The 72,089-nt window shown below is 40.8% G+C and overlaps 1 protein-coding gene and 1 pseudogene across 3 annotated transcripts; one reads left to right on the forward strand and one right to left on the reverse strand.

Annotated features, from left to right (window-relative positions):
• Positions 1-28,518: 28,518 nt before the first annotated feature.
• Rap2c (RAP2C, member of RAS oncogene family) lies at positions 28,519-43,627 on the reverse strand. 3 transcript variants are annotated; one of them, XM_087599489.1, is made up of 4 exons: positions 43,549-43,627; positions 41,245-42,022; positions 38,586-38,898; positions 28,521-30,981 (listed from the first exon to the last, which is right to left on the reverse strand). In XM_087599489.1, exons 2-3 carry the CDS (start codon positions 41,515-41,517, stop codon positions 38,620-38,622), a joined length of 552 nt encoding a protein of 183 aa, XP_087455615.1. In that variant the 5' UTR covers positions 41,518-42,022; positions 43,549-43,627; the 3' UTR covers positions 28,521-30,981; positions 38,586-38,619. The 3 variants fall into 3 exon arrangements, with proteins under 3 accessions (NP_001100420.1, XP_087455615.1, XP_087455614.1); XM_087599488.1 differs by lacking the exon at positions 43,549-43,627 and adding an exon at positions 42,139-42,341; NM_001106950.2 differs by lacking the exon at positions 43,549-43,627 and having other exon boundaries at positions 28,519-30,981; positions 41,245-41,636.
• A 24,291-nt stretch (positions 43,628-67,918) lies between these two features.
• Atp5f1c-ps2 (ATP synthase F1 subunit gamma, pseudogene 2) lies at positions 67,919-68,672 on the forward strand (annotated as a pseudogene).
• Positions 68,673-72,089: the final 3,417 nt, after the last annotated feature.

Below are 72,089 nucleotides of genomic sequence, written 5' to 3' on the forward strand. Positions count from 1 at the left end.
CACACACACACAAACACACACACACACAAACACACACACATATGTATAATAAAAAAACAAAGAAAAAAAAAACAAAACGAACAGAAAACCCTCGAAAATAAGAAGCCCCCGACAAAAGGCTAAAATACACATATTTACCTGAAATTGTAATTATTGAAACAGCAGCTAGATCCATATTTCTCAGTCTTCCTAATGCTGTGACCCTTTCCTTACAGTTCCTCATGTTGTGGCGACCCCCAACTATAAAATTATGTTGTTGCTACTTTATAACTGTAATTTCGCCACTGTTATGAATCTTCATGGAAATATCTGTGCTTTTATGGTTTTAGGCGACTGTGAAAGGATCCTTTGACTTCCAATGGGTCATGACCCACAGTTTGAGAACTGCTGCTTTAAAGGAATGTTATTGCAAAATGGATAAGGGCAGTCCAAATGGGTGAGTTTCAAGTACAGAGGTAAGGAAGGTTGCTTTCAAGAAAATGAAACTAAGAAAGGATCTTTGAAGGCAACTATGAAATCTGTTAAGCAGGGTTGAGTCACCACAACATTCAGTGTTATGGGAAGTGTTGGGGAAACACAGTCAAGGCAGGGAAAAAGGAAACAAATAGAAACTGAAAGGAAAATGTGTGGGTGGGTGGCAAAGAAGCTGAGGTACTGATTGTAGGCCATTCTTCAAGTATGTGGTATGGGCATGGGTGGCTTCAAATATGCTCCTGATGTTCAGGAAAGCAATGGATGCTAAAACCAGAAGGACCACTGGATGATTCATCTTCATTATGAACTTGAGAGTATTTAGACTCTACATGGAAACACAGGGCCATATATGTCTATAAGGACACTTCCAGAAAGCATTGACTGGAGCAGGAAAGATGCTCCTGGCACTGTCCTATGAGCTAGCGTCCTAGAGGGAATAAAAAGGAAAAAGCTACCTGCTCTTCAGAGGGATGGATCTAGGGGAGAAGTGAAGTGGACACTGCAGGGAGGGGAAAAGGGGGAAACTGAGGTATGGAAACTATATATTAGAGAAGAATAAAATAAAATAATATTTTTAAAAGGAGAAAGACAGCTGAATACAAACATTAATCTCTCTTTCCTAACTGGATGCAATTTGAGCAACTGTCTAACACTGGTACCATCATGTCTTGTCTACTAGGACAATGTGAGTCAAAATAAATCTTTACTTCCTTCAGCTCCTTTTCCTCCCCCCCACCCCCGGGGCTGGGGACCGAACCCAGGACCTTGCACCTCCTAGGCAAGCGCTCTACTGATGAGCTAAATCCCCAACCCCTCAGCTCCTTTTCCTAAATATTGGATCCCAGCAAGAGAGAAAGTAACCAGTCATAGACCTTAGACACTTCTAATTTCTGACTGAACTATATTAAGGACAAAAATCTATCCCCACAGAGAAAAACTCAACCACTTCTGCCATTAACTACTTCTAACCAAAGTACTGGCCATCCTTGGACCCACAGGAAATCAAGAGCAATGGCACTTGTAAAACTCCCTTTAATTCCATTTGCCAGTAGAATGACAAGTTCAGAAGATTCGACGTCTGACACTAATGAACAGATGATCAGTCTTTGAAAGGATACACTATCCCCTCAGAGGACACTGGGAGAACAATGTTCTTTATAGAAAAGATGCCTGGAATGTCAAGAGAGACAAAATTTCAGATGCCTGCTAAGTCTTGGAAACTAGAAAGTGGAAGCTGGTTCACTAACTTCTTTCCCCCTCCTTGTCAGCAGACCACCATTTTTAAATGTTTATTCTGCATATATCCGTTATACATGGCTTTCACTTTCATTTTCATAAAGTATATGGTGTGCTTTGAACACGGTTCTCTCAGAACTCCTTCTCTCACCAATTAGTCCAAGTTGTTTCCCTAGACAGTTCTCTTCTATTCTCATATCACATACACATATATGATTTGGTATATCTATATAAAATCTAGGATCTGCAAATGAGAGAAAAATGATACTTGTCTCTTTGTTTGGCTTTGCTTTGTTTTTGACAGAAGTTCTCCCATATCCCCAGCTGACCTCCAGCAGGATGAATGAGCTTCTGCTCCTTTGGCCTCCATTTCCTGCATGCTTCAACTACAGGCATCTTCCACCACACTCTGTTTAAGATGCTGTCAGAGGCAGCCCAGGGCTTTGTGCATCCTGGGATGGCATTCACCAACTATAGAGTACACCCTGCTCAAAGCAATGCAATCATTTTTAAAAGATTATTTATTTTAATTATGTGCATGTGTGTGGAGGTACCCAGGAAGCATTCCCCTTGGAGGCCAAAAGCATGGGGTCACCTGCTACTTGAGTTGTGGGTCTCCTGAGCTGAGTTTTAGGAACCAAACTTGGACCCTCTGTAAGAGCAGTATGTGTTCTTAAGCATCAATCTCTTAAGCATCTCTCTAGCCCCCTGGATTCTTTACAATTTTTGTTTTGAACATTTTAAAGGCAGATCCTCAAGTCGTCCAGGTTGGGCTTGAATTATTTGTGTAGCAGAGGATGTCTATGACCTCCTCATCCTCTTGCTTCCACTTTCCCAGAGCTGGAATTTCAGGCTTGCATCAGCATGTTAAGTTTATGTGGTGTTAGGGATCCAGTCCAGGGTTTTGTGCATGTTAGGCAAACACCCTACCGAATGGGCTCTGTGCCCAGCCCGTGACTACCTTTTGACTTACTGTAAGCCCCACTCTGGCTAGACCTCAGATATTAAGCATGCAGTCAAGGGTTGTCAGGAACTCGCTTCTTCCGGGTAGAGAATGTAGACCAGAGAGAACCTCATTCACACATGCTCCTTGCTCAACTACTGGGAAGTAAAGAACCAGGCTAGCAGACCCTCGTAGAGGGTTGCACATTTTCAGGCTTAAAGAAGAATACAATTTTAGTTATTATTACTTTGTGACAAGGTCTTAACTCTGCAGTCCAGGATGGTTTGGAACTCATTATAAATCCCAGGCTGACCTCAAACTTAAAGCAATCATCTAGCCTCAGCCCTCCAAATACTGAAGATCTAGCATGCATTACGTACTCACCTGTAATATAATTTAATACATTAAAATTTGTTCTGCTGATCTGGATTTTTACAGTTTAGAAATGAAACAAGCTATAATGTGTATGAACATAAAATAGAAATCATGTATGCTTCTGTAAAATATGCATATTTAAAATACATAGATAACACCATACTCACTATGTGTTTTGCCTGGTTTCTTTCATTTAGTATAGACTTCACGTTCAGATGCTGAAAACTGAAGTGAGGCATGGTAGTGAAGGACTGTGGCACAAAGTAAAGGACCATCAAGACTCTAGAAAAGATGAGAGCAGATTGCTGGCATGCCATCATTTTGGATGGGGTGGGATTACTTTGCTTTGTTTTAGATAGGGTCTCACATTTCAGTCCAAGTTGGCTTGGAATTTACTCTGTGTTCCTCATGTTGCCCTCAAACTCATAGTGATCCCCCTGCCTCAGCCTCTTAAGTGCTACAATCATGGGTGTGAGCCGACATTCCTAGCAAACATACAGATTTGAAACATGGACAGAGACAAGGAATGAAAGACTGAGAGAATTCTGTCCTGAAATTGTAGAAGGCTGGGGGCGGGGGGTAGAGGGTAACTGGAGATAAAATAATGTGGATATTGCACAAGCCTATCTAGGCAATCATTTGATCTCAGGAAATGGGACAATGGCTAGCTCTGTAGCATTCTAGCTGCCATCACTGCGCTGTTCTGAATATACTTGCACATTTCTTCTCAAACTGAAGCTTTATTTTTTTCAACAACCCTTATTTGTAACATTCTGAAGGCTTTACATATTTATGAAGGGAAATCGTTGCATGTGGAAATCTTTAGAATATTGGAGATGTCAATTTCTAGCTTTAAGCTCTTCATTCCTGGAAAGCATATTTCCTAAAAGAAGATGTGATAATGCTCCTATAAGAATATCTAAAACACAAAACACAGCTAACCTTACATATTGAAAAGTGTGGATCAACATTCAAAGCTGGTAGAAATGCAAAATGCTACAATTGCTTTGAAAGACTGGCAGATTCTACACAGCTGAACAGGCTTTTACCACACAATCCCGTAATAACACTGTTTGGTATTTACTCCAATAAATTGAAACTTTGTGCTTTCACAAGACACACAAACAAATGTTTGCAGGGGTTTTATTCATAGCTTTTAAAATTCATGAGTATCCAAGATGCCCTTTAATAGATAAATGATAAACCTTGGCATGCTGGTACAGCAGAATACTCCTCAGTGCTGAGAAGGAGAAGACAGTAAGTCCCCAGGAAGACATGGTTACCTTGCATGAATATTGGAAAGTGGAACGAGTCAATCCTAAAAGCATTCAGACGATTGCAACTTTGTGGTACTCTAGACAAGGAAAAAACATACAGGCAGTAAATGATAAGTGGTTATCAGGGATCCCGAGAGAGAGGAGGGGAGATGAATGAGTAAAGCACAAGGACTTTTCCGTGCAATAAATCTATTCTTAATGATTCTGCAGTTCACCATACATGGCATCGGGTATACAAGAAACCTCATGGAGCTGTACAACACAAAGTGAACACTTGTACCAACTGACTGGTTAGTAATAATGTATCAATATTGATTCGTCAGGTGTAAAGCACGTGCCATACTCACACATGGTGTTAATAATAGGCCAAGCAGGCTGGGGAGATGACTCAGCACATAAGAGCACTTGCCCATGAGCATGAGACCCTGAGTTCAAATTCCCAGAACCCATGAGAAAAGCCTGGAATGGTCATATGTGTACTTGCTATCCTAGCATGGTGATGGGGGGAAGGGGACAGAATGGCTGGCATGTGCTGACTGACAGTTTAGCTCCAAATTCAGTGAGAGAAATCTGTCTCAAGGGAGTAAGGCTTCCGTGTGTGCAGAGGTTCACACACCTTCACACACATTTGTGCATGTGTAAGAAACTGCCCGATACAGGACTGGCAGAGTGGACACTGTGATTTTACAGTGACTTTGTACTCAGATATTCTGCAAAACCAGAACTTCTGCAAAAAGAAAATCTATTCATGAAAAGAAAGAAAAGGAAAAGGCAAGTTGCCACCACCCCCATTTCCTTTTCACTCTAATTATTTTGTGGTTGGCGCTATTTATTGTCCTTGTAAGAACACTCCCCAGGCTGAAAATCTGCTTTTGATTGGATTTTTTTAAAATCAAAGGTATAAATTTTGATTTCCAGTTCAAAGTTTAAATAAATATAGTCTCAGTGTCAAGTAGTTTAAATCACTCAAAGAACAAAGATTGCCTAAGATCTTCAGAGCACCGCCAACACTTTCGCCACTTTCTCAGCTTGTCAGTTCTACACAGAGACCAGATATTTGTGCTTGAATGAGATCTTCACAGTAGCCATCTTTGTGATACTTTGTTCTTTGGTGGGAGTTGGAGCAACGCTCTTGTTTTGTATTTGACAACTGTAGAAGTTTCCTAGCATGGACTACAAGAAATGGTAGTCTCCAGGCGTTTGCAGCCTTGTTTCAAAATGCTCCTTGGATACTCACATCTATGAATGCTCAAGCACCTTGTGTAAAATAGCATAGTAGAACCTGGGCATAGCCATATACCTCAAATCGTCTGTATTAGTTACTTTTCTGTTGCTCTAATAAAGCACCAACCGGAAGGCAACTTACAAAAGAAGGTGCTTATTTTGGCTTGGGGTTCCAAAAGGACAATAGCCAATCCTAGAAGAGAGACACAGTGGTAAGAAGGCATGGCCACCAAAGCAGGACGCTGAGGAATCACATCTCAACCACAGCACAAACCAAAGAGATCTAACTGAAAGTGGAAAAAGACTTTAAAGTCTCGTGACACACTTCCTCCAGCAACTCAAAAGTTTCATCGAATAGCACCCCCAGTGAGACCCTGTGATCACCTATGAGAACCTATGGGGGGCATTTCTCATTTAAACTGCCAGACTCCTCATCTGTCCGTGATTTCTAAACCACAACACAATGTGTATGCTTTTTAAATAACATTATGCTGCACACCTTTCTGACAATAAATGTCTGTCCCCATTTAGTACAGAAGCAATTATTTTTTGAGATGTTCAATTGTATGTTGAGATGTTGAATTGTGGACATGGAAATGGAGATAGAGAAGAACTGTGTCACCGGATGTGAGGCTTAAAACAACAGACATATTTAGACTGGTGGGCTCTTTTCCTAGCCTCTTCCTGGCTTCTGCTGATGGCTGCTAGTCTTTGGTATTCCTTGGCTTAAAGCCCTGCATCATCCTCATCTTGGCTTGCACGTTTTCCTTCCCATTTCTCTGTGTCTCTCTTTGCTTCTAACAAGGACACTACCACATTGGCTTTAGGAGCCCGCTCTATTACGACCACATTCTGACTTGGTGTCATGTATAACAAGTTTATCTAAAAATTAGATCACACTCTGAAACAAGTGGGGGCCAGTTCTTCAATCTATCATTCTAGGGGACACAGTACAAAAAAAAACAGAATAAAGACTCGATTATGGGCAATTTGGGCCTTCAGTCTGCAAGAGGGCCTCCTTATAATTGACATATCCATAGAAAGACCTAGATTTTGAAACAAGGAAACATTTGACCTTCAAATTCTGAAGGTTTCATATATAGAAGTCTTAGCTTTAGATTGTTGAAATCTCTGGAGTCTTTGTGGTGTCACTTGCTTTCCCACTTCCCCTGTGGAATCTTCAGATTCCTTGAAAGGCTTTCCATGTGGGCCGAGGGTGTTGCTCAGTGCACTTGCCTAGCATGTGGAATGCTGTGGGATCAATAACCAGCAGCAAGAAAAAAAGCTCTCAATTCCCTCAATCCATGTACTCTACTAAGTTTTAAGCCCTTCACAAGACTGGTCAATATAATGTATCCTGCCCATGTGTAAAAATGTTGCCCTTTCTTGATTTAGAACAGCTGAGTTACTTTCTTCAACATCCCAGGACAATCCTTTAAGTATTGGAGATTTCCACAGGATGTGGATGATCCCATTACTATCATGGCTTCCACTACAGGCTCATGATTTCCAAGTCTGTCTACAGCTTTGGCTCTTTTCTGAACTCCACAGCCAGTATCTGATTACTAATTAGAAGTTCTACCAGGGTGATGCGTGGATGTCTCAAATGTAACCTGTCCAAACAAATCTCCCGTAACACCCAGCTCAATGAAACACCATCTGCTAGAAGTGCCCGCCCTTCCCGCCCCTTACATCTAGCCCACAGCTCAGCCTCTTACCTGCCCTCGTCTCTTGATAATCACTAAGTTTATCCTAGATAGAGCCCGTGTCATTCTAAGAATTTTTAAAATCTTTCCACTTGGTCTACTTCCCACTCCATACTATTTCCCAACAGGACTCGGAGGGAAAATGCCACCACAGGAAAATGGCTGTTGCAGGGGTTCTCAACTGTCTCATGGTGAGACCCGTGTTCTATAATGAACAGCGAGTCTTTTGCATTTACGACTTCAGTCTTCTGGGATGCTCTACCTTCTGCAATATCAAACTACTTAGAAGGTCCCAATGTTTAATATGGGGGTGGAGGCAGTATTTACTTAACCTTTTCGTGCTACCGGGAGTGCTTCTCTACATATCCCTAATGTGTCTAAAGGCCCGGTCATGACCTCCACTCTGAAGGTAAAATGAGAGACGTGCATCTCAATGACAGTTTACACCCCAGGGGAAGTTCCAGAATCTCCCTCACTGCCAAGAGCTGCAGGGCAAAAGCAACTTCTGTGGTCACAGACTCTTCCGGATGCATGTTAGTTCCAAGAGAGACTACAGGGCTGCCAAGTTCTTAGGTTGGCTTGCCTTGGTGGCAGAATTCCAGTTTCTCCTGCTCTGGGTGCCAGCACTGAAAAGGATTCTGATGAGGTTCTAGGTCCTGTCTTAGGGCCAGACTCTAAAACAGGTGGGTGGGCAAGACAGTTCTCATCACCACTGGCTCCTGGCCAGTCTCAGTCGCCACCCAATAATGTGTAGCTTGCATGTTTTCCCCTTCTCCCTCCCTCCTCATTTTACTACCTCCTCCGTCTCCTCCTCCCCTTCCACTTACGCAATTAACCAATATTTGTTGACTTGGAACTATATATCAGGCACTCTATTAAATGCAATCAACAAAATAAGCCCAAAAAAGACATTGATAACAATACTGCCTGTTTCAGCCTACAGACATTAAATAGAAGCAACAGATATTTAATTAATGACAATTATGAAGGATAACAGACAATGACGGAAGTCTGCTGGGTTCTGTGGAGGAACCAGGCTTATTATGTGGGACAAATGAAATCCTTCAAAAGTGTGCAGCTCAATTGTTTTTCTTTGTTTCCTTCCTTCCCTCCCTCCCTCCCTCCCTCCCTTCCTCCCTCCCTCTCTCCCTCCCTCTTCCTCCCTTCCTTTCTATTTGAAATAGCTTTTGTCGTTTGTGTACATGGTTTCAAGTTCAACTACTTTGTATGGGAAAACCAATCAGGGGACTCTTCCCTGGGAGAGGCTGACTCTAGTTGCTTATATTTCTTTCTCTAGGGTGAGCCCCCAGAAGCTTTCTCCCTTCCAACTTAGCACAACTATTTCCATTGTTCAGCTCTTGTTTTAGCAGACAGCCAAATTGAGATCTTGTGGGTTGCGGCTTCCCTGTCATGTCTAGGAGATCCAGTCTGAAAGAAGACTTACTTGTCCTCTAGCTCCTGTGGTCTTCAATTGCTTTCCTTGCAGTTTCTTTTCTTCTGTATTTGGATGGGTTTCTAGATATTAGCAATATTAACTCTTTGCGTATTGTATTTGTTACAATTCTTTTCCAAGCATGAAAATTCTAGTTTATTGCGGGTGTCAGGTACATTTGATGAGTCCAAGGCATTCAGTCATTACATAGAATTTCCCATTTTGAGTCACTTCCTCTTTACCCAGTGCAGGTGATAAACTTTTCTCACGGCTACCATAGAACCGCTGGCTTCTTTGCTGCATTCAGCCAGGGAGCGTGTGACTTCACTGTATTCTACCAGTCATGATACTATATGTAAGGTGTATCTGCCAGTCCTCTAGAGCCCAAAGTTACCCTTTTGATTTTTGTTGTAATAAGTATTCTGTGGACTCCTTTTTTGGATGACACCCATAGGCTTAGATTTTTTTTTCAAAACCTACTTCAATTCAGGTTCTTTTTTAAAATTAAACTTATTTATTTACATTCCAAATGTTACTCCCCGTCCTGGTCCTCCCCCCTGAGTTCCCCTCCCCCTCCCCTATGCTTCTGAGAGGGTGTTCCCCCTACTTACACCCACTTCATACCACCTCACACCCACCAGCATTTCCCCTTCCCTGGAGCATGAGGTTTCTACAAGATTAGGCACATCATCTCCCCCAGGGCCAGACAAGGTGGTCCTCTGTTGCACATGTGCCAGGGACCACAGACCAGCTCATGTATGTTCTTTGGTTGGTGGCTCAGTCTCTGGAGACTCTGAATGGTCTGGCTCTTGTTCTTCCTATGGGATTGCCATCACATTCAACTCTTTCAGTTCTTTCCCTAATCTTCCATAGGGGTGCCTGGGCTCAGTCCAATGCTTGGCTGTGAGTATCTGCATCTGTCTCAGTCAGCTGCTGGTAGAGCCTCTCAGAGGACAGCCATGCTAGGTTCTTATCTGCAAGCACAACATGGCCTCAGCAATAGTGTCAGGGTTTGGTGCCTGCACATGGGATGGATCCTAAGTTGGGCAGGTCACTGGATGGCCTTTCCTTCAGTCTCTGTTCCATTTTTGTCCCTGCATTTCCTTTAGACAGGAACACTTCTGGATCAAAAATTTTGAAGATGGGTGGATGGCAGTCTTTGCCTCAACTGGGGACCACGCCTCCCTACTGGAGGTGGTCTCTTCAGGCTCCATCTCCCAAATGCTTCAACCTCCCAACTGTCCACTGGCCAGAGGTAGTGGAAGAAGATAGTTAGTAGGACAAGGAGGATGTGAAACTGTTTAGAAGTAGTTCTTTGGAGCGATTCCAAACATGGATCAATAGTGACAGTCCGACTAGTCAGCAAACACCAAACATGAATCAGTAGCAGCAGCTCAATCCAGAAGAAACCATGAGGCTCTGCTTAATCAGCATGAGTCTGCAGAAGCATCAAAAAGCAGCCAGAATAGCAGCTGAAGTTCTTTGGCACATTTTTCTCTATGACGTCATGATAAAAAGATCATTGAAGACCAGCAAAGCATCACAAGGCAAAGCAATGCAAGAGCATTGTTCACTGTCTCTTGGGTTATACTTAGACTCTTTCCAAACATCACATGTCCTCTTAAGTGTCTCCCTCAGCAAAACATCCTCTCACCTGCCTGCTTCAGCCAAACATCCTCTCATAAGATAGCTTCTAGAAAAACATCACATGACACAACCGAGTCTCCAGAGAAATCAGAAATTTCCACATCACTCCTTCATCCTGCTTGGATCCTCATGTCAAAACAGGCTGCTCTTCATGGATGCTTCCCTGACTTAAGTATGGACAAGACTATCACCTTCTTCAGGCTCTACAAGCCCACACAGGACCATTCCCCTGCCAATCTTCAGATTCTAATCCCCTATATCTGCCTGGGGTCTGAGTCTTTCTCAGTTAGAGCTTTCCAAAGACATTGACACAGTTTTCTGTGTTGCCTTCTATGGCCCTTGCTCCTGACCACTGATGACTTAGGTATACAGTTATTGAGAAATGGAAGGAAAAAGAAACACTGATATTCCTACACCCTGAAGCCACCATTACTCTCCCCAGGGTGACATTGAGGACATTATAATGTTCCACCTTTTCAAATGTCTGCTTACCTGTCATGTCTTTGTGACACAGTTTTCAACCTTTTCCCTTAGCCTGGACTAAACCAATAGAAGGGAGATGAACAGAATCTGATGGTTGTAGAATATATGATGAAAGCAAAATTGACACATCACAGAAATAAAAGGGGAGAATTTCGTCCTATGGGCATGGAAAATGAAAGAATAATAACAAAATTTCCCAGCCCCAGGAAAAGTTGTCAATATAGAAACAAGGTGTGCTTAGGACACCAAACATACAATAACAGAAAAGAAACAGAAGGTTGAAGGCACTGAAGAAAGAAATCAAAGAGGGTAGCCAAAGATGGAAAGACCTCTCATACTGATAGATCCAATTGGTAGGATTAACATCCTACCCAAACTAACTTGCTAGTTTAATACAATCACCATCAAAATTTGAATGCAATTCTTCACATAAATTGAAAAAAAACTCTTAAATTCTATAGCAACACACACACACACACACACACACACACACACACACATGCACACGAGGCCAGCAAAAAAAATCCTGAACAATAAAAAATGCTGCTATAGATATCATCACCCCTGATTTCAAGTTATACTACAAAGCTCTAATTATAAAATCAGCATGGAACTTGCCTAAAACAGATACATGCATCAATGGAATTGAATAGAGAACCCCATGGCCATATGTCTATAGCCACATGATTTGCAACAAAGCTGTCAAAAATGGAGAAAAGACAGCATCTTCAACAAAGTATGTTGGGGCAATTAATTTGTAAGCAGAAGAGTGAAACCAGGTTTTTATCTTCTTCCTAAACAAAAGTTACCTCAGATGGATCAAGGACCTCAACCTTGAGATATTCAGACACAATATTCTAAAACTTCTTGGGGGTAAAAACTATAAAATACACTTCAATAATAGGCCTAGGTGAGGACTTTCTGAATACAAATCCAACTGTTAAAGAAATAAGGCCAATGATCAACAAACAAGGCTTCCTGATATTAAAAAAGCCTCCATACAGAAGGAAACGAACATCAAGTGACTAGGTAACCTGCAGAGTAGGAGAAAATCTTTTCTGCTATACGTCCAACTAAGGATTAGTAAGTAGAATATACAACGAACTTAAGAAACCAAACAAGAAAATAACCCAATCAAAATTAGGCCATGTTCCTAAACAGAGAGTTCTGAAAAGAAGAAATACAAATATCTACCTAATAAGCATTAAAACTCTATTGAACATCACTAGCTGTCATAGTTAGAGTTTTACTGCTGTGAACGGACACCATGACCAAGACAAATCTTATAAAGGCAACATTTCATTGGGGCTGGCTTACAGCTTAAGAGGTTCAGTTCATTATTATGAAGGTGGGAGTATGGCAACATCTAGACAGGCATGGTGCAGGCAGAGCTGAGAGTTCTACATCTTCCAGGAAGCTAGGGTGAGGTTTGCCCTTGTGTGCCCTTGTCTGAAGAGGCTACCTGAGGTTAAGGTAAAGAGATTTATATTAGTTGCATTAATAGTGCCACTCCCTGGGCCAAACATATACAAACCATCACACTAGCCAGCGTGAAAATTCAAATTAAAACTACTTAGAGATGCCACCTCATCCCTGTCAGAATAGATGACAAGAAATGCAGGCAAGGATGCCAGAAAAGGAGAATTTTCATCCAGTATTGTTGCAACTATAAATTAGAATAGCTGCCTTCATGTAACCCAGATATTCCTGGGCATATCTCAAAGGATTCTATCTCAACTCCAGAGATATCTGCTCATCTGTGTTCATTGCTTTTCTATTCACAACAGCCAGGATATAGAATCATTCTAGATGTCTATCATCTGAGGGATGGATAATGAAAATGCATATACACCGTAACATGTATTCAATTGTAAAGGAAAATACAATGTTAAATTTTTCAGAAAAAATGGATGAAACTAGAAAATATTATGGTGAGATAACCAGGTCCAGAAAGATAAACCATCTAGTGCTCTTTTTTATGTATGGATTCTAACTTCAAATTTTTAGATTTGTATGTTGGACCTGTGTATGTAGAAACCAGGAAGAAAGAGTCTATGAAAGGGCCTTATTGGGGGAAGGGATAGGCGAATACATTCTACGAAAGGGGCGATACTAGGGATTAAAGGTTTAAGTGGAGATTGGGGTAGGGAGATGGTGGGGAGGAAGTTCTAGATTAATCCAAACTAAGAATGTATGAGAAATCTCAATGGAGACCCACTACTTTGTAAATTAATTAAAAATGCTTAGAGTTTGATAAATAAATAAATAAATAAATAAATAAATAAATAAATAAAGGTTTGAACAGATTGCTCTGTGATGGTGGGTGGGTATTAATGCTTCCAAAAGACAAGGGGTGATAAACCACAGACATGGGATATATATGTAAAATGTATTGGTCTGGGGCCCCTCAAGACCATAAACAATGAAGGCTATTGCCATTGCTCTTGGTTGCCCACTACATCTAAGTGCTAAGATACTACAGACGTTGGTTAGAAACATGAAGGTATAGAGCTGACAAAGAAACCCCTCCCTGCTGGCTGGCTTCTATAGTGCTAGAAGGTGCCAGGCAGGACATGGGGGGGTGAGAGGGGGTGTGTGAGAAAATATCAGTAGTCTAATCAAGGACTAGTTCATGCATGCTACAATACTGACCTACCAGTCAATGTGTGTCCACTGGGGTAATGGGCTCATAACTAGTTCTGCTCTTTGGTTGGATTTGAGGTTCCATGGAAGACTTTATGTTCCGTATTGTAAACCTGATCAAAATCCCATGGCCGGAGAGATCATAAACCCTAGGGATGAACCCACTATTGCCTCACTAAATGGTCATGTCAAACTGTCTTCTAAATATGGGTATTAATACCCGTAGATTTGTGCTATCCTTGACTCTGGTCAGAGAAGCCAAGTTTTTGCAATGGGCAACAATTCACAACTAATAATGTGACTTGAAACTGCTTAAAATATGAGACTAAATGACTATGATTGCTTATCTCTCATTGCTTAAAGAACATCTCAGAAGAGAGTTGGGAAAAACATAAGAGCCAGAGCATGCGATGAAATAGTGAGAATTTCTGCCTTCTGGACATAGCACGATTATTGTAACCATGGCCTCCCAGCACGTTTATTATCTGCATAAGACTTGCACAAGAGTAAGCCAGTTAAGAAGTCCAGAATGAACTTGGGAAAGAATAGCAGGGCCTTTAGCAGAGGAGCTACTGGCAGCTGATGGAGAATTAATTTTCTTCATGGTTGTGGCTGCTTACACGGTGACCATGCTACAGTGGCTATCCCTACATCATATGCTTATGGGCAGCCGTAACTGGACTCATTGGATAATGCTTTTTAACTAGACATAAATATGGTTGGGTGCGCACATTGAGGGAGTATCCAGGAGGGGTTGAATGGGGGAACTGGAGGTTGATATGATAGGTTTTTTTTTTTTTTAAATAGGGTTTATGAACAACGGTTGCAAATGTGTTTTTTTTTTTTTTAGCTCAACAGGTTTCTGAGTCTTGCTAATATGTTCTGCTCGCCATCCTCCTTGTTAATAGTTGCAGTTGGAGACATTTGAAAATAAATCTAACACAAAATAGATGCATCTCATAATATAGTGGACATTAATCTCAGAAAAATTATATCTTCAGAAGATCCCAGTTCTAGTACTTTCTGTGCTGCAAACCAGTGGAATGTGTCTAAACATATCATCTAGCCACCATTATTTCCTCAAATGTAACTAGAGAAAATAATATCTCCAATGTATTTCAAGGTTAAAATTGTAATGTATATCTATCAATCTACTTTGTGAATTCATATTTAAACTACAAAGCACGTGTTGAAAATTCAATGACTGAAATTTCAAAGGCGTGGCAGTTCTTTTAAAACACATTGAGAAGACCAGTCAGCAGAGAAATAGCCTGGAAGGAATGTAAAGTGGATGGAGAATGCATGATTAGCAGTGGATTCGATGTGGTTTTGCTGTGAGCATACTCCTCGCAACATTCTTAGCATCCTGGGCTGTAAAACTCCAGGCACCAAGTCCTGCCAAACTTAGAGGGTTCTCCTGGGGTGGGATGATGAAATCCAGGATGTGTCTTTTTGACCTCCCTCATCACCCTCCACCCCCATCTGTTGTCTCCACTCCCAGAATCCCCTACCGGCAGAAGCAGAACATACCTCACTCTCCAGCAATGCAGGAAAGTGGAGGAACTGCCTGAGGGCACAAAGGGGCTGAAAGAAGAAAGCACTTCTTCCTGCCAATTTCCCCTCCCTACTCACTTTGCCAAACCCAAGTTGTGTCTCCACCTGGTTCGCTCTGCCTGTCAACTTCCTCTCTACCACAAATCTTTGCCTTTGCAGAAGGAACTTTTTAACAACCAGAGCCTGACCAAATTCCGGTGGAGAAATGTTTAATGGCACCGTTCTAGGAAATGTGACCGTGTGTGGAACCAATCCCTTTGGAGGGCACTGACATTGTCTTTGTCATCTTGGTTTCGGGTTGTGACTATCATAAAGAGAGCTCTGAGCCTTGAAAGTTCTACTCAGACCTTCTTTTCCCAGAAGCATGTGTCATCAGGAGAGACGGCTTAGTAGGTGAATGGGTACTGAGGCACTTCTGTCTTCTTGTTCATTTCTTGCAGGCAGGAATTTAACTAGTGAGTGAGTGCATGCTGAGAGTGGGCTGGGAGGGAATGTTGCTACTGTGAGAACTAGTTCGTATTCCTTTTGGAGGAGATGAAGTGCTCTGACATGGACTGCGCTGGCGATGACTGCGCCGATCTGTGAATCTATGAGTGTCCTGAAACTAGACAGTTTAAATGGGAAAATTGTACAGTGTGACTCATATCTCAGTCAAGCCGTGTTAAAAGAGTGACCACTCACCACATGATTAGAGTGTGCAGCTGAGTTGCAGAGCCACACTAATCGAGTTGATAGAGCATGCACTCGGAGTGACCCTATCTGAATCAGATGACCAGGCCATCAAGTGACCTGGCTGAGGCTTGTTCATCTTTCTATTGGGGAAAATAACCGATTCCTCACAGGCTTGGAAAGGGGTTTGGGTACTGAAAGCAAAGGAAAGTATGTTTAGAGTTTTTGCTTTCCTTCTGAGCCCGAAGCTTGTTTTGAGCAGGCAGCCGTTTCCACTGTGCTGGGAAGGCAGTGATGTAAGCAATGGAGGGGATGAGGAGAAACATTAGCTCAGTGGACAGTCAACGTCCTCTGGGCAAACAACCGTGTTTCAGTCTCCTCGTGAGTCCATGCTCTTCCTGTGAGTAAGTGACAAGTATCCTTGCTCCCTGGGGGAATATGATACCCTCACCCCCATCCCACTGATCCTAATAGAAAACCAACCACTAGCTCTCGGTAACACTGACTCTCATACCTTTCAGAATGTACTTGCCACCAAACACCATCCAAATCCACTGTACAGAATCTCCTGCACCAATTTCCACAGGCACCACCTAGGCCAGGCCTCCAGTATGTCTTGCATAATGATTGCAACATCTTCCTGGCCTGCCTCTCTTCATCCCCTCCCAACCTCTTCTACACTGCAGTCACAGCCATCATGGGAAAAAGCCAATGTAACCCCAGCTATCTTTTACAAATGCCTTCCAGGGCTTCCCTAGACCTTGCCATGTTCACCCTGGGTCTTCCCCTCCAGTCTTGTCTCTCACTGTGGCCTGCCTCCCCCACACCCTCGGATTATCAGTGCTTTCTCTTTCAGGCTGCGTGCACCCCACCCACTCTGCCATGGCTTGCTGCCAGGGCTCGTGCACAAGCTGCTAACAGGTCTCCCTGGCTTTGGCCATTCCTTCTGTCAATGCACTTTGCATGAAGCCGTCCTCTGCCCTCAGGTCCTCTCGTTCTCTGCTTGCTTTCTTGGGGGTATTTGCACAGCTTTTCCTTGGCTTCTCTTGGGGACAGTCTGTTTTCTCTCTTTCTGACTTCTTCACTGCCTCACAGAGAGGCAGCTTCTAGTTTGAAGTTTTTCCAGAAGTCCAGCAACACCTGTCTTGCTTCCCAGTTTTCTAAAGCAAAAGACCAACTTAACCGGATTACCCAACCTTCCATAATCCCACTATGCAAACAGTCCCCTTGCTGCAAACCTCTGAACCACTATAGTTTCTGTATTCATCCCTCTGTTCTAACTTGAACTTCTGTGAACCTCCTTCCTTTCTGGAATTTACTACCTCTGGCCTGGCATAGCCACACCCCCACATCCTTCAAGGCCTAGTTTAAGGTGGTACTGCTTTCAACAGTTCGCCCCCAGAACCAGAGAAGCAGCACTTTCCGGCTTTTAGCGAGCTCATCATACCTCATCCTTGACTTGTTGCAGCTTTCTGATTTCATTTATCAGCCAGGCCAGGGCACATCTGTCTGCCTCAGCTGTGAGATACTTAAGATTTAACCACAAATTCCTGACTGAAACTTCAACCAGAAAACATACAATTGATTAGCCAGAGAAACACGGTGGGTTTGAGAGGAGGTAGAGGCCCAAGCTCAGATACATGCACTCCCAGGACAACTGAAGTGGATTAGAATTCCCCACACTTCCATGGCCCTGTGTGTGAATTTAGTTTGGGGGGTGTTCGGCCCAAAGTACAGGACTGAACAATAAAATCAAGTTCCTTGGCAAAGGACTACATCTGATGATGAGTGTGTTAGAAAGATGTTCTGGGCATGCGTTTCTGCGTGGGCATGTGTTTGGTGTGTCTGTGAACATGCACCTGCATGCTTGCTCCTAAAGCTCTGTGAGATGGCATGTATGTGAATGGAGAAGTGGGTGGCTGGAGCTCTGCATGAACAGACATGTGCGAGCCTGGCTCTGGTTAGGGAAGTAGTCAACGTAGCTGTGTGTGTGTGTGTGTGTGTGTCACTGGGGGAGGGAGGGTCTTTACTAGAGAGGAAGCCAGGTCAATGTTGGCATTTACACATGCCCAGGCATGGCTGGAAACAGGTTAGGCAGGCCTGGCAGAAAGGTATTTGTATTGAAGTTTTCAGGAGCTCCTCGGAGATCATTTATCCTAAAGGGAGAAAGAGACAGGTATACACACTTGGCCCAGGAAAAAAGCTTTTGTCAATATAAGAAGGGAGAGGCTTGCTGAGCAGAGGATAATGTTTTTTCCCTTGAATTTCTCTCTTCACATAGTCTCATAGGTTCAGTATCTTGGCCCCATGAGTCCAAAATAAGTTGACGTTAAAGGAAAAAGGGCTTTTATTTGCCTGCATAAACATGTTATCCTTAGGTCACACACACACACACACACACACACACACACACACACACACACACATACACACACACACATCTTGAGCCTCTACTATTCCACTCATAATTTTCAGTCAACGAATCCTCAGCCCTGCTTTGTTGGAGATTCTATGCTAGGGGCTGAGGAGACTACCATGCCTAAGTCCTCATTGTGGTGTGGACTTTAAAGGAGTCACAGTATTTCAGGACATCACACTAAACAGGTAGGGTTAATTGTAATCTAAATGGTACCTATTATACATGCTGTAGGTATCCCCAGAGCTTAGTTGGGGCAATACCTTTAAGGTAGGTGAACTTAAAATGAGGAGTCAACACTTCCTCCAGGACAGATTCAACATTGCATCTATACTACATGGCAGGGAGACACTGTCTGGATTTCAGTTTCTTCATTTTCTCAGCTAATCATGTCTTGTGCATTGTGTACTCTTCATAATTGTCCCCGCTGACCTTGGCTATGAGACTTCAAGGTATATTTTCTCTTAGCACAGGTTAGTTCACAATAACCAACTCTCTTTTGTCATCTCTAGAAAAGGCTATTACCAGGAGCATAGGAGTGGCTGTGGTCTCCGGAGTGAATTGCAGAAGCCAGTGGAAGCAGCTGATTCCCAGTCAATGTAGCACAATATTTTCCAAATGCAACATTATACAATACAAGTGTCAACTATGGCCAGGAAATATAGCTATGCTTAGATCACACAACAGCCCTTAGAGGATACAAGCTGGACCAGAAGAATAGGAAAAAGAGAAGACACAAAAGCAATGTACAAACAAATTGTCAGTATTTATTCATGAGCACACATGAGATTCTCCCTAAAAGCATCCAGAAAATGTTTGTGCTGGGAGTTTCCTTTCAGTGAGCTGAGAGGAAGCAAAGGGTCAACGAAGCCTGCTGTGTGCCTAAAAGAATGAAACTCATGACCAAAGACTCCTCTTTGTATTTCATAGGAAGGGGTAAATCCAGAATGTGGAGACAGAACTTTCTGGGCTCTTCAAGGGCAGGAGTGGCTTGCTTGTTTTTTAACACGAGTAAAAGAAAATCTGTTGCTTATGGCTAGGCAAAAAGGGCTTTCGATATTAGTTGGATCATCAAATTTAGGCCCCCAGGATTCACAGCGTTACTGAATTGCAACGGAAGAGTATATTGAAATCTACAATCTTGGGACTTGCCCTCGATGTATGTGCCTTCAGTCTATAATAAGAATACCCACTGGAATGGCTTGAATGAGAAATGCCCCCCAATTAGCATCTCTAGCATCTGACCACTTGGTCACCAGTTGGTGTCATTTCCAGGGGAGGGAATGCAGCTGGAGGAAGTAGGAGTACACTTGGAGATGAAATGCCTCGTGCCATTTTCAGTTTGCTGTCTCTGCTTCCTTGTTGTATTTCAAGCTGTTAGTTCTTGGCTTTTTGTTGTTGCTCCCAGGTCTGCTTCTTGGTGCTATGCCTTCTGCCATTGTAGATGCTCATCCTTCTGGAACTGTAAGCCAAAATTCTTTCTTCCACAAGTTGCCTTGGTCAGGGCACTTTCTCACAGCGCCAGAAAAGTAACTAAGTCACCCACCAGTTAAGGACTGTTCTAAGCAGTCACTGTTACCCCAATAGTGCTTCCCCCTGGTATCTTTTGTTCTGGTTAGAAAAGTCAGATGGATTATTTGGTTGTATGAGGAATCTAGAGCATATATGTGCACACATATACATTCATTTACCCTACACAAATACATACACTCTTACCTATATGGCTTCATAGTAGAATGGATAGGGTTTGGAATATAGAAGGGGAAGGAACCAGAAGAGGGTGGCAGGGAGTGAATTTAGTCAAAATATATAATATACCTGAACAAAATATGAATTCCATTGCTTTATACAATAAATATGTTAATAAAATATTTTCAAAAGCGTAGTTAGAAAAAAAGAACATTTCTTACAATACGTTCCATAATATATAAATTAATTCATGGCTACAAAAGGATTTCATTTTGTGGCTGTAGCACAGCCTTTTTGCTATTATAAGGCTGTCTCGGTTAGATTTTATATTACAACGCTAAAACACAAGATCCAATGGAACGTGGGTAGAAAAGAGTTTATTTGACTTACATTTGTGGCATCATGAAGGGGAAACAGGGCAGGAATTCAAGGCAGGAAGGAACCTGAAGAGAGGAACTGAAAGAAAAGCCATAGAAGGATGTTGCTGTCTTTCTCCCCATGGCTTGCTCAGCTTGCTTTCTTATACTACTCAGGACCACCTGCCCAGGGTGGCACCACCTACAGTGGGCTGGGCCCTCCTGCCTCAATTTTACTTAAGAAATTGCTCCACAGGCTTGCCTATAGGCTAATCATATAGAGGTATTTCCTCAATTGACAGTCCTTCCCATGGTGAGGATTGTCTTTTAACCATTTTTTCTTAATTTAGTTAGCTATCAAAAGAATATTTTCATTTCAGACAGTATGCCTATCTACATATTTAAACAGTTCCTACCCAAGAAAGCAATTTAAATTGCTACAGAAAGCATATATAATCACATATACGTTTGCATATAAGACTATATATACCATATACTTGTGTGTGTACATGCACACACATAATCTTTTTAGATTCTATAACATGTATGTAAGTATGTATGTATGTATGTATGTATGTATGTATTTGTGTGTGTGTCTGTCTGTGTGTGTATGTAGGTGAAGTCCGAGATGTATGTGTGGAATTCAGAGAACAACTTGAAGCCATGGCTCTAAGGTTCCAGGAATCAAATTCAGGCCAACCATCTCAGTAACAAGTACCTTTATCTGATGAACTGGCATTTTTTTCCTTTTTAAATATAAATTTCTTTGTTCATTCATTCGTTTTTTGTGTGAGAGTGAATGCATGTGGGGGTTCCATTGTCCATGTGTGGAGGTCAGAGGACAGACCTTGGGAATCAGTCCTCGCCTTCCACCATGTGAATTTTGGACCCAGGTAGTTAAGGTCACTAACAAGTGCCTTTACCCATTGAACCATGTCACTGGCCCTAAAATTAAATTTGTAGATTCCTTTTTATGGTTTCTAATTGAGTTGTGCATGTCTGTAAGGTGGGTATGTGTACACAGGGCAAGTGTCCTCAGGATTCAGAAGAGGAGTTCAGATCCTAGACCTGGACTTCAGGTGACTGTGAGAAATATGGTGTGGGTGCTGGGCCACCCACCTCTCTAGAGCTGCTGAAATCCACTTTATATCAGCATGCACATTAGTCATTTTCGCTGCAACATTTTTATAGACATTATGCTTGTTCTTATCACCTTCTCCCTCCTTACTGGTCCCCTTCCCTCTCTAAGTTATCCTCCTGTTTTCCTGTCACATGTGGATTACTCCCAGTGCGCGTGATCTCTGCGAGTCTTCTTGAATGAAAGAAAGCTGCTTTAGCCTGGGGGTGGACTTGTGTACAACAACTCTTCCCTAGTAAGAGGAAGTCATTCCCTTGTTTCCATTCCCAGCACTGAGGGAAAGAATCCTACAAACAAAAAAGAAAGAAAGAAAGAGAGAAAGAAGGAAGGAAGGAAGGAAGGAAAGAAAGAAAGAAAGAAAGAAAGAAAGAAAGAAAGAAAGAAAGAAAGAAAGAGGGAGGGAGCATTATTTATTTTGAAGAAATACCCACCAGCATGAATATATTTGTGAGAGACAATACAAATGCATGCTATACAAGGACTGTCCTCTGTACGGTGAATGATCTCTACTTCCATCCATTATACCATTTGGTATTAAAAAGTGGCAAATAAAGAAACATATCAGAAATAGATTTGCCAAAGGGGATGGATATGTTTGTTTCTAATGCTCCCAAGAAAGCCTTCATAGAACTCAGAAGTCTTTAACTCTGCTTCTATCAGTAAAAGGTAGTTCTTCCTTGACATACACACCTAAAGAAAAGAGAGTATTCCTTTGCTCAAGACCAGATTAAGGCACATAGAGATTTGCTTGGGTTGGGAGGAAGCTGAGGAGGACTGGAATTCATCCCCTTTTTTCTATATGGGTTGCAGGGATGAGGAAGCCTGTATTTTTGGACTACAACTGCTGCACTTCAGGGCGATAGAGAAAAGCATGTCTATTTTGCCCTAGTCCAGTCCACATCTCTAGGCACAGGGCCAGAAGCAGAGACTAAAATTGAGTTTTCTCTCGTGTGCATATGCATAGTTGCTATAGTTGCTGTTTGAGACAGTGTCTGTACTGTCCTGGGTTCAAGCTCTTTCTGCCTCAGCCATCTAACTGTCTGGAACTGCTAGTGTGCGCTGCCATGATTTGCACTGGTGTGTACTGGGAAGCTCACAGCTATCTTGCTGGACTGAAAAGAGTGGTTGGCTCAGCTTTAAGAGTGTCAATCCCCGGAAGGATAGAAGACAGAAGCTTGTGCCTGGAGAGGATCATAGACCTCCCCACCTGTCAAGAGTTCAACATGCCCCAGGTTAAAATGACAACAGACACCCTTACTCCCACCTTGGCCAGTAGCTTCCTCTTCTGCTTCTTCTTCCTCTTCTCCTACTACCATTGTCTGCTTGTTGGTTTTAATCCTGTGATCACTCCAAGAAGTTGCTATTACATGAGACATAGCCCTACTGTGTATCAAAGGCAGCTAGGCAAGTAAATTCAGTGTCTAAGAGATCAGCAAAAAGGGGGAAAGGACTTTGAGGTCAGAGAGCAAGTTAAGTATTCAAGAAGCTATAAAGCCATTTCCTGTTGGAGAGAAGAGGGGATCAAGGGGAGAGGGGTAGAAAACAAGAATGGACAAATCAACAGGGGTCAGATCCTGCCAGGAAGTTTGAACCAAATTTGATACTGATAGGCAAGCAGTCTCCAGGGAGCTTTTGACTTGGGAAAATCAGGCCAGAGTTGTATTTACATTTGTAAAAGATTGGTCTGGTTGCCTCACAGAAAGGATTACAACATAAGAGTGAAAGCAAGGGTGCTGGCAGGTCAGAGGGGTATGAGAGGTGGCTCATCGTTTAAATTCCAGTATTGGTCTAGCTGAGAGAAAAGGACGTAGGGTTTGCAGCAAACCTGTACTCCATGATGAGCCCCTCTACCCACTTTTTACAAAGGAAGCAGACACCAAGCAAAGGAATCTCCATAGGGGAAAAAAAAAAAAAAACAATTTAGGGTCAATGCCCGTCCTAAAAGCCACAGCTTTTTCCTTCGGCCCTGGGATGGCAAGTGTTATTAGCTTGACTGGATTTAGATTCAGCACAGAAACACATCTGGGAGGGTATGTCTACAGGGGCATTTGCAATAAGCTTTAACTGAGCAGGGAAGAGTTCACCTTGAATGCAGGAAGTACTATCCTAGAAGCTGGGATCCAAGACTGCAGGAAAAAGAGAAATTGAACTGAGTCCTGGCACTGCCCTTTCTCTGCTCTCTTACTGTGGGCACAGTGTGAGCACCTGACACCCAAGGCCAGCCTCCCCATCAGGAGGAAACCGTGAGCAAAAATAAGCTCTTCCTCCTCTAAGTTGATTTGCCACAACAAAGAAATTAAGACGTCAATCATTTCATGCCATCGCCAACAATTACACTGGGTTCTGTGAGGTTTACATCCGAAATATATTTTATCATTCAGTACTTATTGAATCATTAAGTCCTTATCTAAGGCCATGGCAGGTTTAAAAAGATTCCCTTTCTTGTCTCAGAAGCTGACAGCCTTGCGGAGCTGAGATGTACTCAGGTAAATGAGAAATACTGTACTAAGTGTTCACTCTGTAGTAGCCTAAAGCCCTCTTCAGGAAAGGAGGTGGGGACAGGGTACTGCATGACACAGAAATAGCTTATGTGAGGACATGACAAGAAGTAGCTAAGATGCTACCTAGGCTTTGGTCCTGAGAGAAGTCCTGGAAGATGAGCTGAAAGGGGTGGGCCATGCTGAAATGTGCAAGCTGGATTCCTCAGATATGAAAGAAGGCAAGCTGGAGAAAGTGGTGGGGTGTCCAGTTAAAGCACTTGCTCTATGTGGTCTACAAGACTGTAGCAGGCTCTGGTCCAGACTGTTGAAGCCTTGCAGCCTCCTCTTCTGTCCTCCTGTCTCACTCTGCAGCCAGAACCCTTTAGTTGGTACCTACTCACTGTCGCTCCCCCAAGCCTACCAGGAATTCTCAGTGTATCTTTGCTCACAGTCTTCTTTCAAAGCCCACTGGACATGCCCATGGAAATACCCATTTTCATAAATTGCTCTTACTCTTGAAGATACAGCTCACAATGCAAGTTCCTTTGACCTCCCCCCTCTGTCCCACCCCCCAGAAAAGGAAATCAAATCCTTTCTCTGGACTCCCTGGCATCCGGTACATCACATTGCCTCACCATGATGGTTGTTTGGAAGCCATCAGAACATGCAGCCTTATCATATACCATTTAAACTCTGCTTAACCACGTTTCACACATCCTAACCCAACTTATACTAGTTTTGCACATCCTTTGAAGCTTACTGAATGTTTAACAAAGGCACTGATCTTATAGGTCCATGTTTATCTAAAATAGCTCAGGTCTACAGCAACTCCACTGTGACAAGCAAATCATCCATTCATAGGTGAAGGGAACTGTTATCTTTACCCAGCTGGAGACTTTAAAGACCTGCAGCTCAGGAGTTGGCAATGGCTGAGCCATAGCCACCAGAGAAACCCAAGCACATATTTAGACTCAACTAACCAACAATTAGCATATAGAGCCCAGTATGTATTTTAAATGCCCTCCCTGTGACTTCTGTACATTTTGGGATCAGAACAAAGCACTAAAAACATGTTTAGAGTGATTTTAGGGACTGCTCTTTCAATACTTAAAGTTGAGAGTTTCTGGGACATCTGGGAAACTGCTAAGATGGCAGAATGCACTGATGACCAATATTGGAACATATACTCATATTCCCAGGACAGCCTGAGGCTGCTTGAAGGACAAGCAACAAGTAAGTATGAAACTTTCAAAAACTATTGTTGTCAAAGGAGTTGAGGATGGAGTATTAGGGCCTGCAGCAGGCAAAGGAAAAACAAATCTTGCTTCCAGAAACTACATTACTCATTAAACTGATTCATACAGAAGAGGGAGGGCAGGGTGGTGGTGGTGTGCTGAGCTGTTCAGTTAAATGAAGGTCAAGCTAGTTGGCAAATACGAGAACATGGAGGCAGAGACAAAGGAAAGGCAGCAGAGTTGGCTGTAGCCGTCTAGGTAGGAAATCATTTCATGCTTTAGAGGGAAAGTGGAAATTGTTGCCTCATTAAAAGGGAGGTATTTGACATTTTGCAGCTCTCAATGTGAACATTTTCCTCAGACTTACCTAAGAACAGACTGCAAGTCAGTGTAGAGAGGCGTTGGGATTTATTGGAAAGGAACCCCATGGATGGACAGCAAATGCTTTCATGATTATCATTTTTCAAGACAATAATCGAGACTTTCATTCAATGTATTTTGACCTCACTTACCATTTACTCCCCATTCACACCTCCAACTCCTTCCAGATCTATACCTACCTCTCTGCCACCTTAAAAAAAAACCTCAGTGCCAATTTGTGCTGCCCATATAATCATGAGTGTAGGGCCAACCACTGGAGATTGGCCAACCTACAAAGATCCATACCCTTAAACAAAACTGAGTTTCCCTCTTCCAGAAGCCACAAACCGTCAAGAGCTCCTTAGGAAGGGTGGCTTGTGACCTCCCCCTTCCACTCCATACTAGAATGTTAGCTGGCTTGAATTTGTTCAGCCACAGCTTTGGTGATTTAATTGCAGACTTTGACTCTGATCCTCACCTACCTTTGGCTCCTGACATTTTGTCTACCCTCCCTTCTGGGATGGTCCCTGAGGCTTAAGGAGAAGTTGAGGTATAAAGTTCTATTTGTGGCTGTGTGCTCCACTGATCCTTATTTTCTGCACTTTGACCAGTTTGCACATTTCTATGTGAACTACTGTCCACTGCGCAAAGAAATGTCTCTGATGAGGTCTGAGAGCTCACTAATCGATAGTAGAGAGATGCAAATTTAGAGGGAAGTTTGATACTATTTCCATTTATTTAGCAGAAATATATATGTATATGTATATGTATATATATTATAAAATTAGTAATAGGGTTCCTATGGGTCGTATGAACTAACAATGTGTTCATAGACAGATTTAGAATGCCAGACATTACCTTGCTCTGTGGCACCTTATATCCACTGATTATGATTTTGTCCCTTGAGTCAGAGATTTGATTATGATTTCAGGCTTTTCAATACATTCCTATGCTCCCTAACTTTTATCTACTTATGCTATACTGTGACCTTGGAAGTGAATTTAGAAATCACTATTACAATTAGAACCCAAAAGCAAAACAAACAAACAAATCCAGCCCAGCACTACCAAAGATGAAGAAAAACCATTTCCTATTACACCCAATTGGTGAGGTAGGAAAATCCAGCAAAAAAAAAAAAAAAAAAAAAAAAAAAAAAAAAAAAAAAAAAAAAAACAACTGGGGGCTGGGAGAGAGGACTCCTAACGGGCCAAGGCATATATGTACATATATTTTGTAAAACATTTACTGGATAGTCATCACAAACTAGGGATAAGTGCCAAGGATAAACATGTGACTTAGTCAAAATCTCAGGAGCTCCCCCTCCAAGGAAACAGCTTACATTAAAATTCAAAGGTAAAATCTATGGCATTTCTGAGTTGGGTAACCTGGCCTATCAAAAGCATGTGAAAATCATGGAAATGGAGATCTTTCTGAAGAAGGACGTGACTAGGATCAACTGCGCTTCTGATTCTCCACGCAAACTGTAGCTTTAAGCACAAAATGGGACTGAGGGGGGCAGCTGAGCTTTGCTATGGATTCTGGATACAGTTGCTAAATCCAACTTCACTTCTTTTGGCACTAACAGGGCTGGATTCTGCCTGGCAGTCATAGGCTGCCAAATCCTTGATTTAAGACATTGCCTTTCCAATGAAAAATAGTTATAATGAAAATAACTTGTGTCTTACATAAACTCTTAGCAGTATCATATACACATTAAATAAGACCCATAGTACTTTATTGTACAGGGACTGTCACAGAGTTAAAACCGCCATTTCTATTTTTTATTAATCTTGCTTCCTTGAAGTTTCTTTTAAAAGCAAAACGTTAATGTATGGTAATGCTCATCTGAATGTATATAGACTTCCGGTGCCTACAGACAACGGAGGAGGGTGTAGGATCCCCCTGGACTGTAATCTTCCCCAGTTAACTACACTTTAATGGCTGATACATCTCTCTAGACCCCACAAGATTTACAATTTTAATAATACCAGTTTGAATTTTGGACCCAATGATGAATTTGGGTCCAAAAGAATCAGGTTTTTTGGTATTTGATTTTTCCTTTACACAGTTAAGCCATGACTTTTCTAAACCTTAGCTTCATCAATTATAAATGAAAAACTGTCCCCACTTCAATCCTCAGTTTTACAGCTTTGGATCTCCCCCTAATATGTTATATCTTGAAGGAACATAAATTTTAGATGAAATCATCTTCTTAAGTAAGAATGATGTCTCAGAGCCATACGGAGGAGGTAAAGGTGACCTAGGATAGAGTCCTTTTCTGATACCTGATGCTAGTTCCAGCTCATCTGGCTAATTTTCCTTAGCTTTATCTTGTACCACCCCATCCTCTTTCTGTTACTAAGGTTAGAAATGTTGGCCTAACTGGATGAAGGGATTCTATTGCTTTGGGCAGAGAAAGTTGGGCAACCTTGAAAGACTGCAGGACCATATCTAATATATCATATATGGGATGGCTGGATTCCAACACAAGACTGGAGATTGATAAGATATTTCCTGTATGTTGCGACATAGAGTACACATTTATAATTTCTTTAAAATTCCCAAATGGAGTCCACATGCCTGTCCATTTTAAAAAGTTGATCATAAGTTTAAAAAGTAAGGTTAAAATACTTACTTGGTTCAAGTTAAAAGTACTAGAATGGACAATGAATTAACCAACTTGCTAAACCTTCAAACGGATAAGACAATGTGGTAATCAGCATTTACAAGGCTCTAGGTTCAATTCAAAGCATTACAAAACCAAACCAAAACTTCACCTCAAAAGCAAAATGATAATTTGTTTGAATTTTCTTAATTTAATACATTAACACTTAATTATACTACTTACTATTGCCCAGATTTATTAATACACAGTTTCCAGTCAACAAATTTGTATTTTAGCCATTTCTGCATATAGACTAAGTTATATGCATTTTTAAACTAATTGGTTTCATGTCTGAGTTACTCCAATTGATTAAGCACTTTAATTTGGCGCATATTTTAGTATTCCCCATACAATGTCAAAATAGCAACTAAGGAAACAAGTGAATGAATTTTTAATTTCTGCTTAAGTATGTACTATAATGTATAATCATGTGTTTAATGACTTCCTGCTAAAAAACTCAAGTTAGCCAATCTAGAACAAGATGCAATATGCCAATAATTAAATAAGAGACAAGCCTCCATAATACAGATATCTATTTTATTAAAAAAGTTACAAACAGGTGGACTGCAGGGTCGTCTTACAAAATGACAAGAATGAAATCTATTGGAAAAACTTTACTTTTACAAATCTTCATAGGTAATTGTTCAATGTTTGTACTTGTTATTGGAGCTTTTCCTGTTCACTGATAATGTTACAGTACATTAGATCCATGATAATAGGTTACATGATTTATTTGCAGAGCCCTACTGCAGTGATCTGAACAACTCCTAAACAGATGCCGTAGTAAAGACAAGACATATATTGCATTTAATATTCATTTCTTATCCTAATAAGCAACATGCAATCTATTGAGGAAGCTAAAATAACTTTTGGTCCCTTTTCTTAAAATGTGCTGGAGAAACCACCTTTAAAATCACTTTCCCCTGATTCCTGCGATCCTAAGTGAATCCAAGTGAAATCTGCTGCTGAGGTCAATGTCAATGAACACTGTGATAGAGAGAGAGGTGACAAAAGGCGAAGAAGGGAAGGACAGAAGAATATTCCTAGGAAAGAAACTGTATAAAAATCAATGTGCGGACAGTTGAAGCCATCATGAATTATTTGATTCCTCTAGAATTTCACAGAGCCAATAATGATGAGCCGCGGCCACTTAAGCTACTTGACATGTGTGTTGGGTTTTAAAGTGCAAACTCTAAGTATGAATTTCAAGCAGTTTGTAAAGAAGAACCAATGTTTCAGCTGCCTCTACCCTTATACTCTCACCATTGAACCCCAAATTTAAGAACAAGAGCTCACCTTGAGGGAATCTGATCAGGAATCAAATGCAACACGATTTAAAAAAAGGAAATCAAAGTTTAATCATTTTCTACTCATTAATTAATGGCCATGCTGACCAGTAAGTCACATGAATGTAGATATCACTTTATTTGAACACCACACACAATACAAATTTAAACTTGCCACACCCTTCCACAAACCATCACTGCATATAATAGAGCTTTTCTTGACAAAGTTACTGAGCTATTATTATAGATCCAAAGCATAGTTTTGGTTTTGTTTTATTTAGAAGCATGTTCAAACGACTAAAGCTGGGCTCCTAAAATCGAGAACTTTGGTGCAGTAGGTGAGCTGCAGTTACTAACTTCTGCAAATTAAAAGCACACAAATAAAACCAAATAAAAACCCCCAACAAAATACTGTCAAACTTACACAATTGAAAAATAATTGCTAGAAAAAGCACTCGTCATCATGATGTTGAAACTGAACCAAAAATTACTCGTTGTAAGTATTTTTCTTTTACTATACCTGCGTTATTGGTAAAATGTTCAAGTATTCAGACAAAATGTGCTGATTAGGTAAACAACACGGAAGGCAATGGCTATTAGAAAGCACATTTGCAAAAAGAAAACACAGCCAGCCAGAGACTTGGCGCTATTTTCCCTCCTGTTACACAGATTTTTGTCTCTACTACGAACATGCTTCTTGAAAAATAACTAAAAAGCAGTTGTGATAGTGCAAGAAAACATTAACAAATATTGCTTTAAACTATTATTCAGAAAGACAAATATTAAGAACTAGAAATTGTCCATGGTTTTATCTGAATTCAATTTTACATGTGCAGAAGTCTCCCAGATGTCAATGACAAGCCTGACTGGCAAAGCTGAGCTATCTGTTTAGGTATACAATTCATTTACCATGGACACAATATCCCTTTTCAAAGGCATTGCTAAGTAGGTCAGAACTAAGTTTAGAACTTCACAGAAAGAAAAATGTTACTGCCGCAATTCACTGCTGTCAATGAGATTAACACATGTGAAGGCCTGATGGAATCAAATACTTAACTCTTCAAGTCATGCTGTACAGTCAATCTCCAATATCACCTGGAACTTTCAGAACTTGTTAATTACAAAAACCGTACTTGAAGAAAAGGGATATTCCATCCATACAGGTAAAACGTGATCTTTAGTTTCTTTTTACAACACTGCCACACGTAAACAAAGTCTCAAAGTATTAACCAACCATTTAAAGGAGAAAGATTTTACAAATAGGATGAAGCATTGCTACGAGGTAATATACAGAAGTAACCATTTGTTTAAGGCTCAATTTTTTCTCCATTATATCTTTCTTTTAAAAGGCATTGAGTAGGTAATACTGAGTTTGAGTAATAAATACAAGTTGAGAAACTGATTAACGAAATCAACTAACATATTAAAATTAACCCTTTCATATTAGCCATCAATAAGAACTTAAAAAGCTATAAACGGACGGATTGATAAAGAACAGATTTTAAATGTATGGTAAACGTGCTAAGCATTACTGTTAAGGTCCATGGATCTGGAGGGCCAAAGACCTTATGCACTTCATTAGATGTATGGCAACATGCTGTGATAGAGACAGGTTTACCAAGGCTCAGTTCTGCAACCCAGGTTGTAAAGTTCTCCAAAGCAGCATCTGTGCAAATTTCCTCTGAGTTTTTATCTGCAAGTAAGATCAAAGACATCTCATGAAAACCTAGAAATATACAGAAGAACATTGGGATAACCCTTGCAATAACAAACCCAAAGATATGCATGCATACATACACACACATACATATATGGATAGATGGATGGAAAGGTAGACAGAGAGTGATGATGGATGGATGCGTGGGTGGTTGGATAGACAGACAGACGATAGATGGTTAGATAAATGGATGGATGCATACTGCAGGTCACTAGTGTAAATCATGGGCTCTCAGTGGAATTTCATTGTGATCTCCATCAGTTTAAGTAACAAAGTAATTTACTACAAAGGTCCAGAAAAGTCACCAAAAAGCAGAAGTGTAGTAAGGCTGAACCAGAGAGAACACATTGTGTCTGTTACTACTTACAATACTATGACACTTCTCATTTACACATATGATATTTAAAACATTCATACTGATTAAAATGATCTTACAGTATAGAACCTGGGGCAAATGGTGCTTCACTTGGAACTGGATCTGTTCCTATTGTAACTGGAAATGGTGGTAGTCTTCAATGCCCATCATGAGTTACCGATTAGTATACTACTGTTACCAGAGTTTAGGTTTGTGGGAATCCTGGAGTGGGACACGAAGCAGGCCACACGCCCTATGCTAATTTGCCCTTTTTTATGGGCACCCTCCTAATCACAAGAACTTCTCCTGTTACAGACTCCTCAGTTCCCATCCTTTACAGCTGACAGATTTCTGCCTTCCATCTAATAATGGGCGAGAAAAATCCATCATCCAGACAAACACTATGTCCTTCAGCTGTGCTGAGTCACAAATTGGCTTCTAGAGGAGTGAAATTGTGTTTGTTGTTTACTGTAGAAGATAAAAATGTTATATAGCCAGAAACAAAAGAAAAGCGAGTGTGAGACAGTGCCAAGTGAAGCCAGTGTAAGATCTCAACAAGGAACGTCCAGAAACACGTCATTCTAATTTCATTTGACAGACATACTTCTATTAGTGTTCAAAGAGCCTGAGAGAATGTGTTCTCATTAGCTGTAGTATAACCATGATTACTTGGAAAGAATTTCCCACTCATCATTACTGAAATCCTGCCACCTAAACATATTACAAAAATCTTCCTTTTTAAAAACTATCACAAAAACTTTGCCGAGTTAAAAGTAAGTCTTAAATGTAGAAAGCTAAGTATTAGATTAGAACATGAGTTACGTCTGAACGAGTCCAGCTTCCTTATCATTAATAGCAAGGAAAACGCTTCTCTCACAGAGTTGCTATCTCTAGTATATAAAACAGTGAGAAAGCAACTTCATAACTGAGTATATAATGTCAGGAATTGCTTTCATTTCCTTACTATGTTATTGAGTTTTAGACCACTAGGATCACATCATCAATTCTTTAATAATTCACACTAAAGACCCGCCACAGTTAGGGACTTTTCAAGCTTAGAATTTATATACCCTTTAAGCCAAAACAGTATTTATTTATGTCTATAATACTAAAATTTTCACTAACTCGTATTAGACTTCCTCCAGTTAATTTTAAACAGCTTGCCATAAATTCTAATTAGCAATTTCCAAAATAAATATACAAGAGCTTGAGTTTTTCAGGTATGATTTTAACATCCTATTGAATTTATAAAATATGTTGGCTTAATACTGTAACGTCAAAGTGATAAAGTACTTACACGGCACAAACCAGCTTACTAATCACATTCTGTATGACATAAAAGTTACATGTCCACCACTTTCCACCTAAAAATCTCTGAGCACCATTTACCCTATCTACCCACATGCCTGAAGATGGTACGCCAATAAATTCTGAGTCATACTCAACAATATTAACATTGAGCATACCTTTAAACAAAATAATAAGGGTCTCATTCAAAGACAGCGATAAATTATAATTCTCTGCAGCAATGAATACTGAAGCAACTTCTTTCATTAAGCCAAAAGGACAGTATGTCATATTAGTAATATTCAAGAGGGAAAATGTAAATGTCTTTGCTCTCAGTGACAGCAAAATGTTCAGTTTATTAACACCCTCATTCATTTCAAAGAAAATCACTCCAGAATCTTTAAAGGCTGAGCACATGTTCTTCTCGGGGTATCACACTGGGACATGCTTGCTGCAAAGCTGGGACCTGATGCTTCCCTTCACTCCACACCATAACATAATACTTACACTGTCAGCCAGCCAACAATCTTAATTCTGGAAGCTTCTACTCAAAGTCGTGCTAAAGTGTTTGGTTTTTTAAAATATTTCTCTAATAAAATTATGAGAGCAAAAAATAGAAACAAACAATAGTTCACACTTTCTCTCAGTAAATGAAAAAGGATCTCCGAAGTAGAGTAAGCTGGTACACCAAAGTACCAGACACAGACCTGAAAGGACAAAGATCAGTATTTATGTCAGCCTGCAGAAAATGGGAGAGTCTTGATTCAGGACAAAACACATCATTTCACGAGGCAGCAGAATGCCTAGGATATTAACAAAGAGCTGTGAGGGCCTTAGCCGTCTGTGGATGTCTTTTTTGCTTTAATGGCTTTTACAATTTTAAACACAATGGTGTTTATTACCATAATTGTTTTTATCTTTTAGCATATATAGATGTGCGACCACAGTTACTTTTTTTCTTTTTTCCTCTAGTTTCAGACATTTGAAATTCTGGAAATTTAAGTAAGGAGCGTGTGTAGAAGATGAAATTTTCCTTATAATTTTACTTGACATTTTCATATTTGAGCTAAGTATTAGTGGTATTGATGAAGCTCTGTTAAGCGAAGAGGTAGGGTATTTTGTTGGTGGTCCTGTTACCTATCTTGCTTCATTTCTTTACCCTAATTTGTTTGAAGCTTTTTAAAGTCACTGGGATAGGAAGACTAAATCATTAAACTACTCATTCAATGCCATTAAACGTAGATAGCAAAAGCTGACCCCATGACATGCTGAATGATGGACTCAGAGTCAAAGGGAAGGAGCTAGATACTTCTTACGGCCTAGAGCTAAGATCACCAGATGCTTAACATGATGAATTCAATTCTACCATCTCAAATACTATCACCATGTACAGTGACAAGGTAATAGTGTGTGGCCAACGGTGCGATTCTAATTGCTAACTTTGAATCAGTCCAAGTAAAATACTGTTCCCCACAACTGTAAATAGAACTTTCTGAAACCAATATTCCCAATACTGTGTATACTGTGGCTAATCCAAGGCACTTGTGCATATGGTTTTGATTGGATACGTTTTCTAATAACTGACAGAACTTCCATTTTTCTTAGTTACATTATCTTCTGAATTGTACAACTCCACTGAGAAGCAATCCCATGAGGAGAATTGTTCCAGTAGAAAGGCTAGAACGCTTCCTCAGTGGCGGTTCTCCAACTCCATGATGCAATTTTTGTTAATTCTACTGATGGTTCGTGCTAAGCCAGAGGGGTAATGGAGTAAAACTGATCAGCTCACATCCATTTCATTCTACAATAAAAGCCTAATCTTGAGGTTGGAGGAAGCAATCAAAGAGGGACAAGGTACATGAAGTCTTTCTACTGAGACACATCCACAGCCAGTAGAGGTCTAATCAGTCCCCCATCTACACTGAAGTGTCAATCTGACAACTTGTGGGGTCAGACAAGGGCTGGTGAGAGTCTCCAGCAGTAGGAGGCAAGCAGCTCTGTCCACTACTTCAGTCCAGGCTCTCAGGGCTCACTGTTCCAAAGCACGCTTCTCCCCAGTTCAGATCCCCCTCTCCTCTCTGGCACATAAGGATAAAGGATAAATAGGGGACTGTCTCTCTACTTAAACTGCATGCTTGATAAGGCAGGAGGAAAGACAGATGCACCTACAGCATGCACTTTCTGCAGCAGACATCCACCCCAGGCTCACACAGTAATGTTTAACTTGGATATGAACATGCCAGCATTCCATGGTACATAATGTGATTGAATCTTGAGGATTTTCATTGCACATTTGCTGCACTATCATATTTAGTGAAAAAAAAAAAACCAGGAAAAAAGATTAAGAAACGGTTCTCGGACCACATTTGTATTTAAAAAAAAAAAGGCTTGAAAATTCTCATCCATTCTACTCCATCTAAGAAATAGTAAGTTCAGCTAGAATAAAATCCCATTCATAGATGCTTAGCCTTCCAGGAGCCTTTGTTAGCATCCCGGGCATTCTGCTGCACGTGAAATGACGTGCTAGTCTTGAATCAAGAATCTCTCCTTTTTCTTCAGGCTGACGTACATAATGAACTGGGGCTGACATAAATAATGATCTTTGTTCTTTCATTTTGCTTCCTGGTGTTTGGTACCCTTATACACCATTTACTCTACTTGGGAGAACCTGTTCCATCTATAACATGCTGAAGAAAACGTTAGAAAAATTTACAGACCTTCAGGACATAGCAAAGGACGCTGTTCTGCCTTTTGTAAAATTTTTTTTCCTTTGAAACACTCATTAATACCGGATAGACACATAGGACTGCCTCAAGCATCATTTTTAAAAACTCTCCTTGCCAAAAGGTTAGACCCAATTACCACATAAAGGATAACTTTAATGCATATCCTCCTTCTTTTGGGGAAATGGAACATTTAAGTATTTTATTATGACTCATCTTCAAATTCCTTCTGTTTAGAAAAAAACCCTACCTTCCCTGCCCATGCACCATACCCTGTTTCAGGGCCTGACTCAAATGCTACCCACTGGTCCCAAGCAACTTAAACTCCCTGGTTCTTAACCAGGGGCCATTCTACTCACATTCCCATGGGAATATCTGGCAATTTCTAGAGATAATATAGTCAAAAGTGGAAGATCAGAGTATAATATCAAATCTACTGGGTAGCTGCCACAAATGTTCAACACTTGATGGTCCTATCAGAGAACAGCCCTCAACAACAGAAGCCCAGAATACTGAGAATTTCTGCTCTCTCCTTCCTCTCAATCCCCACACTTCTCTGACTTTCTTCTTTTATAGGAGGTTAGTAAGAAAAGTCATCTTTCTCAATAACATTATACTCCAATAGCACACTATCTATTGAAATACTAGACACCCAGATGTAGGAGCTACTTACTTGGGGACTAAAACAAGGGGTAGAACATGGCTGCCCAGTTGCAGTTCTACAAAGAACTTGCTAGAAACCACTGATGGTCACTAAGGAAATCAGGATGGTGGCTGGCTCTAAAGAATCTGCCACACTTCCTAATTTACAATAAAATGACTGCCAGTAGGAGGGTAAAAGGGGAAGAAACAATCCTGAGAGCCAGGCCCTGAAGCAGGTGTTAGGCAACAGATTGGTGACCCAAATTAAAGAGTATTAGGAAATAAATGTGAGGAATTATCAGGGGCCATTCTCAGAACACTAATAAATGTCCCCCTCAGTTAAACACAGCCCATGATCAGCAGCAACCACGGTCTTTGTGTCTTAAGTACTATTATTTCTAACTTCACACAAAGTCTTCTTCTAGGATGCCAGCCAAAACCTTTTCAAGTCACCTTTACTAGTTGAAGTTTGCTCGTCAGTTTAGATCTAGAACTGACAGCCTTCAGGGCTCTGTGACTCACAGAGACTCACAATCCATCACATACTTGTTCAGGTGACAATAAGGAAGGACGAGCACAAACTCCACTAGCCTCAGGTCACAGACCTGCATACCTAGCACTTCTATCTGATTTGGGGTTAGAAAAAGCCTGTATATGGTACACACTGTTCTAAAAGATCCTTCAGAAATCTGGCTGATGAAGTTTCATTTCAGGTGCTACATCTTCAGCCTGGTGCTCAGCTTATAAAAACAACAGCAAGAAAATCAAGTAAAAGGTACACGTTACACAAAGTCACCTAAGAAAATGTGGAATTACTGGTATTAATAACATTTGAGTTTAGTATGCTAATCAACAGAAAGCATGACACAGTTGGCTTGATATATTCAATGCATCCCACGTACACATATATCCCTGTAAGTAATGGAAAAACTGAGAGCAGGAATGTATAAAAGGAGAAACAAGCTCAAACGTCACTTATAACACAAACTATTTAAAGGCAGCTGTAGAAATGATCCACTTCTCAACAGGGGTAACAACTGACCTCCTATGTGTATGAAAGAACTTCACTTTTACCCTCCTTTCCTATATTAATGACAGGAAGGACATTTTATGGGATTTGGCTACTTTGTATAAGGATGAGGTAAATATATGTCATCTGTTCAGTCACCAGTGTGAGAGAAGCAGTACTTAATGGTAAAGATGCTATCACCACACAGAACTTGTTCAAACCTGAAGGTGGTTTATGATTTAAAAGACAGGTTATGGAATCAAGAGGTAGGATTCAATTGTCACCTACATATCATATGAGCCACCTCAAAACTAACTGGATGGGAGACACTATCGGCAATATATAAGCTAAACTACAGTCCCAACACTGACTTTATAAAACAACACATGTACCTAGACATAATAAATGAGTTTTCATCCATGTTCTCGGATGATAAAGGCTGATGAGCAAAAACATTCTGAATAAAGCACTATTGTCATCCTTCATTTTCAAAGATGATGCTACCTGACAAGAGACCTTTTCTAAAAAGATAAATTGGGGGCCCTGAGTCCTTTCTCTAGGCAGCAGGAATAAAGCCAGACCCTTGGTTAGGAATCATCTCTATGACCTGAAATGCCTGTTGCCATTTGCAAAGCTTCTTCTAGCCTGGAGGTCAGCCCTGGCTCAGAGGGGTCAGTTTCATCCTGATACTGTCTCGTCAATCTGGCATTTACTGTGCTTTTCTTAATCTTGCACAGTATTGGTTGATTATGTTATTATCTAAGGGCTATTCTCTGAGACTGTTATCGGATTACAAGCCAGCTGAAAAGATCAAGATATGTATACAATTATGTCATCTTAAATGTTCAATAGCTCAAAGGTTTACATAACCTTATTTTCTTGAAAGCTCATTTAAAAAACATACTACCATTTAATGTAAGGCTTGCTATTGTTCTTAACTTGATTATTTACTAAGCTGAGTAGAAATGATCTGTGCTCAGGATAGTGTCTTCAGACACATTACAGATGATTTAAACACATTTTTCACTTCATCAGCTATTCAGAAGGAAGTTAATACCAGAGGTCACTTAAGTTCCAGAAGTGCAAGGTACAGATGAACTTGATTAAATAATCATTCTGTTAAATTAAATACTTGTATGATTAGAAAATTGGTGGTTTCAATTATAGTGGCTCTCTTGCCCAGAATATAAAAATATTAAAAAGTACCTGAAAATCATTCATTATCTGGTGAAATTATTTCTGAATGCTCTCCTGTGCTCTAACCAGGAGAAAGATGGACTATGGTTTGAATCTCCCTCCAAACGTTATCGAGGCTAAGAAGAAAAACTAGAAAATCACTCCGTTAAAATGTAAGCCCCCTCAAGGGCAACACACACAATTTCTTACCTTTCTTCGGCTTACCTGCACTGATTGACGATGGTTTTATGCTGAGGAATAATGTTTTAAAAATACAGAAATTTAAGGAGGTATCAAATGTATGAGTATATTACCATTAACCATCTGTTTATTTTATACTTGATTAAAACCAAAAGACCCCTTAGTCCACACAATTCCACCAACTAACCTGCTCGGTATGGCCATGTTTGAGGTTTTCTTTTTTACTGGACAACACAAGTTGTACAACACTGATCTTGCTTCTCGGGTAGGGATGAATAGTTCATTTGCCTGACGATCTCAGCAAAAAGTTCATCCACCATTGATTTACTTTTTGCTGATGTTTCCATGAAAGGACAGCCCCATTCTTGAGCCAGAGCTCTGCCTTCAGAAGACATAACCTCTCTTTCTGGTTCCAGATCCACTTTGTTTCCTACTAGGATTAGTGGAACTTTCTCGTATCTCTTCACTCTCACAATCTGATCTCTCATTGGCTTGATATCCTAGTCAAGCAATCACAAAGGGAAAGAACAACATTAGCCTTCTGTATTAGCACAGCTGACACCTTACAAAAAATCACAAAAATCACGACTTGGTGATTATATAAAGCTAAAGTCACATCCTGAAATAAGGACAACAATCGCATTTCCCCCTGACGATTTGAGAACTAGATGCTTTGTGCATCAGGAATATAAAACTTAAGTGTGCACTAACCTTAAAGCTCCTCTAACCCGACCCCCACCTTCAGTCTACTTTGATTAAAGAATCATGTCCCCAAATATGATTCTCCATTCAAACATACAGATGTTTGGCCAGCTCCCTAAACCTGCCTAGTTGTCATCAGTCCTTGTAACACCTGTTAACCCAGCATAGGACTGCGGCATGTATGTAACTCCTAGTCATTTAGCAAGAGGGCTTAAGGGAAAATATTTTAGAGGCAAGGAGAGAGGGAGAAGAGGGAGAAAGGGAGGGGAGGGGAGATGGAAGAGGGGAGAGGGAGAGACAGACAGACAGACAGACACCGCCTAATGCTTAGAAACCCAGTTTTAAGATTCATAGTCATAAATATTTCATTTTACATTGGTTACTGTGTTTAGCCTTGTAATAGCAAGCAACTGTGGTAAAAGTGAACTCAGCCCAAGAAGGCCAATGCATCTGGAGTCTGGGTGAGAAGTCATACGTGTCTTCTCCCATGTTTGCTTCCCTTCTGATTTGCTCACACATGTATTGCATGGAACTAACTGTAGCTAATTCCTAAAGATCAGAGCATTAGCTACTTTTCAGTTATATCAATTTCTGAAGAGAATGGTTTTGCTATAGGAATATTATAGGGTTAGGCCAGCATTGCCTATTTTTTTTTAATTTTGTAACTTAAGAGTTGACTTAAATATAAATATGTATTTGACTAATTACAGTAAACAAAACATTCTCACACACAGGTCAAATATACCAATTCAGTCTTCTCTGAATTGTTAAGTTGCTTTTCTGCGTTTCCTTCTGGAACAAGTTTAGCTACGAATACCAACTTTTGCCTCAAAGGAATCTGACTCTCTGCTGAAACAATGCCACAGTCCCACACTCCATATTTATGTCTATAACAGAGAGGATACAGTGGAAATCTTATGAAACACCTCTGAAAAGACCAGGAGAGTCTGATGATAGAAAAACAAATCTTAGGATGCCTTAGCAAGAAAATACCTGTCAAATAATACCCTTAGCACTTTCTGAGGGAAATGCTTATAGGACTTTTGTGTGGAATGTGACTCTACCTAAAATGTTCTTTAGAGTTATTTGCCCAGAACTTAGACTCTTTACAAAGAAGTTCTTGAAGTTGTTGTATAAGGTTACCAGAAAAATTCATACATAGCACTTTAACTTCAACTCCCAAAGAATGTGAAACTAGCATACTACTGGCTAAGGCACTTAAGATTTCTTAAGTAAGCAACATTAAGTGCATACCTTTAAACGCTGAAAAAATATATATCCGTTTCCTAAATCAATGGAGGTCAATATAACGGGTCAATATAAGGTCATTTATTTTCAAGGAATAAATAGCAACAATTAGTGCATCTCTTAAAATAACATTAACTTCAGTCTGTTTCCCAGTGAAGGATGGAGGGATTTTTCTAAAGCAACTGGACCAGATCCAGGTTGGCTACCCCACTGGGATAGGAAATCTGCACGCGCTCAGCGTTCCCAGTCCCACATATTTTCTTTAAGTATAGGCTGTGATGGCAGCAACGATATGGATCGACGGGAGAAAAGGAGAGTCATCCTGGCTTTCTGTTGGTTATGAATCCCAGGTACTAGTCTTTTCAGACTAGCAACTTCCCTTTCAGCTGCATTCCCCCAAGAAAAATGCCAAGAAAGCAGGACTCGCATGTATTTTGCACTACTGAGATTTAGATTCAAGCTGAGGAACTTAGGAGCAAGAGAGAAGGGGAGGAAGGAAAAGCAGGTACACAGGTTTTAGCTGTGTGTAAGAGAGGATGGACTTCAAACCTCCCATCGTGCTCCACACTTGAGGTTATCTCCGAAATGTTTTGTTGAACTCGTTAATCAATACTTGTTGAAGTGAATAAGCAACTTCAGGTTGTACCATAGGGCTAAAAAAAAAACAGGCTGACCTATTTCGTTTTCACTTTTCTTTTCCTTAAAAATAACTTTAAAATATTTGTCGATGTGCGTTACTCTAGCACTCTCTACAGAAACAATCCAGTGCCTTCCCATACCATGCCAAACTTTCAAAAGCCAAACGCACTCATTAACGCACAGCTCAAGCAAATCAGAAGTACATGTAGGATTACCACACCCCCCTTCAAAGAAATTACAAGACTTGGTTTGATTACCTGAAAAGACTGTTGATTAACCAAACTATACACCAGGATGAAACCTTGGCCGTTTTTGATGTACAGATCTCTCATGGAGGCAAACTGCTCTGTTCCCGCGGTGTCCAGAATTTCCAGTACTGACGGAGAAGAGTCCACTTCGATCTCTTTGCGGTAGAAATCTTCAATGGTGGGGTCATATTTCTCAATGAAAGTCCCGGTGACAAACTGCACAGTGAGGGCAGATTTGCCAACCCCTCCGCTCCCTAACACCACTACCTTGTATTCCCTCATGAGTCTCACCTTCACCAACTCCTTACCCAAGGGGGGAAAAATAACACCCCGCTAGCTGCGCTGCGGCAAGGCCAGGCGGAAGGTGGGCGGAAATGTGCGAACTGGGGAGGAGAGTGCGGAGAGGCGGAGGGCCCAACCGAGGACGAGGAGGAAGTTACAGGAGGGGGAGGGGAAAAGAGCCAAGTGTCGGGTGGGTGGGGATGGGATGCTGATGCCCTTCCTATAGGAACCCAAGGCGGCCCGGGGGGCGTGGGGAGGAGGGATCGCCGGCGAGCGGCCGAGCGAGGGTGGGGAGCCGCCGCGCACCCCAACGCGGGAAGGGGCGGGGGCTTCGCGGCCGGGGGCTGCCCGCCACCCCTCCCCCGCCCAGCACACAAAGGGGCCCGGGGTCCCCGCTTCCTGCTGGCGCCGCTGCCGAGCCGGCCCAAGGCCTCCGGGCCCCGCCGCGCTCACTGCCGCCGGGGCGGGGTCTCTGGGTCCCCGGTTCCCTCGGGGCTCGTCCGGCCTGCAACGAGGGGAGGGGGAGAAAGGGCGCGCGTTAGGAGTCGCCTGACCTCCACACTGGCGCCCGGAGTCGCCACCTCTGCCGCCGCCTTCCCTGGAGCCGCTGCCGCCGCTTACCCTGCTGTCCACAAGCTCCCAGCCGCCCAGGAGGTTCTGTCAAGACAAGGCCATGGCCACCGGGCCGCCCTGGCCTTGCTGCTAGCGGACGGACGGGGAAGGGGCGGGGGCCGTCCGGCGGCGGCGGCGGCCGCAGGGACTCCAGTTGAACCCACCTCTTTTTTTCCTCACCCACCCCCCACCCCCCACCCCCAGCATAAACCCGGAAGGGTTTCCCTGACACACTGGTTGAGGTGCCCCAATTCCCCGAGACTGGACGCGTTCACTTCCGGTGGGGAAAGTCCCACCTCTTCTTCAGGGCGAGCCGGGTGGCGCTAGGGCCGCGCCCTGCGGAGCGAGCCAGGCGGCCCGGCCCGGTTACAGGTCGGGGCAATGGCCTTGAGAAAGGGCGCTTCGGGGAAACCTACAGCTCCAGTGCCTTCACGCCTGAAGCGGTTGGCCGGTTTGCTCGATCCCGGGCCCGCCCAAGTCCCTCAGCTTCTAGGTGTCCAGCAGCTGCTTCTGAGGACCTGGTTCCCTCCTTAGCCCGAGGCCCTCAGCCAATAATGTAGCTGCTGAGAGAACACCAAACATCCCTAGGCTGGAAGTTGCTAGGAAAATAAAACAGTTTAGGAAGTTGAATCTCTTTACTATTATTTCTTTCCACTTGATATTTTTTCCGGAGCAATGTATGCAAAGGAGTCTTAGAGTTGACTTGGGCTCTTGATTTTTGACGGTGCTGTTTTAGTCATGTATGACACTGTACTTTATCAATTAGCACATCTGCCTCACCTCCCTCAGCACACCCGAAACTCTTTTTTTTTTCTGTTTTTTTAAATCACAAGGCTCAAAGGGATCAGCATTAGAAGAAGATTTTATAGTGGACTATTCAGTTTTGTTCCAACTATTTCCAACTAGTACACAGCAAAAAAGGTAACCAGTATTGAAAGGTGACTGCAAATGGTTAGGCCTGTGGAATAATTTCATTTAATCTTTTCATCATCTGCACCGTGTAACACACTGCCCACCCGGCTGGTCCACAGTGAAGCTTTGTTTTAAAGGCCATCGTTCATAGCCTTGAAATTCAAAAGCAAATAATAACTCTAGTGTTAAACTAAATTCTATTTTTAGAAAAAATTGTTACTGCTAACTTTCTATTTGTAAACTTCATGTCAGATCCATGGGGCCACCTGGCTGGACAGTATTTGGGGCTTTTCACCCTCTCTTTATCTGAGCACATTCAGAAACCTGAGAGAATCTCTGACCAGCCCAGTAAAAGTGACTCTACATTTCCTTATTCGCAAGCCCTAATGACCGAGCTGGATAGAGAGATGTAGTACCCAATCCGAAGTGCTAGGCATTGGAAGATAGGCGAATCAGAGAAGTGTGAAATCCCACTGGCCCTGGTCAGTATTCCCCAATGTCACTTACAGTAGTCAAAAGACAGCTTAGTTCAGTTTTCTCCTCGGTCGGTCTCAAGCTGGTGCAGTCTCTCCAGCGAAGTGTCTCTGTCTCCAGCTAGCCTAGGTCCTGCCTGACATCCGAGGCACTCCCTCTGCTGGCAGAGCTTTGGCCTGTGAGGTTTCAGTCTCCCCATAGGTCACTGTTCCTTCCACACGTGCTGTTGCCAGATTTGGAGCTCTGCTGCTCATCTCCCAGTCTGGCTGTCTCCAGACTGTCTGGTGGAATCCACAGCCCTTCGCCAGCCATGCTTATAACTGAGTGTGGAAATTCCTCTTCTGATCCAGCTAGCAGTGAGCAGTCAAAGCAAGGCTGTGCTCTTTCACCAAACTTTCAAAGCATTTCTTTTTGAGGCCATCTCACCTGTTGGCAACTTGAATTATCTCTGCTTCGGCCTCAATGAGGAGAAAGGTCTGCTTTTGCGTGTACTGAAACATCCTCTTCCAAACAGTAGAGCCCCACTGAGCCACTCAGCACTACTGGATGGATGGATGTTAGACACAGTCTGAAGATACTTTCCTTGTAAGGAAGGGCATTGGCTAATTAATTCCACCACTCGTTAGGAAGTTAGACTTGGAAGTTACTTCAATTACAATTTACTTCAGATCATGTTTAAGAGCTTGGTATTTTTCAAAAATTGAACACAGTGTAATTTATAGGTCCAAGGAAACTTTTTTTATATGTTGGTTTGAAAAGATGGCCTGTGGCGACCTGAAAGAGAACAATAGTGCACAAATTCATAGTTGCTTTCATTTTGTAAAATATATGAGTGTGATACAGCCTTTGACTTGGACACAAAGCCATTAATTATGGAGTATTTTGAGGGGACTTATATTTTCCAAATGATTTTTTTAAAACAAGAATTTGAAACTATCATAGCTAAGGAAGTGACCATAATCTTTTAATTTTTATATTATTATTATTATTATCATTATTTACATATGCATGCATGGTGTGTGTGTGTGTGCGCACACACGCGCACGCGCGTGCATGGAGGTCAGATGACCATAGGGAAATTGGTTCTCTTCTCCATCTTGGATTCCTGAGATCAAACTCAGGTTGCCAGGCTTGTAGCAAATGTCATTGCCCACTGAGCCATCTTTCAGGCCCTAACGTTGTTAATGTTTGAAAGGAGTAAGTAAATAAAATTGTTAATCACCACTTCATCAAAAAACCATCTCCCAAACATTTAGGGACTGGTCTGTCCAATTAAAACAAACTCCAACCTTCTGCCTGCCTCTCTGGACAGCTCTATACTTAGAAAAGTATTTCTCATGCATTATCTGACGAGGGTCCAGTTGTTCACCAGCATACTCTCAATAGGCAGGGAGGGTGTAAAGACAATTTAAAAGAGTTCCGCCTGGCAGTTGAGAATCTGTGCTCTGAATGGTACATTCAAATTGTAGCTCTATAGCCATCTATCCGTACGACCTTAAGAGATTCTGTGGCTCTGAGCCTGGAGCTCCTCACCTGTAAAAGGGAGATAAGAGTCTGACAAGGGAATGAAGTGAAGTCTTAGAGGTAGCAGATGTGCACATTCCCCTTGAACATTACAAAGCTTCAACACATACATTTGATGTTTGTATAAAAATTTAATGGTGCTGTTGATGTAGCTCAGGTGCTAAAGACATTGTCTGGTATGCATAAAACCCTGATTTGGATCGGCAGCACCCCATACTACCAGACTTAGTGGCCCATGTCTGTAATGCCAGTACTTGGGAAGTGGAAGCAAGAGGATCAGAAGTTCAAGGACATCTTGAACTAGTTGAGTTTGAAGCCAGCTTTGAACACACAAAACACCACTTTTTTTAATGCTAATAAAATAAAAAGTGAAAAAATGGTAAGGAAGAAACCTTTAAAGGCCTAATATGTCCAAATGATACACAAAATGCAATCTCTGTTGTATAATGCTAAAAGCTTCTTGTGTTTTGTTTCAAGGTAAAACAATTTTTTACATGCTAATGTGTCTGTGAATCCACTTCTTATGCACATATTTTAATAAAATTAATATTCACACTATATATTCTGCACCTTAATATTTTGTACTTAATACACCTTGATCGATTTTCCCTTTTTAGAGCATGTAAGTTTTATTTTCCTTTTAGTTTCTTATTTCATCTGTTGCTATATCAAATAAACCACCTTTCCCCTGAATGACAATCTTTGTTTCCAGTTCCTTGCACTGAATGGCTCATGCAAATATTAATCTTCAGGGTGAACTTCTAGTTGTTCAAGAATGGAAACAAAGGGTATTTGCACATAAAATTCTTTGGGAAAATATTACCAAGTTATTCTTCCACAGTTGTATGTGAAATCAAGGTGCAGAATAGAGTAACTATTAATTTAATTTTAAAATGCGTGTGTAAGAAGTGGATTCCTGTGAATCCACTAGCATGTGGATACTCACCAGTGAAATATGGCCATGTTACTTTCTTTGTAACTTCATCCTATGTATTACTAAGTTTAGCATTTTATGAATATTGTTACTTGTTTTCAAGTATCTATAAGATTGAAATATGCAGGGTCATATTCTGGAAGGAATTTGAGCTTCAGAATTAAAAAGCCAGGGACGTGTTCACTCCTTTGTTTCTAAAGTTGATTATAGTATCAAAAATATCATAGTATCATAGAACAAGCAAGACAACCTACTCAAAGCACTTAGCCTTGCAGACAGTAACTGGTCAAAGGAGGTAAACTGCTGTAACCATACATTTCATTCCCATTGGAGGATATCAAAACCCATGCCTTATACATTGCATGTTGAATATGTAAATCACTGATAAATATTTTCAGTTTTTGAAAACCATCCTGGCAGATGTTTAAAGTCCTCAGCAGTGTCCTAACAGCTGCTTGAGGCACTGGCAGCTCACATCTGTTAACTCTCCTGTACTTTCAAGTCCACACCTCTGTCAGTTGACGTCCTTCCAACCTTTAACTGTGAGAAATAACTTACTTCAAGGTCCACAGGAAAAGTCTTGTCCCAAGGCCTACTACCTTCGTTCTGTCCTCAATTTGCTGAGATACTAGGACGAATGAGTCAGCAGTATACTCCACTCACCTACAGCCAGATTCACCTCAGGGCTTCAGGCCCCACCCTTACCAGACCATTGAAATGGTCCAAGGGTCCTTGTAGCTCCCACTAGATTTCAAATCCCTGAACCTTCCCTTTTGAATCCAATCTAACTTATTGGGTCTTATCATTTTCTCATTATAAAGATTGATACTCTTTGCAATAGATAAGATAAATGTGTAGTCCCAATATTAACAGAAAATCATTAATAGTTTACCATCAGTTCACAATATGTTTCTGTGGTAAACAATTTTAATGATGATGTACCTTCCACACCCATGAACACACACACATACACACACGGAGGAAATGTTTAAGAAAGGATGGAATTATAAACTTTTAAGAGGAGCTTTTTTGTTTACTGGAATATCATGTTTGTACAAAGCACTAAAAATAGTTCCTACAGATTATCCAAGTAGGCCTTCTTTCCTACAACAACAACTACTATTTAATCCCATCCAACCCTACCTACCTGGAATTCTTCACCCATCCACCGGGATTTCATGAAAGAGACTGATTAGCACATAGTCACAATCCCAGCCTGGTCAGACAAATATTCACATATCAACACAGACATTGCTTGCCAAGTTGGAAAACTAATTCCTCAAAACTCAGGGTATCATTAAACACAGGTGTACCTAATACAATCTGAACATTTTGGTCTAGAATAAGATGGAATTTTTAGATCTGTACTCTCCCTAGTCAATATTCATTAATTGGTTAATTCACCACACATATATCCACAGAATCCCTACCCTGTGCTGAGCATTTTGTTAGCATTGTTAGGAAGTCAGAATAAAGTCAACATGTACCAAGCAACCTGGCAAGTCAAGTCCTATGATGGGGATATGGTTCTTTGGGGAGGTTGTTGGACTACAAGTGAGGAAGACCAGAAAGGTTAATCGGAACTAGAGACAGACAAAAAGAAAAATACCTCGTGCAATAAGGTTTTGACCTTTCCCCTGGATACCATAGGAAGTCATAAATGGCATCTTTTCTTTTTTTTTTTTTTTTTTTTTTTTGGTTCTTTTTTTTCGGAGCTGGGGACCGAACCCAGGGCCTTGCGCTTCCTAGGTAAGCGCTCTACCACTGAGCTAAATCCCCAGCCCAAATGGCATCTTTTCAAAGGCCAGGGAATATATTACATTAAGCAATAGGTTGGTGGGCTACAGTCCTGGCCCTGGATCAACATTTCATGGTGTTGCTTGAGAAGAAATTACCTACCTTCTCTGAGCTTCCATTTCTACAAGTGTAAAGGTCAAATGCCCCCGCCCCCAATATCTGGCATTTGGAAGGTGATAATGAGCAGGTTTGAGTATTATAAAAGTAAAGACATCCAAGACTTATATAATTCAGGCTTGGGGAGTTGACCCAATCGTTAACAGCACTGGCTGTACAAGTAGGAGAAGCTGAATTCAAATCCCCAATCCATGTGAAAGGCAGCGTGTAGCTTTGTGAGCGTCTGCTTGGGGGAGGGACAGAAAGATACCAGGACTAGCTGGCCACCAGACTATTCCATGTTCAGTGAGAGACCTTGTTTCTGGGCAATAAGGCAAAAGGCCATAGAGCAGGACACCAAGTCTCTTCCTGTGGCCCTCTCACACACATGTGGATGTACGAACTGCAAACATATACAACACACACACACACATACTCAAAAATGATTATTGCAACTCATTTGACACTGCAGGATACTTCAAATATAAAGGCCAGACTGGATGTGGCAGCAAGCATTGTGATTCAGTGATATAATGAAAATCATTTATTGATTACAGATTAAATACTAGGCATTTAGTAAAGTGCTTGATGCACGTTTTATTTAATTCTTGTGATGTCTTTAAGAGATATATACTCCCAGTACTCCTGACTTTATGAACCAAGGAGTGGATGCTGAGAGCACTTTGCTTGTATAATGTCGAACAACTTATCCTGGGTCAAGCTTGCGTTGCAACTCAGTTCACTTTGACCCTAGAGCCTACACTATATTCATTCGCCACCTCATTCCATGGCAGCTAGTCCTGCTTCAGTGGAGAACAGGACCTAAATTTGATTGAAACAATAAAAAATAATTTGCATTTTCTTAGTTTATATCTGTGACCTTGAACAAGGTTAGTTATTTGGAAGGATTTAATATTCCCTTTGGGGAACATGCCGCCATGACACTTGGCCTCAGGTCTTGTGCTGAGATAATGGTAATGATCACAATTACCTTCCAACGTTCTCTGGGGCATTTCTAGCAAAAAACAAAAATCAAAAGAAAGAAAACCTTCTCCTCCTCCTCCTCTTACTACTGAGACAGCATTTGACTGCATGGGTAGAAACAGGGACATGCTTCCTTCTTTTCAATACTGTTATTACAAATGGCAGTTAGGTTTCTTGGGCATTAGCCATGTGACGGTTCGTGTTAACATTTCAATCCTTTCAGCAACGTCACAAGGCAATTTATATGATCATTATCTCGAGGTTAAAGAAGAGGAAACAGTATCAGCAGATAAGGTTGAGCAAAGAACCAGTACACTCATTTATGAACCTTAGAGCAGTGGTTCTCAGCATGTGGGTTGCAACCCCATTGGCAAACCTCTATCTCCAAAACGATTTACATTATGATTGATAACAGTAGGAAAATTACAGTTACAAAGTAGCATTGAAAACAATGTTATGGTTGTGGGTTCAACACAACACGAGGAACTGTATGTAGTAAAGGGTTGCAACATTAGGAAGGTGGAGAATTATTACCTTAGAGTATTAATTTCTCTTTTTGCCTCTATGATTACAACATTACCAATTACAAATATAATCTTGAATGTTTCTATTGACTACATGATTCAATTACTACAGCCTTCAAACCCTATTTCAATGACGTAAAAATTCAGATCAAGCCTCATTCTTCAGAACTTGTCTGCCCCTCCTCCATCTACATACTCTTTCCTTGTTAGTCTCGATTTATAATAATTGCATGGAAGGCTAAATTGTTGTTGTTTAGTACGAACATTTACTGAGTTTGAAGGTTCTTCAAAGGTTGGAAAGTATGATTATAGAAGTGGTGTGGACTCCAGTCCCAGCCAACATAACTTCCAAGGAGATTTTAACCTTTAACTGCTTCAAAACTTGCAGAATGTAATTGTAATTTAGGACTCTATGAACTTGGAGGGATTTTCATAAGAACTAGCCAAACGAAGAATAGAAGTTACTTGAAATTTGAATTCTTGAACACTCAAAAAGATGGATATCTAATTGCTTTTATTAGCTGATATTTAATATGAGGGAGGTATGGTAATATAATAGTAGGATGGTTGTTTTAAAATGCTGTGTGTGTGTGTGTGTGTGTGTGTGTGTGTGTGTGTGTGTGTGTGTGTGTGATATGTGTTTGTTGTTTGGGCACAGGCGTACCACATTACTTGTGTGGAAGACCACGCCAAGAAATTAGGTCTCCATACATCTTCCTTCTGACATAAGGCCTCTGTTGCTGTTGGTGCTATGCTGTGTACTTCAGGCTAGCTGGCTAATGAGTTTTGGACGATTCTCCTGTCTGCATCTGCCATCGTGGTTTAAGAATTCTAAGAGTACAGATGTTCATCACCCCATTAAATTTTACATGGAGGATGGACCTCAAGTCATTAGGCTTGCCAGCCAAATGTCTTTATATTCCCTAGCCATGTAGCCAGCCCCAAATAGGATTGTTCAATAAAATACATCATTGTTTTAATTTCACATTAATGGCAACTTTAAAAGCCTTATAGTTGCCCACCTTGTGTGGGGCAGTTAGCAGAATATGCAGAATTCTGGCACTAGGTGTCAGCAGAAGATTAAATAAAAATACCTCATTTGGGGGGTTTTTTGTTCTGTTTTTGTGTTTTGTTTTGATTTTTTCTTTAGTTCTATTTTCTATATATTTCAAACTTCTTACAAGAATAAGAATATGATGCATTTCCTGTATTTTGTAACAAAGACACAGCATACTTGCCTGTGGCTGTGATGATCACAATGTGAGTAAGTTTAGATTGCTGCCTTTCAGTGGAGGTACCTTAGGGAGATTGCCATGGCTTAAGGAATTTTAGACTATATATGACCTCAGTTATGAAGAGTCTAGAACCTAAGCATCTGATGATCTTATACATTGTCATGTGATGCTCACACCAATCATAGTATTTGTGTGGATTAACTGCTATAGTTTCTTCCAATGTGGACAACAACAAACAAAATAAAGAAGACATCTTTGCTGAAGCTAAGGATACCTCAAACTTGCTACGAGCTGTATATATTGAAAATCTCAAATACTCACAAGTCAGATTTTTCGGGGTCAGCATACCACAAATGGAAGAGTCCATATCTAGCCCCACGCTGGAGTTGGGGTCAAAATGCAGGTACACTAAAAATATATAAAATTCCCTTCAGGCTCTGTGAAGGAGATGCATATAAAACAGATTAATTTCCTGTCTGGAGTTGGATTGTGCCTTCCAGGTAGCTCACTGTGTTTGTATAAATATCCCAAAATCCAAAAATACTCAGAAGTCTGAAGTACTTCTGGTTCTAAGTACTTCATAAAAGAGATACTCATTCACAAAAGGTAGACTTTTATATTTAGATTTTTTTTTTTTTACTGTCCACGGTATTCGTCACTCCATTTTTATGTTCCTTTCCATGCATTGAAAACAGAACTTAGGATTCCAAGTTCAAGACTGCCTTCATCCTCAGTTTCCATAATAAAGAACTATTAAGTCTTGTAAATTATTTCCTCACTATTTCTCAATTCTTCTCATTGTACGGGTGCATTTATATATATATATATATATATGTGTGTGTGTGTGTGTGTGTGTGTGTGTGTCTGTGTCTGTGTCTGTGTGTGTGTGTCTGTGTGCGTTTTATATTATATATTATATATAATATGTTCAGAAAACATTTCTGTGACATTGTTCTTAAAAAATTGTAATAGCTCCCTAAATAGTTTGGATGTCTCCATCTTTCCTTTAAGCTTTCATGAAGACCACCTATTCTGTTAACAACCTAATTCTTTCTGTTGGCTTTCTACCTTGCTTTGTCAAAACTCAACACATTCATTTGTGCGTGTGCGCATGCGTGCGTGCGTGCGTGCGTGCGTGCGTGCGTGCGTGTGTGTGTGTGTGTGTGTAAGAGGTTGATGTTTGGTGCCATTTTTAATCTTATGTTTTGATACAGGCTCTCACTGAGCCTAAAGTTAGTCAATTGGCCTAGATTGCCTAGTCAAGGAACTCCAGGTATACATAGATCTCAGCCCTACCACCCTGTGCTGATATTAAAAATGTTCATTGTTGTGCCCAGCTTTTATGTGGGGTGCTGTGGATCTGAGCTCAAGTTCTCATTCTTGTGTGTCAAGCATCTCAAAAACTCACCAAGCCATTTTCTCAGGCCCATAAGGTCTGTTTTCTAAATATTTTGACCTTTTCTACCTTCCAATCTTTCTCCTTTCACATTTTCATGCTCTCATATGACTAAATTCACGAAATTGAGAAGGACCAATTTTAAATAACATATTATTGAGACCAAAAAAAGATAATTATGCATATTTTGTCTAATATAACCCTGACTACAAAGAACAAGGAAAAGCTAAGAACATAAAAATATTAAATATGAAAAATTAAACATTAGATACTAAAATATATGAGATGGTTCAAGAGATTTTTACAAAGGGTGAATTTGTTTAAAATCTACCAATATTTTTCATAACACATAAGAGGTAAAAATCCATTTGCTATACTTTATAAATATTCATTATTTACCACCACAGTGATGTATTATGAACAATCCTAGGCAATGTAGAGGGTATGAGATATTATCTTGACTATTGCAGAGTTTACTAAGTTTTAGAATCTGGAAATATTAATATTTGATATTAATTTTTCTCAAATTGACATGTCAATTTTTAAATTTATTTCACTAGTTCTTTAACAGTTTTGTGCAATGTGTATTGATCACATTCACCCCTATCCCAACTTTTCTGAGACCTACCAACCTCCTCTACCCACACAACTTTTTGGCCTTCTTTAAATCATTCAAGACCAATTTATGATGCTCAAATCATTGGGTTTTCCACTGCCATATGGTTGACTGATCAAGAATGACACTCTAAAGAAGACTGTCTCTCTCTCTCCCAACAGTTAACAGTTAACAATTCCTCCACAGTTAGTGTGCGATTGTATGCTCAGTTTCCCTCTCCATGATGGTCTTTGGACTGTTTTAAGCTTGCTTATGTTTTGGAAATGTTGTCAGAACTACTCTCTGTTTCTTTGTAGTTATTCACTGTCTCCGACTATTACACTCTTTTTCCTCCCTCCTTCTCGAATATTCCTAACTCTTGGGGTTGGGTGCATAATATATACAATCCTTTTAGGAATGAGCATTCTGCGGTCTATCCTCTGCAATGTGGCCAATTGTAGGTCACCATGTTAATCACCATCTACTGAAAATAGAGCCTTTACAGAGGACTGAGAGATGCATTGATCTATGGGTACAATGGTAAGTCATTGGGAGTTGGCATAACTCTGTGTCCATTTAGCATCACAGTAATAGTAGGGTCTCTCCTAGAGCCTATTTTATTTATCTAGCCGTAGGTTCTTGGACTAATAATGGTGCAAGGTCCTGGTAATATCTTGTGGAGCTGGCCTCAAATCTAATGAGAAAGCTTCTGGTTTCTCCCATGATTTTCATGCCACTCTTGCACTGGTACACAACATGCAATGAGGTTTGCTGCAGGGTTGCATGCATATCTAGCTGTGGTTGATTTCTTTCTTCCCAATAGCTAGAATAGCACCTTCCAGAAGGGATGAAATTTCCAAGTTAGTACTAGCTTGTTTTCATCATGTTCTATGACTCAAGTATGTGGGGCAAAGGGTATTAATATCAAGTTCTGGAAGGTAAGCAAGAGCACTGGCTGTGGCTGTAGCCTGTAGTGCACAGGAATCTATGAAATCTCAAATGCTAACTCCAAAATTATATCCCATTGATAGGATTGGGCTTTTTATTTGTTATTCCATACTGGAAATTAATTACCTAATTGTAAAAACATATATGAAAAACTACCATTTCCTGTATTCAAAACTTATTTAAAACATAAAAAATAAGCACATGCCATTTAATCTTAGTACCTGGGAGACAGAGACAGGCAGATCTCTGAGTTTGAGGCTGGCCTACTCTATAAAGAGAGTTCTAGCACAGCCACAGTCACACTGAGAACCCTGTCTTGAAAAAACAACACAAAACCAAGCATGCAAATAAACAAAAAACAAAAATAAGATTTATTTTTGTTATTCTGGGTCCCTAGCCACACCATGTAAGTTTTAGACTCAACTAACCAACATCTAAAAAAAAAATAGCCGACTGGGATTATGTTAAAGTTTGTGTTGAATCTGCAGATCAACCAAACCATGCACCAATACTCATAAGAGATGTTGGCATATAATGCTTTATCCTTGGAATGTTTTGTCTGGTTTCAGTATAAAGGCAAACAAATAATATAGGATATGTCATGAGATTTCCTTCCTACTCTATTTTTGAATAGTTTGAGAAGAATTCTTACTAATTCATCTTTAACTATTTGCTGAATTAATAACCGAAGCCACCTGGTCCAACATTTTTTCTTCGTGAGTAGTTTCCTTTTTTGCTTTTAAATAAGTCAAACTCTTTTCATCTTTAGGTCTGTTTAGGTTACCGATTTCTTTTCCTTGAAACAATTTTGGCAGTTCATGTGTTTCTAGAAATTGGAATAAATTATTTATTGGCAAACAATATATTGCTCATAGTATCCCCTTTTCTACACACACACACACACACACACAGAGAGAGAGAGAGAGAGAGAGAGAGAGAGAGAGAGAGAGAGACAGAGACAGAGACAGAGACAGAGACAGAGAGAGAGGTGGAGGGAGACATGTACTCAAGGATTCATTTCTACTTGGAGACCCAACTCACATATCATACATTAGAGAAAGGTTTTGAATGCTTCCTCACTTTTAAAAATAGTAAGGGTGTTTGAAATATTCCTAGACTCAAATGAAAATGGGACTACAACTTATCAGACTCCTTTGAATGGAACTAAACCAATTTTGTGAGGAAAGTTTATAGCTATAACAGTTTGTGTTAAAAAACAGTGCTATCTCAAATACATAACCTAATGATACACCTTAAAAAACTAGAATAAGAAAAATTAACCCCCCAACAGTATACAGCAAGAAATAATAAACACCAGAGCCTAAATTTGTGAATTAGAGATTAATAGAACAATGCTTAAACTCAATCAAGACAGAGCTAGTTCTTTTAAACAAGATCGAAAAACACCTAGATAAGCTAAGGAAAAGAGAGAAGGACCAAATTAATAAATAAAGAGGTGAAAAAGAGGATTTTGTCATAACAGATTGCAGTGAAATCAAGGGGATCATTAGAAAATATTCTGAAAACTTGTATTTTAACCACCCAAAAAGCCTATAAAAATGAATAAATTCTTAGATATATAAGACTTCCAAATGAAACTAATCTACAAAATTTTGACTACAAACCAAAATCATCCCATTAACAAATGATCTGAGTAGACAATTCTCAAAACAATGAAAATATTCAATAAGTATATGAAAAACTATTCAACATCTCTAGCCACCAGGTAAATGCATTTTTAAACTCCTTTGAGATTTCATCTCTCTACAATCTGAATACCTATCATCAAAAGACAAATGAGGACCAAAGCTACTGAAGACCAAGTAAAGAGCAAGGAACCTTTACTTACTTCCAGTAGAAATGTCAACTGGTGCAGCCACCGTAGGGGTTCCTTTAAAAATCCCCGAAAATACCACCATCACATGGCTCTCCAGCATATTTCTGTGAAGGACTAAGTCAGCACACCTCAGAGGTCCATGTTTATTGCTGCACTCTTCACAGGGGCCAGGAAACAGAACCAACCCATTTCTCCATCAACAGATGAATGGATAAATAAAACATCGTACATATGCACAATTGAGTTATATTCAACCACAAAGAAAAGTGAAATCATGACATTTGCAGGAAAATGGATGGCACTAGAAATTATTACATTACATGAAATAAGCCAGATTGAAAATAGAAAATACAATGTTTCTTACATGCACATAATCTAGACTTCAGTTTATCTATGCATATTTATACATCTGTGTGCTTGGGTAACTGTTCATGTGCATAGAGGTCATTACAGTGTAATAAACAGATATCAAAGAGAAGAGGAAGAGCTTCTAACTAAAGGGGGAAGCGGTAGTACAAAGTAAAGGAAACTAGCAGAAAGTGAGACTATTTGTCTGAAGGAACTGGATTAGGGAGGTTGGGAGAGCACGAGGAGTGCAGTGAATAAGAATAAACTACAAGTAGACCAAACATTGCTCAGTGTCAAAAATGCTAGCAATAGAAGTACAAAAGGCCAGAGTTTAGATCCGCAGAACCCACATAAAAGTTAAGCAGGCCTAGCAGCTGCCTATAACCCCCACCACCGCAAAAGCAGAGACAAGGAATCCCTAAGACAAACTGGGTAGCTATAATGGTGAGGACTGAGCAGTTGTGGGTTCATGGAGAGCCCTGTCTCAAAAACTAAAGTGGAGTATAATTGAAGACGACACTCAGTATCAATCTCTGGCTTTCACACACGTACACGTATGTACATGTATGTTGCACACCACACACATACCTAAACAAAAACTAAAATAGAACAAAGTACAATGATAAAGGCATGAAAATGTCATATTGAAAATTGTAATCTCATATGCTCACTTAAGGCATTAATAAAAATAACATTCAAAACCTAGCATATTGACTTAACTGCTATTCAAGAACACAAAGTCTCTGAAGTAAGAGACAGATTATTCTTAGTTCCGTGGCCTGGCACATGGTCAGATGTATTAATTTACATCAGAGTAGACAAGGTGTTTGGGAATAGCCAGACAACATTTAAAGCCCAGTCAAATGAATGAGTGGTTAGGCCGATCCATAAATTTTGAAATAAAACTGAATTGTGATTATTAAGACATGAGGTTCGGGATTTTTTTTTGAGGGTTTTGTAATTGGTTCTGAAAGTAAATTCTATTTCTGGAGATGTTTTAAGTATCACAAGTCTAAGCACACCATCTCCCAAGGGAGGAGACTTGGAAAGGCAACAGTACTTACTTGACGTACTTATGACTTCCAGTCTTATTGAAGTTGAATTACTAGGTTAGTAAGAATTATCAAGCTGTGCATGTTGTCATACATCCATAACACCAGCACTTGGAAAGCTGAGGCAGGAGATTCACAAATTTGAAGAGAGCCTTGATATACATTGCGTTCAGGCTTATTTCAGCTACATAGTGAGACCTCATTGTTATGGTTTGGGAGTATGGAAGATCTTTTATTTTAGCAAAACAGTATTTGAAAGCAATATCCAATGCCCCCTCCTTTCAGGTGTTCATTTCCATACTGTACAAGATTAACACCCAAAGTCCTGCTAGGACATTGATAGCATGTATCCTGTTTGATAGATGTTGAAACCAAGATCCAGGGAAATTAATCACCGTGTCAATGAACATCAGAACCTTCCTCGATGTTTGAAAAATAAACCAGCAAAAGTGAACTTCTTTGTGGTATACGTGAGTAGTTCTTGCTCAGTGGTTAACAATGCAGCATGGGTACAATAGATTTGCTCATTTTCAGTGTTACAGTGCCATTATAAGTGACTAGAATGTAGCATGCCTGTCATAAGAGCCTGCCAGAGACTAATGTGATAAAAAATGAATTTTATTTATTGACCAAATAAATGAAGCATACGACTTCCTTTGTCAGTTGTGTATGGAAGAGTTTCCCTCTTTGGTGCATGGTTGATGTGCTTTATTAAGCGTTGAGTCTTCTTGACCCACAGTATGTATTCATCTTGACTACTAATAAATGTTCTTTGTTCTTTTAAGTCCGGACTACTTAGTCTCCAGGCTTCAAAAAAAATCACAAGCAAGAAAATGGTAACTCTCTAACCCTGGGTAATGTATTTAATCACTCTGAACACGTTTCCTTCTGGCACCTGGGAATAAAATTGCCTCTTGCTGCCCCTGGGGGCACTGATGGATGATCTGAATGTGGTAATGTATTTGAATGGACATTGAAGAAGCATAATATATGCTCCAAAATGCACAGGATTTTCCCCCCAGTGATTATGTGATTGACTAACATGTAGGCAACGTGGATTCAGATGTGTGTAATTTGATCTGTGCTCTGAGCTGACTCCAGAGAAAGCTTACTTTCTGTGTTAGCTCAGAAAAGCAGAGAGGAGTCACACACACACACACACACACACACACACACACACACACACACACACACACACACACACGGTCCTGAAGTCCCAGCTCAGAAGAATTTCCTTTGGATAATCAAGTCCTGCAGCTGTTACTGTTCCTTGTCTGAAGCATTCCATGAGGTGGTTTCTATCAATGAACCCAGTGGGGACGTTCTTCAAGAAGGAGCTCCCTGCAGGGAGAAGCTGATTGGCCTACAGAAGGGAAACAAAGGGAAGAAGTAAACACTCTCAACACTGGAAGCAGGGGGGCTCCCAGAGCCTTCAGCCCTGTTTCTTGTCCATTGTTTGATAAAGGGCTAAGCCTCCTGCTTTCCGATTGTTTTCTTTAACTAAAGAACAGGAGGGACTGAAGGAATAACACTATGCTTTGTCAGTTGTAAAAGCCATACACAAGGTATTAACTCAACATATGCTTATTGATTACCCACTGTGTATAATGCACAGGAAGAAAACTCATGCTCGCCATTTACCTGCCCTTAAGAAACTGATAGTCTTAGGGAGAGGGAGGTGCTTCAGTCAGGAAAAGTGCCTGCTCCATTAAGCACAAGGAGCCAAGTTCAGAATCCACACAAAAGGACTCACATAAAATGCCCAATATAAAAAGCCAAGAATGAATCACATGCCTTTAATGCCACATTGGGGGGGGGCATCCAGGGGAGGGAGAGAGATCCCTGAAGCTCCTTGGCCAGTCAGCATAGCAGAATCATAAGTTACAGGTTCACTGAGAGAACTTGTCTCAAAAACTAAAAGCAGAGGGTGATCAAGGAAAGACATCTGAAGTCTGTTTTGGATCTCTATGAACACATATGCCTGAACTTGCAAAAGCACGTTCTAGCCACATATACAACATGACACAGACACACACACACACACACACACACACACACACACACACACACACAAACACACCACACGGGGGTGGGTGGGGGGAGAGGCAGTCATTGGAGAAAGAATATAATATATATATGAATATATATATATATGTGTATGTATAAACTGTGAAGTAGAAAATCATGAGGCTAGTTATCATCAGACCTCTACAAGCATCTGACAGGCATGCCTCTCCCCATAATAATAAATAAGCCAGAGGCTTTCATTTAAAAAATTGGTCTTTCTCTCTCTTTCTTCTTCTTCTTCCCCTTCCCCTTCTTTCTCCTTCTCCTCCCTCTTCTTCTTGTTTTGTTTTGTTTTGAGATAGGATTCTTCTGTGTAGTTCGGACTGTAACGTGCTTTGTATGTAGACTAGGATGTCTTGAAATTCCGAGATTCACCTGCCCCTATCTCCTGGGTGCTGGCATTAAAGACATGTGGCACTACTACCAAGGCAAAACTCTCCAAGAAAGATGGACAGAAAGAATCATGGGTAGTGAAAACAGAGACAAGCACACTATTTCCAAAGACAAATCAAGTATGTGGCTGCTCGGCCGAAATTGAGTTATAAAGCAATCACTTTCAGGTACACAGCTTTGTAGCACATTCATTTTGTCCTTGAAGTAAAAATATTGAATTATTTCTCTCACTTAGTGAAGATTTGTTGGACAACCACTATGTGTTGTTCCCTGAGATAAATAAGGAAATAAAAATGTGTTCCTGCTATCCAGAAAACATCTCTCTGGAGGAGAAATAAACATATACGATTGTGACTCAAAGTACAAGTTGTAATTATGGACACTAGAGGGTTTCCAGTGAGGAGTTTAAATGCCTTCACCTTATTATTGTGTATTTGTCCATGACACTGATAAATCTTTATTAAACTACATATCCTGTAACAATCTGTCTCAATGTCTTTCCAATCCAAGATCTTGTCCTGCAAAAGTTCGTAGAGGTCACCATAGTACTGAAAGGACAGGGAAGACTCTAAGGCAAACAGGAAGCAAAGAGGCAGACAGGAAGCAAAGAGCTAATGGTGATTTCCAGCAGAGGGAAGATGATGAATGCAACACAAAAGAAAGGAAGTTGGAGGAGGCAGCCAACTTTACATGAGTTGGGGGAAGGGAAGTCACTGAAGAATGATACCCAGGAATCAAATAGCATGTAAATGCAAAGAGTGTTTTATTCTGCACAAGTCCAGCATGATGGGGTCTCTCATTACCAAGATAGAGAGACCGGCAAGTGAACTTGCACACCTGATTTAAAGCACATTAGGGAATTTTGGAGTAGGTGACCTCTATGCTAATCTGTTGGGTCCATCTCTATGGACATTCCAGGACTGGGGTATGGGGACTGAAAACTTGCTGGGAAGTTCTGGCAACTGTTGACTGAGGAAGCAGCTGAGAAAGTCTGGAAACTGCTGCTGAACCATTGTCCTTGCCTCAGGTCAGGTGGTGGGCAGCTTCTGAGGTCTGAACTTGCCTGGAATTGCCCAGTTCTTGGAAACAGATTTAGGCCTAGTCTACACAACTGTTAATTTGAAGTCTGTTGTGGAATCAACCTAGCCTTCTCAGGAAGAGGCACAGAGTATATGATGGGATCATTCTGCTCCTCTTCATAACTTTGTCTAGCTGAAGAGCACTTTTCCATCTGCCTTGCCCCCTGCTTCATAAAATCCCATCCATTCCAACCCACTCTTAGTCAGAAACGCTTTCACTTGGGTTTCTGAAACTGTTTACAAATATTTTCTATGTGAAAGCCATGATACCAAGTGTTGCAACTGGATTTCAAGGGCTGTGCCATTTACTGTCTATTGGTAAAGATTTCTGTGTAAACTTCGGTTGTTAGAAAAAAAAAGGTGTTAGAAAATATATTCAATTTACCAACCAGGCTTCTAGAGCTCTTAATCAGTAGTTAGCCTATTAAATGTTAGTATTGTTGGGAAATGTTTTTCAATCAAGTCTGGACTTTCCATGCTGACATTCTTTGCCTCCACTCTGTGATTTCAAGTGCAATACTATTTGCCAGTCCGGTGAGACTGAGGCCTTTCCCTTTCAATGCCGAGCTTATGTTCTACTGTGTTCCAGATTACAGGGATGGATGCTTAGTCCTCTTAGGAGGCTGACACGTTAGTGTCCTTTTGTGATAAATTTCCCACTCAGAATTGGAGAGTCTTTATCTGTTGTTGACTACAGGCTATCTTGCGTGGACATTGCTCCTGCTGTTTCAGCAGGAGCCGGGCTAGTGCAGCAGCCATTTGCCACGGTGGAATTCCATTACCTATCTTTACCAGAAGGATAGACTCTGTCTGGTGTTTACACTAAAGATGGGGGAAATTTAATTAAATTCTTTCAAGTGTTAGATTTACTTACACTATCAATTTACTTCTAAAACCACCATTCTCATTTTGGAGTAATAGAATAGGGCCATATGTCTCAAACTTATCAACTGTCAGCATTTCCAGTAATAGTTTTCTGCCTAGAATCAAACCCTCAGGTTTTTTGAGTCTTTAAAGTCCTCTAGTTAGAACCTTAAGGAGATTGTGATTTGGACCTAAACTCTTTCAACAAAATGAGTTGTGAAATAAATTCAGTTTCATATTTATAAAATGTTGTAGGGAAGAGTTTGGCAGATTCTTCAAAGGATGGGTTTCTTCTCCTCCCATTGAACAGTGAATAGTATGCAAGACTTCAATGAAACAACACCACTGTTCAAAACATCTGTATGCTTGGACAAGGGACAAAACTTTGGCCTGTGGGAAAAGCTAGAAAAAGTTAGGATGAGTACATGTATACATTCGTTCTCATGGAGATGTAGATGAAGGGATTGGTAAAAATTTCTAAGCCTCAGGCACATATTTTATAACTGTACACCAAAGTGATAGCAAGGGAGAGTTCCCCTAACTTTATGTTGGCTCAGATAACTGATTTATAGACAAAACAGAAATATACACACATCCTTTATATTTCTCTCCTTTGGAAATAGAATATTTGACATGTGGATAGAAGTTGAAAAGCTTATGTGGCCTGTCTTCAAATAGCTTCAAATGCAGTTCGAAAGATGAAAGCGGAGCTGTTATTCAGCTAAAAAGAGAGGTCATGATGGAAAGAGAAGTGGATAGAAGTAAGCGTGTCCCAGGGAACAAGAGGGATCAGGTATAGTGAGGAGGGATGGAGAAAATACTGGAATTAGGAGGCATTTCAGGGGCAAGGTAGAAGAAACTCTATGGAATCTACTACAGTAACCCTAGCAAAGACTCCTAATAATGGGAAACATGGAGCCTGAACTGGCCATATTTTGTAACCAGGCAAGGCCTCAAGTAGAGGAAATAGGAGACCAACCACAAACAAAATGTCAGATCGGTTTGCAGTGTGTATTGGGACCAAAGCTCAATATAACCGTCATCAGAGAGACTTCATCTACCAACAGAATGGAGCAGACACAGAGTCTTACAGCCAAATATTAGACAGAGCTCTGAGAGTCCTGGGGAGGAGGTAAAGGAGGGATCCGAGGAACCTCAGTGGTCAGAGACACACCAGGAGAACATGACACACAGTCAGCTGACAGGGACTAATTGGGGATCACAGAGATCAGGAAGACTGTAGGGACCTGATCTATGCCCTTTGCATATGCGTCATGGATGAGTAGCTTGGTATTCTTGTGGGAATCCTAGCAGTGGGAGTGGGGGCTGTCTTTGACCCTTTGCTGGCTTTTGGGACCCTTGTCCTCCTACTGGGTTGCCTTGTCCAGACTTGATGTGAGAATATGTGCCTGATTTTACTGTAGCTTGTTATGCTGTGTTAAGGTGATGTCCCTTGGAGGCCTGCTCTTTTCTGAGGGGAGGTGGATCTGGAGAGGAAGGGTGTTAAGTCATATATATGAGAGAATAGAAAGAGACTGATAAATAAAGATAAGGTGTTCTGTAGCTTATAGGAGGAGGAAGAGGAAGAGGAGAAGGCAGTAGAGGAAGTTAACTGTGTTAAAGACCTGCACCTTCGTTGATGGTTTAGTCCCTGGGAGCTCTGGTGTGGTCTGCTTGGTTGATATTGTTGCTTTTCCTATGAGGTTGCAAACCGCTTCAGCTCCTTCACTCTGTTCTCTAACTCCTCCATTGGGGTCCCCTTGTTTAGTCCAATGGTTAGCCGCAACCATCCTCATTTTTATCAGTAGGACTCCGGCAAAGCCTCTCAGGAGACACCCATATCTGGCTCTTGTCAGCAAGCACTTCTTGGCATCAGCAATAGTGGCTTGAGGATGGAGTGGGGGGGGTGGCAGTGGGAGCATCCTCTTAGAAGCAGGGGGAGGGGTTATGAGAGAGGGGGGAAAGAGAATACCATTTGAAACGTAAATATGTAAGATATCCAAGGAAAATAAAAATTAAAAAAAAAAAACAGACCTGTACCTTAAGCTCTGGAAAGACAGGAAATGAGAGAAAGGCCTGCTGTGGAGTCATGCATCAGTAAACCCCCCACTGATCAGAGGCTGCAGCAGGAGAATGGTGAGTTCAAAGCTAGCCTGTGCACACCGAAAGACCTTGTCTTATGAATAGAAAAGTTTTTATAAACTTTAAAAAAATACATAAACTGGAACAAAGTAACATTATGAGTTGGGATCCCGAGGAAGACTGTGACTGAAAGCTTGATTGTTGAACATTCAAAATGAAAGGGAATGGGCCTTTTTATTAACAAAGGAGGAAAAAAACCAGCAAGAAAGGCAAAGAAGAGGTACAGTTGCCTAGGACAGAGTATGTGAGAAGGTTGGTATGGCCTGTTGTTTACACTTGGTCTTCTTGGCATGGGCTTGAGCATTTGGTTTGATACTGGGTGTGGGGCCCCTGAGCCTTTAATCACCTCACAATAATAATCTCTGTGAGTTTGAGGTCATCCTTGTCTACTTAGTGAGTTCCAGGACCGGCAAAGCTATATAGTGAGACCCTTTCTCAAAATAGGATGAGAAGGAAGAGGAAGAGGAGGAGGAAAAGAAATGAGGGTAAGAAGGAAGGAAGGAAGATAGATAGATAGATAGATAGATAGATAGATAGATAGATAGATAGATAGACCGACCTCTGACTGCCATATGTGTGTGTGTGTGTGTGTGTGTGTCCACACACATTTGATTTGAGTTCCACAGTCAACAGGAAGGCATCAGGATCCACTGAACAGCCTAATGGCATGAAGAAAGCAGTCTTGTGGGACAATTAGAGTAGGATTTATGGGATTACATATGGCAATCCAGATGGCAAACCCCCTAGCTGCAAAGACTCTTCCTTGCCAGTACAACGAGCAGTGATAACTGTAATGGGAAAAGGCTGAAGGCTGGCAGCAAAGCAGGCCATGCTGGAGAATAGGACCTAAGAGAAGGAATCAGATCAGAAGGACACACACTTAATAACCACCTTATGACAAGGCTATGATGTAACATTCTGATATCGTGTACCCAAAGGAACCCAAAGGAACAAGTAAAGCCCGAGAAATGGGAAAGTTGAAAGAGTGAGCATCCATTATTTCCTGGGCCAAGGGCTGCCACTCCAACCCAATTTTCACACATGCCACCATCATTATGAACTGCCCAGTAATTCATGTTTTCCCATCCTTCTAGACATTGGCTTTGAACAACTTATTTTCTTGAATGTATCTTTTGTAGGCAAAATGTCCACCAAAGATATTCAGGCCATAGCCTCTGGATTCTGTGAGCGTGCTGTGTGCTATGCACAAGGAGGACTTTTGGAAATTCAAGTTTACAGACCTCAAGACAGGCAGGCTGATTCTGAGCAATCTGAGCAGTACAATTGTAATCAGAGAATTTTTCTTGGCTGTAGTTAGAGAGCTAGAGAAAAAGGAGAATAAAAGGAAATGTCGGGCGTGAAATATGAGAGCAAGTCCCAGCCATTACATCCTCTTTTGCTGGAGGGAGAGGTGATATGAAGATTGGGAGAAGGAATGAGTATGGACTGCAGGAGCAAAGATTGCCCTCTGGCTAGCAGGCAGTGAGGAAATGAAGACCTCTGTCCTACAAAGGTAAGCGAGTGAATTTCCTGAACAACTGAACAAACATGAAAGCAGATCCGTCCTGAAGCCCCAGAAATCAATGCAGTTATCATGTCAGACACTGAGACACTCAAAGCACAGAAACCATCAAAGCCACACTGTCCCAAGATGGACCGCACACCTATGGAATGCTGAGATGATAACTGGATTTTCTAGAACTGAAGAGATGGCTCAGTAGTTTACAGCACTAATTGCTCTTCCAGAGGAGTTGGGTTTGGTCCTCAGCACCCACATGGTGGCTCACAACTCTCTCTACGGCTAGTTCTATGAGATCCATGCCTTATTCTGACCTCTTTTTTTTTTTTTTTGATATTTTGTGCCAACTTGTTTTTTTTTTTAAATTGGGCATTTCTTATTTACATTTGAAATGTTATTCCCTTTTCTGGTTTCCTGTCCATCAGCCCCCTAACCCCTCCCCTTCCCTTTCGATAAGGGTGTTCCTCTCCCCATCCAACCCCTTTATCGTCCCCCTCCAACATCCCCTACACTGGGGGGTCCAGTCTTGGCAGGACCAAGGGCTTCTCCTTTCATTGGTGCCCCAACAAGGCTATTCTCTGCTACATATGCAGTTGGAGCCCTGGGTCAGTCCATATACAGTTTTTAGGTAGTGGCTTAGTCCCTGGAAGCTCTGGTTGGTTGGCATTGTTGTTCATATGGGATCTTGAGCCCCTTCAAGCTCTTCCAGTCCTTTCTCTGATTCCTTCAACGGGGGTCATGTTCTCAGTTCAGTGGTTTGCTGCTGGCATTCGCCTATGTATTTGCTGTATTCTGGCTGTGTCTCTCAGGAGAGATCTACATCCAGTTCCTGTCGGCCTGCACTTCTTTGCTTCATCCATCTTATCTAGTTTGGTGGCTGTGTATGTATGGGCCACAGGAGGGGCAGGCTCTGAATGGGCGTTCCTTCAGCCTCATTCTAAATTTCTCCCTATCCCCTCCCAAGGGTATTCTTGTTCCTCTTTTAAAGAAGGAGTGAAGCATTCACATTTTGGTCATCCGTCTTGAGTTTCATGTGTTCTGTGCATCTAGGGCAATTCAAGCATTTGGGCTAATAGTCACTTATCAATGAGTGCACACCATGTGTGTTTTTCTGTGATTGGGTTACCTCACTCAGGATGATATTTTCCAGTTCCCTCCATTTGCCTATGAATTTCATAAAGTCCTTGTTTTTGATAGCTGAGTAGTATTTCATTGTGTAGATGTACCACATTTTCTGTATCCATTCCTCTGTTGAAGGGCATCTGGGTTCTTTCCAGCTTCTGGCTATTATAAATAAGGCTGCTATGAACATAGTGGAGCATGTGTCTTTGTTGTATGTTGGAGCATCTTTTGGGAATATGCCCAAGAGAGGTATAGCTGGATCCTCAGGTAGTTCAATGTCCAATTTTCTGAGGAACCTCCAGACTGAGTTCCAGAGTGGTTGTACCATTCTGCAATCCCACCAACAATGGAGGAGTGTTCCTCTTTCTCCGCATCCTCGCCAGCATCTGCTGTCACCTGAGTTCTTTATCTTAGGCATTCTGACTGGTGTGAGATAGAATCTCATGGTTGTTTTGATTTGCATTTCCCTGATGAATAAGGATGTTGAACATTTCTTTAGGTGCTTCTCCAACATTCAATATTCCTCAGCTGAGAATGTTTTGTTTAGCTCTGCACCCCATTTTTCATAGGGTTATTTGGCTCTCTGGAGTCTAACTTCTTGAGTTCTCTGTATATTTTGGGTATTAGACCTCTATCAGATGTAGGATTAGTAAAGATCTTTTCCCAATCTGTTGGTTGCGGTTTTATCCTAACGACAGTGTCCTTTGCCTTACAGAAGCTTTGCAGTTTTATGAGATCCCATTTGTCAGTTCTTGATCTTAGATCATAAGCCATTGGTGTTTTGTTCAGGAAATTTTCCCCAGTACCCATGTGTTCGAGTTGCTTCCCCACTTTTTCTTCTATAAATTTGAGTGTATCTGGTTTGATGTGGAGGTCCTTGATCCACTTGGACTTAAGCTTTGTACAGGGTGATAAGCATGCATCGATCTGCATTCTTCTACATGCTGACCTCCAGTTGAACCAGCACCATTTGCTAAAAATGCTATCTTTTTTCCATTGGATGGTTTTGGCTCCTTTGTTAAAAATCAAGTGATCATAGATGTGTGGGTTAATTTCTGGGTCTTCAATTCTATTCCACTGGTCTATCTGCCTGTCTCTGTACCAATACCATACAGTTTTTATCACTATTGCTCTGTAATACAGCTTAAAGTTCAGGGATAGTGATTCCCCCTGAAGTCCTTTTATTGTTGAGAATAGTTTTTGCTATCCTGGGTTTTTCCTTATTCCAAATGAATTTGCAATTTTTTTCTATCTCTATGAAGAATTGAGTTGAAATTTTGATGGGGATTGCATTGAATCTGTAGATTGCTTATGGCAAAATGGCTATTTTTACTATATTAATCCTGCCAATCCATGAGCATTATTCTGACCTCTAAAGGCAGTGTATACATATGATACACGTACACAGATGCAAGTAAAGTACTCATATGCATAATATAGAAAGAAACAAACCTGTAAAACATATTTTCTTTATAAAATGATCCAAAGTTCATGTGATAGTACTCTGCTAGGGCAGCCATAGAAAACTAACATAGCACCCTTCACTCTCTACTTCAATATTGTGCTTATGGGTAGATTTTCTGTGGTATAACTCTACTGTTGTATGGATGAGGTTATAGATAGACTAGATCCTCATCTTCAACTGTAACATGACAATAGGCCCACGGTAATGGATGAAAAGATAACTGTGTGCCTGTGTTATTTAAAAACATGGAAACCATTAAAATTTAAAAGTTAAGTACACAAGCTAAGAGGGCCAATGAGCTGGGACGTTCTACGCATGTATAATGAGGCCCTTTTGCCTGACCTTTAAGGTTCTACCATGTTCTCACAGGGAGCATTGCTGGGCTGGTGACCTGTGCCTTGCAGCTGCAGTGGATCTAAGTTTGCAACATTGGAACTTAGAAAGACATTACCAGGAGACTGAAGTGCATCAGAAACATCCAGAAAATTACCAAGTCTATGATGTCGGTGCCAGCTAAGAAGATCATCCGTGCTGAGCAGGAGATGGGGCTGGCTGAAATGTGTGGAACAGGTTCATTGATTGTATATAAGAAAGCAGGCTGACAGCAAGGAGCACAAGGACAAGAAGAAACACACAATTCTTTATTAGTGCATCCTCAGATCCAGGGCTTTGTGGTACTATCCAGTTTTGGGTGGCTACCCTCATAGCCTCTGGGAAAGAAACTATGCTTGTTAGATTGTTGGAAAAATAAATCAAGGGCATACTTTAAGCAACTCACTCTGACCAGTTTTGGGTATCATTCAAAGATTTGGGGAAAAGCCCCTACTTTTGGAGACTTATCAGTTATTGTCCTTGGATTGTTCAAATCTGGATATGTGTTTGATGAAAGCTCCATCAGTTTTAAGCAGTTCAAATCTGTTATCTCCTATAAGACAGAAGAGAAGCCCATTTATCAATCAATATCATTGCAACGGCTGAAAGCATGAACATTTATGATGACATGGATAGTGATGTGCTGTGGAATTACCAGAAATACAATCTCAACAACGGTATCTACAACTTCCTGAAGGAGTCTGCCACAGTGAGCACACTGCCAGGATGATGGCTGTGATCAATGGCAGCAAGAGCGCTTCTGATCTGATTACCAAATTGATGTTGATGTTGAACCGCACCTGCCAGGCTGTCATCATGAAGGAGATGATTGAAATCATCTCTGGGGCCACTGCTCTGGATTAATGGAAGTCAAGATGCATCCTCAGACAAGAGGTAAAGGAAAAAAAACTCAGCAAGCTTATTTTGACTGATCATTGTCTTTGTCAGAAGAAACATGGTCCACTGGGTTATGGAGACAGCACAGAGGGTTTCGATTATCTTACATCAAACAATTTACCATGAGAAAAAAAAATAACAGTTAAATGTGGCACATATGTGGAAAGAGGAGGAACAGGAGACATGTTCTTTAGGAAAAGTGACATATTACAATACAGCGTGTATTACTTTTGTAAAAACAAAGACTATTGTCTAGGGAGATGGCTTATTGGGGGAAAGGCGCTTGCTGTGCAAGCAAGAAGACCTGAGATGGAGTCCCTAGAACTTATGTTTAAAAAGGAGGTGTGGTTGCATGCATGTCTATAAGCCCATACCCGTGGGAAATGGAGTGCTGTCAGGATTATTGAGCCGTGCTGGCTGTCAGCATAGCTCTAGCATTAGTAAGAGACTGTTTACAGAGAAAAAAGTAGAGAGTAATAGAACAAGTGTGCTGACATCCCCCACTAGTTTTACATATGGGAGTGTGCATCTGCACACTATAACATACATGTACTTACACACAACACTCACATATACCAGAACTACTTGGAAAAATAGTCAGTGGTGGCAGCGATGGTTAATTTTTTTTGTCAACTGCATACAAACTGCATACTCATCTGGGAAGAGTACATTTCAATTGAGAAAATGCCTCCATATAATTGGCCTGTATGTGTAAGCTTATAGTTTTTAAAACCTACTTTTAATAAAGGTACTTAAGTGCTTTAACCTCTCTTGTAGTTCACCATCCACCAGAAGTAGTGGGAAGGAGAGGTTAATTAGGCAGAGGAGGATGTGGACCTGCTTAGAAATAGTTCTTTGTGGCAAATCCAATCTGCATTGTCAGGATATCAGCAATTCAGTTCACATAAACCAGTAGCGGTAACTCAACCCACTCAAAAACACCATTCACAAAAGAAACCGTGAAGCTCTGCCAGTTGACCCAAGTCTTTGGCCAGAAGCCACCAGAATACTCCCAGAAGTTCTTCGGGGGTATTTCTCTCTATGGAGTCACAACAAAGACCAGCAAAGAGTGGCAAGGTGAACCAATACCACAAACTGTCGCCCACTGTCTTTTGGGTTACATTAATACCCATTCTAAACATCATGTGTTCTTTTAGACATCTTCTCTAGCAAAAATCACAAGATCTTTTTCCAGGCTGCTTCCAGAAAAACACATGTTTGTTCTCAGCAAAACATCCTCCCCTGTGTCAGATTCAGAAAAAAAATCCTCTTATAAGACAGTTTCCAGAAAAATATCACATGACACAACTGAGTCTCCAAGGAAACCAGAAATTTCCATTTCATGTAAGCAAGTTTGAGGAGTCATTTTCTTTTGATTAATTGATTGGCATGGTACTCCTGGGAAACTGGTCCTGAGTTGTATAAAAAAATGCAGGCAGAGCAAGCCATGGAAACAAGTCAGTAAACCCCATTTTCCTGTGACCTTTGCTTTATTTCTTGCCTTTAGGTTGCTGCTGTGAGTTTTTGTACTAATTTTCCTCCATGGTGGATTATAAAATATAACCTGAAATAAACCCTTTCTTTTCCAGATTGCTTTTGGTCATAGCATTTATCATAGCTATGGAAAGCAAACTAACACAGTAGCTTAACATAAGATAAAATGTAAGACAACATTTCATCCCGTTTTCTGAACTTGCATACTTCAAGACATTGAGTGGTTTCCTTCAACAGTAACTGAAGAAGAAGAGTGTCAAGAGCTCTTTTGTGCCGAGATCATAAGTAGTTGTCTATCTGATGAATAATCCTAGGAGATAAAATCTATAGTTTTATTTAATTTGAACAATTTGAATTGATTGAAGATTTCTTCTTTTTTGCACCTTTATTTTAAGGTTTTTATTTTTTAAATTAGCATACAAAATAATGGGCTTGGGTGTAGCCTCCCAGGTTTACTTTGTTATTTATTGTTGAACATCTTTTCCACTCTCCCAATCACCCTGTCTTCCTCGTGTTGGTTCCCTTTCCTCATTACAACAATAGCTCTTATGTCACATGTAACCTCTTATTCTCATTTGTCACCTCATCCATCATTTAATAACTCTTTTCCTTCTCTCTGTAGACACAGATTTCATTTCATCTTCATGACCTCTACACATACCTTTACACACACACACACACACACCACACACCACACACACACACCACACACACACACCACACACACACACACACACACACACCACACACACACACCACACACACACACCACACACACACACCACACACACACACCACACACACACACACACACACACACACACACACCACACACCACACACCACACACCACACACACACATCACACACACACACACACACACACACACACACACACACACACACACACACACACATATATATATATATATATATATATATACATAAACTAGAATCCATTTTAGGAAACATATATGAGAGAAAACACAGACAATTTGTTCTTCTGAGCCTGGTTTTCCTCACTTATTATAATAATTTTCTGTTCTATGAAGTTTTTTGCAAATATCCTGGTTTCATTTTTCTTTATGAATGGATAGACGTCCACCATGTTTGTGAACCATATTTTCATTATCCATTCATCTGCTGATGGATGTCTAAGCTGATCCACACCTTGGCTATTGTGAAAAATATGAAACCATAAATATGGGATTTGAAGCATCTCTGTTGTCAGATTTAGAGTCCTTTGGGTATATGCCCAGGAGTAATACAGCTCGGTCATATGCTAGTCCATTTTTCATTTTTTGAGAAAGCTCCATATAGGTTTCCATAGTGGCTTTACCTGTTTTACAGTTTTAAGACAAGAGTATAGAGTGGGACAATTCTGAATAAGGACTAATTATGAACATGGAGATACAAGATAATAGCCCAAATCCTGATCAGGATAAAGTCAGTTGTACGGGTGGCTGGATGCTAGGTACTTGGCATCAGGGAAACTCTCACTTATATCTCAGTTAAGGAAGCAAACCAAATAGACATATTTCATTCCTAAGGGACTTTCAAAAGGATTGTCTTGTCTGACTCCTACAGGGCCAAGGTCATCTAGCTAATGTGTGGCTAAAGATGGGGCAGCCACTAGGATCTGGGACTGACTAGAGAGACCCTAGCTTTGGCACCACTACACAAAAGTGCTTTTTTTTTTTCTTAAAAAGTGGAGTTTTTAAGGTTAAGAATAAGCTGTAACCTTCCCATTAGGATAGGCTTGGCTATTGTCTTAGTTAAAGTTTCTATTGCTGTGATCAAACATCATGATCAAAAGCAACTTGGGGAGAAAAGGGTTTATTTTAACTTAAGGTCTGTCACTGAGGGAAGTCAGGGCAAGGACTCAAAGAGA

Source organism: Rattus norvegicus, chromosome X (genome assembly GCF_021556685.1).
Source record: "Rattus norvegicus strain SHRSP/BbbUtx chromosome X, alternate assembly SHRSP_T2T, whole genome shotgun sequence".
NCBI lineage: Eukaryota > Metazoa > Chordata > Mammalia > Rodentia > Muridae > Rattus > Rattus norvegicus.

Excerpts from the sequence above, each read along its gene's own strand:
- Rap2c (NM_001106950.2), bottom strand. The coding sequence starts at position 41,517 with ATGAGGGAATACAAGGTAGTGGTGTTAGGGAGCGGAGGGGTTGGCAAA. Across the intron at positions 38,899-41,244 it reads TTAATCAACAGTCTTTTCAG|GATATCAAGCCAATGAGAGA; the intron begins GTAATCAAACCA and ends TTGCTTGACTAG.